The following is a 61,025-nucleotide window of genomic DNA, read 5'->3' as shown; positions in this document are numbered from 1 at the left end:
CCGGCCTCCTCCCCTTGGCTCCTCATTATTAGGTGGAATCCCCCAAGAGTTGTAGTCCAAGTCTTCGAATAAGACCCCAACAACAAAACCTACTGATACGTCTCAAACGTATCTATAATTTCTTATGTTCCATGCTAGTTATATGACAATACTCACATGTTTTACATACACTTTATATCATTTTGATGCATTTTCCGGCACTAACCTATTAACAAGATGCCGAAGCGCCGGTTCTGTTTTCTGCTGTTTTTGGTTTCAGAAATCCTACACAGGAAATATTCTCGGAATTGGACGAAACAAAAGCCCACGGTCTTATTTTCCACGTAGCCATCCAGAAGTCCGAAGAGGAGACGAAGAGGGGCGACGAGGCGGCCACACCCTAGGGGGGCGTGGCCCCACCTATGGGCGCGCCGCCCTATGGGGTGGGCCCCTCGAGCGCCTCCCGACTCTGCCCCTTCGCCTATTTATTCTCTCCGTCGCGAAAACCCTAGTACCGAGAGCCACGATACGAGAAAACATACTGAGACGCCGCCGCCGCCAATCCCATCTCGGGGGATTCAGGAGATCGCCTCCGGCACCTGCTGGGAGGGGAATCATCACCGGAGGACTCTACATCATCATGCCCGCCTCCGGATTGATGCGTGAGTAGTTCATCCTTGGACTATGGGGCCATAGCAGTAGCTAGATGGTTGTCTTCTCCTCTTGTTCTATCATGTTTAGATCTTGTGAGCTGCCTATCATGATCAAGATCGTCTATTTGTAATGCTACATGTTGTGTTTGTTGGGATCCGATGAATATGGAATACTATGTCAAGTTGATTATTGATCTATCATATATGTGTTGTTTATGATCTTGCATACTCTCCGTTGCTAGTAGAGGCTCTGGCCAAGTTGATACTTGTAACTCCAAGAGGGAGTATTTATGCTCGATAGTGGGTTCATGCCTCCATTGAATGCAGGACGGTGACGAGAAAGTTCTAAGGTTATGGATGTGTTGTTGCTACTAGGGATAAAACATCAATGCTTTGTATAAGGATATTTGTGATGATTACATTACGCACAGTACTTAATGCAATTGTCTGTTGTTTGCAACTTAATTAATACTGAAAGGGGTGCGGATGCTAACCCGAAGGTAGATTTTTTAGGCATAGATGCATGCTGGATAGCGGTCTATGTTCTTTGTCGTAATGCCCTAAGTAAATCTCATATTAGTCATCATGATATGTATGTGCATTGTTACGCACTCTCTATTTGTCAATTGCCCAACTGTAATTTGTTCACCCAACATGCTATTTATCTTATTGGAGAGACACCACTAGTGAACTGTGGACCCCGGTCCATTCTTTTACATCTGAAATACAATCTACTGCAATCATTGTTCTCTGCTGTTCTTTGCAAGTAAACATCATTCTCCACACCATACGTTTAATCCTTTGTTTACAGCAAGCCGGTGAGATTGATAACCTCACTGTTAAGTTGGGGCAAAGTATTTTGATTGTGTTGTGCAGGTTCCACGTTGGCGCCGGAATCCCTGGTGTTGCGCCGCACTACACTCCTCCACCAACAACCTTCACGTGGCATTCATCTCCTACTGGTTTGATAACCTTGGTTTCTTTCTGAGGGAAAACTTGTTGTTGTGCGCATCACACCTTCCTCTTGGGGTTCCCAACGGACGTGTGCATCACATGCCATCAAGACTGTTTTCTGGCGCCGTTGCCAGGGAGATCAAGACACGCTACAAGGGGAGTCTCTCACATCCAATCTCTTTACTTTGTTTATTGTCTTGCTTTACTTTATTTTATTTTCTGTTTTGTTTGCTTTCTTTATATCAAAAACACAAAAAAATTAGTTACTTGCATTTACTTTATTTATCAGTTTACCTTTGTTTATTTCATCATGCTTCGTCCTAAGTTCACTTTGAAAGATATACCGGTAGGGCATGGGTTTATCATTGGAAGAGATAATATAGAAGAATTTTTCACTCATGTTAGTACGGTTAAAGATTTTGAAGATAGATCCTTGGTAGAACTTGCTCCTACTTATGAAATTGCTACTGCCTCTTTAGTGCACATGTTGGAAGCTAGATTTGTTAATCTTAATCCTATAATGCAACATATGTTTCTTACACTCTGTGATATGGAAGAGGGAGAGAAGAAAGATTTTGTTTTAGAAACCCTTCTTAAAGAATTTGGTGATGTAGCTAGAGAGGCTAGAAAAGTCTTTATTCAACATAAGATGCTTGGCTTTTATACCAATTTTTCAAATACCCTTGAAAAGCTAAAGTACACTAATGAACCCAATTGTGAGGGGGAGACTAAAGTACCAATACCTTATAAGCTCATAGGAATGCATGAGGCACTAGAAAAGAATTTTGATTGAATTGTTCCTGAAAATCTATTTGAGGAGGATAGTAAGCCTAAAAGTAATGAAAGAGGAGCCTCTGAAACTTACATAGATAAGATACAATGCATCGTTGAGAAAATCCCCAACTCTGATAATGATGATGTTACTTGATTTACACTTTCTGCGCCTAGCTGAAAGGCGTTAAAGAAAAGCGCTTATGGGAGACAACCCATCATTTTATTTCTGCAATTTTTGTTTTATATTTGTGTCTTGGAAGTTGTTATTACTGTAGCAAACTCTCCTTATCTTTACTTTATTGCATTGTTGTTCCAAGTAAGTCTTTGATAGTAAGGTTGGTACTAGATTTGGATTCCTGCGCAGAAACAGATTTTAAGCTGTCACGAATTTGAGTAGATCTCTCTGTAAGAGACTCTAAAAATTCTGCCAAAATTCATGCGTGTTCCTCAGATATGTACGCAACTTTCATTCAATTTGAGCTTCTTCATCTGAGCACGTTAAGTGCCTCTAAAAAATTCGTCTTTACGGACTGTTCTGTTTTGACAGATTCTGCCTTTTATTTCACATTGCCTCCTTTACTGTGTTAAATGGATTTCTCTATTCCATAAACTTTCAGTAGCTTTGGGTAATGTCTAGAAGTGTTGGGAATGATTGTGTCCTCTCTGAACATGTGAATTTTTGATTATGCACTAACCCTCTAATGAGTTTGTTTTGAGTTTGGTGTGGAGGAAGTTTTCAAGGGTCAAGAGAGGAGGATGATATAATATGATCAAGAAGAGTGAAAAGTCTAAGCTTGAGGATGCCCCCATTGGTGCATCCCTGCATATTTCAAGAAGACTCAAGCATCTAAGCTTGGGGATGCCCAAGGCATCCCCTTCTTCATCGACAACTTATCAGGTCACCTCTAGTGAAACTATATTTTTATTCCGTCACATCTTATGTGCTTTACTTGGAGCATCTGTATGCTTTTATTTTTGTTTGTTTTTGAATAAATTCGGATCCTAGCATTCCTTGTGTGGGAGAAAGACACGCTCCGCTTTTTATATTGAACACTGGTGTTCTTAGCTATACTTTTAATGTTCATGGCGAAGGTTGAAAACCGCTTCGTTCATTGCTATTTGGTTGGAAACAGAAAATGCTTCATGTGGTAATTGGTATATGGTCTTGAATAATTTGATACTTGGCAATTGTTTTGAGTTCTCAAGTAGATCATGTTTAAGCTCTTGCATCATGTAGTTTAAACCTATTAATGAAGAACTACCATAGAGCTTGTTGAAATTTGGTTTGCATGAGTGGTCTCTCTAAAAGTCTAGATATTTTCTAGCAAAAGTGTTTGAACAACAAGGAGACGGTGTAGAAACTTATAATGCTTGCAATATGTTCTTATGTAAGTTTTCCTGTACCGGTTCATACTTGTGTTTGCTTCAAACAACCTTGCTAGCCAAAGCCTTGTACTGAGAGGGAATGCTTCTCGTGCATCCAAAACCTTAAGCCAAAACTTATGCCATTTCTGTCCACCATAACTACCTACTATGTGGTATTTCTCTGCCATTCCAAAGTAAATTGCTTGCGTGCTACCTTTAAAAATTTCATTCCTTGTCTTTACAATACATAGCTCATGGGAAAGTAGCTTAAAAACTATTGTGGTATTGAATATGTCGCTTATGTATCTTATTTCTTATAAGTTGCTTGTTGAGCGGTAACCATGTTTCTGGGGACGTCATCAACTGTTACACCTTTGTTGAATATCATGTGAGTTGCTATGCATGTTCGTCTTGTCTGAAGTAAGGGTGATTTATCATGATTAAATGGTTTGAGTATGCATATTGTTAGAGAAGAACATTGGGCCACCAACCAAAGCCATGTATCATGGTGGAAGTTTCAGTTTGGACATTAATCCTCAATCTCTTATGAGAATATTATCTGTTGTTGAATGCTTAAGCATTAAAGAGGAGTCCATTATTTGTTTTCTATGTTGTCCCGGTATGGATGTCCTCAAGTTGAGATTTATCAAAAACGAGAAATCAAATGCGATCTATCTCCTTGGACCTTTGTACAGGTAGCATAGAGGTACCCCTTTGTGACACTTGGTTGAAACATATGTAATGCAATGATAATTCATGGAAATTCGAGCTAATTAGGACAAGGTGCGAGCACTATTGGTATTCGATGCATGAGGCTTGCAACTTATAGGATGTTTTATGCATAACACATATGAATTATTACTACCGTTGACAAAATTGTTTCCATGTTTTCAAAATAAAAAGCTCTAGCACATGCGTAATCCCTGCTTCCCTCTGCGAAGGGCCTTTCTTTTACTTTATGTTGAGTCAGTTTACCTACCTCTTTCCATCTTAGAAGCAAACACTTGTGTCAACTGTGTGCATTGATTCTTACATACTTGCTTATTTGCATTCATCATATTACTTTGTGTTGACAATTATCCATGAGATATACATGTTGAAGTTGAAAGCAAGCTGCTGAAACTTATATCTTCCTTTGTGTTGCTTCAAAACCTTCTATTAAGAGTCTATTGCTTTATGAGTTAACTCTTATGCATGACTTATTGATGCTTGTCTTGAAAGTACTATTCATGAAAAGTCTTTGCTATATGATTCGGTTGTTTAGTCATTATCTTTACCATTGCTTTGAATCACTTCATTCATCTCATATGCTTTACAATAGTATTGATCAAGATTATGATGGTAGCATGTCACTTCGAGAAATTATCCTTGTTATCGTTTACCTACTCGAGGGCGAGTAGGAACTAAGCTTGGGGATGCTTGATACGTCTCAAACGTATCTATAATTTCTTATGTTCCATGCTAGTTATATGACAATACTCACATGTTTTACATACACTTTATATCATTTTGATGCATTTTCCGGCACTAACCTATTAACAAGATGCCGAAGCGCCAGTTCCTGTTTTCTGCTGTTTTTGGTTTCGAAATCCTACACAGGAAATATTCTCGGAATTGGACGAAACAAATGCCCATGGTCTTATTTTGCACGGAGCCTTCCAGAAGTCCGAAGAGGAGACGAAGAGGGGCGACGAGGCGGCCACAGCCTAGGGGGCCTCTGGGTGCGCCGCCCTATGGGGTAGGCCCCTCGAGCGCCTCCCGACTCTGCCCCTTCGCCTATTTATTCTCTCCATCGCGAAAACCCTATTACCGAGAACCACGATACGAGAAAAGTTCCAGAAACGCCGCCGCCGCCAATCCCATCTCGGGGGATTCCGGAGATCGCCTCCGGCACCTCGCCGGAGAGGGGAATCATCACCGGAGGACTCTACATCATCATGCCCGCCTCCGGATTGATGAGTGAGTAGTTCATCCTTGGACTATGGGTCCATAGCAGTAGCTAGATGGTTGTCTTCTCCTCTTGTGCTATCATGTTTAGATCTTGTGAGCTGCCTATCATGATCAAGATCATGTATTTGTAATGCTACATGTTATGTTTGTTGGGATCCGATGAATATGGAATACTATGTCAAGTTGATTATTGATCTATCATATATGTGTTGTTTATGATCTTGCATGCTCTCCGTTGCTAGTAGAGGCTCTGGCTAAGTTGATACTTGTAACTCCAAGAGGGAGTATTTATGCTCGATAGCGGGTTCATGCCTCCATTGAATGCGGGACGAGTGACGGAAAGTTCTAAGGTTATGGATGTGCTTGTTGCCACTAGGGATAAAACATCAATGCTTTGTCTAAGGATATTTGTGTTGATTACATTACGCACAGTACTTAATGCAATTGTATGTTGTTTGCAACTTAATACTGGAAGGGGTGCAGATGCTAACCCGAAGGTGGACTTTTTAGGCATAGATGTATGCTGGATAGCGGTCAACGTTCTTTGTCGTAATGCCCTAAGTAAATCTCATATTAGTCATATGTGCATTGTTATGCCCTCTCTATTTGTCAATTGCCCAACTGTAATTTGTTCACCCAACATGCTATTTATCTTATTGGAGAGACACCACTAGTGAACTATGGACCCCGGTCCATTCTTTTACATCTGAAATACAATCTATCGCAATCATTGTTCTCTGCTGTTCTTTGCAAGTAAACATCATTCTCCACACCATACGTTTAATCCTTTGTTTACAGCAAGCCGGTGAGATTGACAACCTCACTGTTAAGTTGGGGCAAAGTATTTTGGTTGTGTTGTGCAAGTTCCACGTTGGCGCCGGAATCCCTGGTGTTGCGATGCACTACACTCCTCCACCAACAACCTTCACGTGCCCTTCATCTCCTACTGGTTCGATAACCTTGGTTTCTTTCTGAGGGAAAACTTGCTGATGTGCGCATCACACCTTCCTCTTGGGGTTCCCAACGAACGTGTGCATCACGCGCAATCACCTACTCAAGGGGGAAGTCCTACTCAAGGTGGGACTCCCACCTTTCTTTGAGGGGGGTGGCCGGCCACCTTAGGTGGAGTCCACCTGGGACTCCCCCCCTTAGGGTTGGCCGGCCATGCTAGTGGAGTCCCTCCGGGACTCCACCTTCCATAGTGATTTCTTCCGGACTTTTCTAGAACCTTCTAGAACCTTCCATAAATGCACCAGATCATTTTCAAACTTGTAAAATGACTTCCTATATATGAATCTTATTCTCCGGACCATTCCGGAACTCCTCGTGATGTCCTGGATCCCATCCGAGACTCCGAACAAAACTTTGAACTCCATTCCCTATTCCATATCTACTTAAACGACATCAAACCTTAAGTGTGTCACCCTACGGTTCGCGAACTATGCAGACATGGTTGAGACTTATCTCCGACCATTAACCAATAGCGGGATCTGGAGATCCATAATGGCTCCCACATATTCAACGATGACTTAGTGATCGAATGAACCATTTACATACGATACCGATTCCCTTTGTCACGCGATATTTTACTTGTCCGAGGTTTGATCATCGGTATCTCTATACCTTGTTCAACCTCGTCTCCTGACAAGTACTCTTTACTCATATCGTGGTATGTGGTCTCTTATGAACCATTCATATGATTGCAAGCTAATTAGACGACATTCCACCGAGAGGGCCCAAAGTATATCTATCCGTCATCCGGATGGACAAATCCCACTGTTGATCCATATGCTTCAACTCATACTTTCCGAATACCTAATCCCACCTTTATAACCACCCATTTACGCAGTGGCGTTTGATGTAATCAAAGTACCCTTCCGGCATAAGTGATTTATATGATCTCATGGTCGAAAGGACTAGGTAACTATGTATCGAAAGCTTATAGCAAATGAACTTAATGACGTGATCTTATGCTATGCTTAATTGGGTGTGTCCATTACATCATTCACATAATGACATAACCTTGTTATTAATAACATCCAATGTTCATGATCACGAAACTATGATCATCTATTAATCAACAAGCTAGTTATACAAGAGGCTTACTAGGGACTCCTTGTTGTTCACATAACACACATGTATCAATGTTTCGGTTAATACAAATATAGCATGGTATGTAAACATTTATCATAAACATAAATATATATAATAACCAATTTATTATTGCCTCTTGGGCATATCTCCAACAGGGTGATGTGGTGGCGGTGGCGGTCTCCGGTAGCGGCGCGGTGAGGCGGTGTTCAGCGTCTTCCCAATCTCATTTCTTTGCCCAGGCGTGCTCAGGGTGAGCAGATCCCCCTCTTGACAGGTGTGGCGCCCCCCGATCCGGGGCGAGAAAACAGGGTGGTTTCTTCGGAGGTGGAGCGACTGGCATTGTGTTTTTCCTATGGTGTTCGACGTTGGTTCGAGTCTTCCGTGGCGTGCTTCCAGAACCTCGCTTCCTCTTCAGTCAAATCGCAGCGCGGGACAATCAAGCTTCGCTTCAATGTCTTCTTTTCTTTTTTAGTGCTTGTTCTTCGTCACATGTAAGCTGTTTTTCAGCATGTTGTAAACTTTGGCCGATGTGGGCTTTATTAATTTAAAGTCGGGATCGTGGAGCCTTGAATCTAAAAAAAGGGTTTGTTCTTCTAGTCCATTTATTATTGAATTTTTGGTGTCCTTTTTTTTCTTGTTCTCTAGGTGAGGTAGCCAAGCAAAATTATAATTTATATTACTTCATTTCTTAATTGCACACATGAGGTAGAACTGTATCTATGCTACATCCTAGTTTCACATGGCTTGTAACTATGACTCAGTTGTACACCTTATGTAACTCTATCTTGGTTGTATATGGATTGTAATTATATCTAAATTGCACATCATATAATTGTTTCATAATTGCACATGGCTTGTAATTGTGTCCTAGCTGCACATCATGCGCACATGTATTTCACTTGCACATTGGTTAGAATCGTGTTGTAGTTACACACCGTGCGCAAATATCCCTTAGTTGCATATCGGTTGTAACCACATCCCAGTTGCACGCCGTGCGCAACTATACATCGGCTGCACATGGAATGTAACTGTGTCACCGGTTGCACACTCTGTGTAACTATTGCTTAGTTGCACATGTGTACAACTGTAACTAATTGCACATCAGTTGCAACTGAATTTTTTCTAGTTTCAAGTGTGATGGAACTGAAAAAAATGGTACTTCGGTAGAATTTGCGTCGTGATTTGTGCTATCATGAAAGATGCAAGTGAGATGCAGTCGAGATCTTCAAGTTATAAGTGTACTGAGATTTTCTAGTTACAAGTAATTTACAACTTGAGTATTATCTAGTTGCAAATGGATTTTAATTGAGATTATATTTTTAGTTACAAGTAGGATGCAAATTATTTTTGGTTGTAAGTCGGTTACAACTAAGACTTTCCAGGTACAACTGTATAAGTGTGTCATAGCTGGGTTTATTTTTTGTTGCAAATAGGTTGCAACTGAGAAAATGTGTGTGACTATTAAATTTGCATTGTGATTTGTTTTGGCTTGGATCAAGTTCCAAATCCGATGAAAGTAAGGTTTGGTAACGTCGCCTTATTAAAAAATTGAGTTGGGTTGTAGTTAGACGAGAATTAACCGCACCTGTTTTTGAGGGTCATTTCTCCTTTTGTTTTTATTTACCATGTTTTTTAAGAGATTTAAATTTCACGAGGACGTTTATCTTGGCCAACCCATGTTGATAGATCCTATCCAGCATCAGTGCTACACACTAGGCCCATTAGTTGAAGTGCTAGCTCAACAGACCATGACATATCGCTGGCCTAGATACAAATTGGTCGCACATGTACTCCATATTCAACATGAAAATAACAAGGATACAAATTTCAGGTGAGATACATAGAGTCACCCCAGATTTAACAAAATCTTTTTTTAAAGTGAAGGTTCGAAAGCCCAGCTTTGAATTAACAAAGCCATCAACCGGCCAGGGATTACACAAGGCCCTCCGTACCACACAACACCACACCACACACACTACGGCCGAAAGACAAGGCCCTCCGTACCACACAACACCACACCACACACACTACGGCCGATTGATATCTAGTTATGCCCATTTCTTCTCTGTCAGATGGGATAAAATTTACAGGCCGAAACATGTCCACTTTGAAAATGAAAACCAAGAACTCAAAAAGGTTGAATCTGTCTCTTCGACAAATGATTGAACGAAGGACCGTGCAAGAAAGTCCAAAATATGTTCACTTACTAAACGAAAAGGAGAAATTTACTAACTCAATAATTATTTTGATTTTTTGTTGACAAAATACCACCCAAATAAGGGGGGTCTGCGTTTTTTTGTGAAAACGGATAACCAAGTTTTATACAGTTGGGATAGTAGTTCCCCAAAAGGGCCACAAAATAACTAACAACACTCCAGGTCTAACTACTATAACAAATGTGAATATATCTCGTACTGAAGAAACGTCCACACATGGACAACAAACCAACAACTTCCTAACACGAAACAAAACTCAGCCAATTTCTCTACATGGGCGTAAAATAAAGTGTAGCTTCCTTGTAATCATTTTCAGTTGCTTCATCAGCGTTCTTGATGTGGGCATTACCCTTCATGTACTCAATATTTCCCTACCTCTTCTGGCCCAACAGGGACCCATCTGGAGCGCCGGAGCCCAAAGAGGTCCAAGACGTCGGTTGCACGGTGATCAGATGGAAAGTGGCGACTCCTTGGAGCACAAGACGAGGAGACGTTCAAATATAGAAAGAGTAGATAGATTACCATTGTGTTGTAACCGAATCCGGGCATGACCTGTCCTCCTATATAAAGGTTAGGAGTGGGCTGCCGGATCTCTCTCTTATAATATTTACGCATACACAAAATCCTAGCCACATTGCCTTTCAGCGAGAACACTTCTACGCAGTCCATCGGCTACCCCATTGTAATCAGCTTCATCAATAATCAAGATCAGAAAGGCATGACGTACGGGTGTTACCTCTACGAGGGCCCTGAACCTGGGTAAATCTTTGCCTCTTGCTTGTTCGGTATCCGAAGTTTAGCGCTAACATGCCGCTAACCCTAAGCCCCTCGGGGTGGGCATTGCCGAGGAGCCACCTCGTCAGCCCTCCCTTGCCCTCATGCTTTTCCGGCCATATGAATGTCCATTGTGACAAGAAATTAATCATTATGTAAAAGACCTGCAGATGAGAACTTGATTTTTTTCATTAAAGACTACATGGCTCCACGATGTCTAGATTGACCAGGTCATCCCGCCAAGGATTTCCCAACCAATCTGGTTGCTACTAGTGTCTGGATTCTGAAAAGCCACCCCCAACGCCTCTCTAACACACCACAAGTGAAATGTGAAAGAGGACATGCGAACACCATATGGTTAACTATCTCCAGTTCACCCATAAAGACCCCTTCAACCGAAAGAGTGTCGGAAGGATAACCCCAATCCTCCTCCTCGAAACACATCCTTTCCAAAATTGCAAACCATCTGCACTTTCTGATTGAAAAGAACTTTTGGAACCAAGAGGTATTTCTTTCTCAATAGTTTGTAGAAAATGCTCAGATCGCCACCTTCAAGTTTCATTATCCACTTAGCAAGCATTGCCATATTTCTTGCTTTGTTATCTGCAAACAAACCCGATCTCTTCATTACTTTTGAATCGAGGGGCCAACAACCCCCACCCCACCCAAATATTTTGTTGGCAACGAACTAACTTTACAATTAAAGAGAGTAGCCACCCAGATATGTTATTCTCTCTCCACCCTAATCATAAAAACACACTCTTTTCATAATTAACTCAAACCCAACATTACCTCATACCAATACAACATTTATTGTAACAATCGACTGCTCGGACGGATCAAGGAAAACCATTGTATCGTCAGCGTATTGGAGACCAGTCGGCTGTTCATCTACCAAATGAGGGACTAGAACTTTTAGATGGGCATTTACTTTTGCTGCCATGATCATAGCCCTAGAAAAGGAATGGAGATAACGGTTCTCCGTTCCTTCTGTGCCTTAGACCCCTTAAAGTTCGAAAATAGTCCATGTTTTATCCATTAATGTTAATGCACACTCTTCCGGTCTCTACAGCTCATACAATCCGGTCTACTCCCTCCATACCGGTTTAGGGGTATTACGCATTTCGAGATAAAAAAATTTACTACTAATTTGTCAACAAAATATAAGAAATATATATCACAAAAACTATACTATTTGAAACTTCTTTTGAATATCAATCCAATGGTATAATTTTTGTGGCATATTTCTTATATTTTGTTGACTAAATTTGTAGTCAAATTTGTTTTTCGAAATGCATAATACCCTTGTAAACTGGTATAGAGGTAGTACCATTAATCGAGTTTGAGGAGGCTTCTGAAATTTGACTGTCAGCAATTAAAAACGGCTAGCTTGTTAATTTGACACTCCCTAAATTTAACAGGCGGTCTCCAGTCCCGAGCATGTAACGACAAAGAAATAGAGTACACGTTTTGCATGATTATGATCTTGTAGGCGTACACGTTATACTCCATACGAAGTGGACTAGGGACTAGGGAACGACTACCCTACCTGGGGCCAATCTTAGAGCAATAATCCTACGCCTGCGGACGTTTTCTTAGGAAAAATTCTTACGGACGCATCATAGGACACTGTGGTTGGAGGGCGATCTTAGAGTACAAATTAGCCCTAGTCTCCCGGTTGCTGGCTGGTTTGTAGCCGAGTTAGTTATAAATTAGTTACTCGTGCATGATTGTGACCCTATAATATATGGTTCGTCAATCGAGATATATATGCGTGCTGCATCCCAAACAACTCTTCCACAAATCTCATCAGCGCCGGACTGGGTCATGGAGCGACGCATCATCGTCCTCCTCTCCCTTCTCCTCACCCTACTCCTCTCGTGCCATGCATCCGCAGCCGGCGGCACCCAGGCGAGGCGGCGGCATACGTCGCCGCTGGCGCGTCACCAGCGCGTGATCACCGCGGAGGCAGCGGCGACCGCCGCGGCCACGGGCGTGCCGGCGATGGTGAAGTACGAGACGCGGTACTACACGCAGCGGCTGGACCACTTCAACGCGGCGCCGGCGAGCTACCGCACGTTCCAGCAGCGATACCTGGTGAACGCCACGTACTGGGGCGGCAAGACGGCGCCGATCTTCGTGTACGCCGGAAACGAGGGCAACGTCGAGCTCTTCACCAACAACACAGGGTTCATGTGGGAGCTCGCTCCCAGCTTCCGGGCCATGCTAGTCTTCATAGAGGTAAATCCTACAGCCAGCGGTCATCGATCTCGACGTTGTTTTTCTCTTCATCGGATTATGTTGCAAAGTTACATCATCATTAAGTTGCTGCATGCATGATTGCTGATGGGTTTTACTGACGGATCTTATGCGTGCAGCATCGGTACTACGGGCACTCGGTGCCGTTCGGTAGCGAGGAGGCGGCCTTCAGGAACACGAGCACGGCGGGGTACCTGACGACGACGCAGGCCGTCGCCGACTACGCCACGCTCGTTCAGAGCCTCAAGTCCAACCTCAGCGCCCACGCCGCACCGGTCATCGTCTTTGGCGGATCCTACGGCGGCAGTAAGTACTAACACCTTTCAGTCATTCACCATGCAATAAGCAATGTGCAGATCCTAAACCCGGAAGATTCGATGTTTATGTTAGTTAGTTAACCGTAATCTTTCTAAAGATTACTTTTTATAGTTTTCTATCCTAAATTTGGATGAGAAAAGGATCTTTAACTCCTTCAGAAACATTACCGTTCGTCCAATTGATTTATCTCATCGGAATTTAGGATAGAAAACTGAGCCATGCATTATAATCGTTGCGTCATGGATTATTGTGATTATGCAAGCTAATGTTGTGCATGACCTGCATGGGTAGTGCTGGCGGCGTGGATGAGGATGAAGTACCCGCACGTGGTCATTGGCGCCATTGCGTCGTCGGCGCCAATTCTCAGCTTCTACGGCCTCGCCGAGCCCTACGCCTTCTACGACATCATCTCTAACGATTTCAAGGTGCCTAGCTTCTGTGTGTATAACCAACTACTCCATCCGTTCTATATTTTTATTGCCATTTGAGTTTAAATTTAAATTAAAACCATGACAAAAAATATTAAACGGATGGAGTAATATATAACTGCGTCACATGATTAAGTTTAGGATATTGATCGAACTGTGCAATCTGTATTTCCCAAGTAACATTCATATATATCCTCGTTGTATTAGAGTGAGAGCCAAAATTGCCACGACGTGCTGATGAACTCTTGGAAAGAGCTGGACAAGGCGCTCTCCAATGAGGCAGGTCGGGCGAAGCTCAACAGTACATTCAAGATGTGCCGGTACGATCGACTTGTGTACATATAAGTGTGATCAGTAATTTCTTTGATCGGTTGATGAACTCGTATATTTGCATGAATGCAGAGCAAGCAGCGTGGACGCGATACCAAACTTGCTCGACACTGCCATCGTCTACTCCGCCATGACGGACTACCCGACGGAGTCCGGCTTCCTCACTCCCCTTCCTCCTTATCCCGTCAAAGCGGTGCGTGTCTCTTTCTATGTATACTTTCATCGGAGAGGATGTGTACATGAGATGTTTGTCTGACTGATTGATTGATTTTCGAGTTTCGGTCTCAGATTTGCCGGGCGATCGACCACCCATCGGCGGGCAAGGACACCTTCTCGAGGATCAACGACGCCATGATGGTCTACTACAACTACACCGGCCATGCAGACTGCCTTGGCGACGCCGAGGAGAACGACCCCTACGGCATGTACGATGGCTGGGACTGGCAGGCATGCACGGAGATGATTCTCATGAGCTACGGCATCCGTAACGGCAGCGTCCTCCCGCCAGAGCCCTTCAACTTCACCGAGGTCCTTGACGGCTGCCGCGCCTCCACCGGACTGCCGCCACGCCCATACTGGATCACCACCGAGTTCGGCGGATTCGTAAGTACACTCAAGGTTTGGGACTGAAAATTCATGGGCCGGGTTCAGTTACCAACTGATATTTTGTTTCAGGATATTGCACATGTTTTGAAGAGAACTGCTAGCAACATTGTCTTCTTCAACGGGCTGCGGGATCCGTGGAGCAGCGGCGGGTAATTTAACATTTCCAAACATTAGACCGGAACTGAATTTGTCATTGGTTCCGGCGCTTAATTACTTGTATTTTCTTTCACATGTTGTGTAGTGTACTGAAGAGCATCTCCAAAAGCGTCATTGCGCTGGTTGAGCCAAAAGGTTAGTCGTCTCATCACTATCTAAACTTCACTTTCTGGTCGAATTATTAGTCAGCAATGGTGTATTTTACTATGTTTCGTTTCATGTCCTACAATCGTTTTTGTTCGAAATGTTCTTCAGGTTCACATCATGTAGACTTGAGATTCTCCAGCAAGGAAGACCCCGATTGGCTTAAGCAAGTGCGGGTAAAGGAGACGAGAATCATAGCCCATTGGCTCAGACAATACTACAAAGATGAAGCCATGGGCCATAAGTAGCAAGGGAATTTACTCTAGTTATCCCTTCTTATTTCCTTCTATTAGTTGAAGACTATTATTTAGCACAGAAAGTAATAACATATGTAGAACAGGAATTTAGGTTAGTTATCCCTCTTATTTCATTTTGTTAGTCAAAGAATACTATTTAGCACACAAAGTAATAACATATAGATTTAGATGACCATATGTATCCCACTTTTTTCAATAACAAGAAAATACATTATGGAGTGCATATGTCTCATGAGATGAGCTGCATTGTACCTAGAAACACACCAAAGAGATATATTGAAGATCCCCCAAGGTCTCTCATCAACTTGTTTTTTATTGAAAGTACCGTGTCAACTGATTCATGAATACGGGATTTTTACAGTTTACACATGGTGTATTGTAGATATTCCTTATTTGTAATTTAATTTTAATTTTTCTGAAGTCATAAATAATATTATTATTTTGGAAAAAATACTACACACTATGTTTGCATTACAAAGTAGCCAAGCCTTGTACGGTGGCATGTGTGCGATGGAGCATGGACTACACTTGGGGCACTGCAGCACGTCCCCGCACACCGTATGTGGCTAGTGATAGTCCTGGACTAAGCATAGCAGGAATGGCATTAGCCTCCCAAATGAAGATACATAAGAGCAGCTTAGAGTGGCGAGCGTTGTTCAGTCTCATGAGTTTACAACGGGGAGGTTAAACTTAAAGTGCCTAGTTCAAATAGATCCCAAGATATCCAAATAAAAAGGCTACCACAAAATATTGTTCAATGGGAAATAAAAAAAAGTGGAGTTAATGAAAAACGGGGTATTACAAGAACCAAGTTTTCTCCTCTCTTTAGTGCGAGTAGTAAAGATCGCACAATCCTATGGGCCGCTGCAAGCGATGTAGGCAGAGGTAGAGTACAATTCGAAAAACTAGAAGGGGTTGGAGTCTCTTGCGTATGGCTACGAGTTGCTGGAATATTTTCGGCAAGGGAGTCTCTTGAATTTTCACTATGAGGGGCTCAAGATTGCCTCTACCTCCCGTGTTACTGATGATGGTCGCCATAGGCATAGTCTTCCATTTCTTTGTCGGATGGGTCCAATGACCAGCCACCGGATCTTTTCATGGAGTGCACGCTGTCATATGGGCGTCTTTGAGGAAGGATTGTTCTCGGCTCGAACATATGTTCTTGATGGTTCCTCCGTGAAACTTCAAGGTAGACAGTTGGAGTATACTGCTACACGGTATCCCCTTTGGGATGATTAGCAACGACGATACCATCCCTAAGTGAAATGGATTGTTTTTGTTTCGGCACTTACGGTTTTCTTTGCACACATGAAAGATGGCATCCAAAATTGTTGTAGATTTTGATGGTACACGGCTACTTGTGGTATCTGGAAGAACGTGAAAGGTTATTGTGTGAACCAGACGCTATGTCGCTAGTCGATATGGTCTCTTGAGGAATTGTGGCCCCACGTAGTGGTAGTATTGCACTTGCTCAAGGTCCCTAATATCAGACCCTAACCCCCACCGAAAGTGCATATAGCCTCCTTGTGTGGTTTTGGTAATTAATCAATCACCATGGAGTATAGACAAATATTTTCATTGAGTTATACTTGAAAGGGTTTTCCATATTCAGTGCTTGAAGGTTATATGTTGGTTTCAAGGTTGAAAGAAGAATAAAGTGGAGAAGAAGGAAATTTCAAAAAAAAATCAAAAAGTGGAGAAGGAGTTCCCTTGTGGAACTAAAAGGAAGCATTCTCTATCTTATAAGTTAAGCGATGAAGGATCAAGATCTTATGAAGATGATTACAATATAAGAATTCATGATATGGTTCTAACTCCGGTCATAGTGGCCTCGTGAGCCATGGTTGACCAAGGCTTGGATCATGCAATCAAGTGAAGATTTCGTTGTTTTTCTCAAGACATTGTGACAGAGCATGAAGAAGATCAGGGCTGACCAAGGTGATGTTCAAGATGTAGTCCGAAGAATGGTCATGAGAGAACTGAGACTATGATGTACATGTGTCTTGAATAATAATATTGTGTGAGGACTCATGTTTTCCTTGAGGACATCATCATAATGAATAGCGAAGAAAAGATACGACGTTGTCAAGATCAACACACAAAGCGTATATGATACCAAGTTGCATCAAGTGATCTCGTGGTATGATAAGTCAATGTCAAATGTGCTTTGTGAGTAACCACATGATCTATGGGTTTGGTGTTTCTATGTTGGGTTTTATATCTCTCCATGAGCTTGCATCAAAAGGAAGAATTAATATGGCCCATGGGAGGATGATATCAAATGGTGTCATCATCTAGAGTTTATAAGCACAAGTTCAAGATCATAATCCCAAAGATATCATATTCTTGAAGCTCTCCATCCATTTGGTGACAATGCACATGTGAAGATATAACAAAATGAGTCTTTCCCATAATGGAGTATGGGGGAGCAATTTACGAGTCTTTCACCAAGTTAGCGCAATTGACAAAGTTGTTCCAACTTGAGGCGGGAATGATCATCATCATCTTGTTCAAGTGGAATGCAGAAGGCAAAGGTATGAACTTGATACGATTTCTTTTTTACCTGTCTCAAGGTGGGTTATAACTTCGATAGTCGCACTATTCAGTGGAGCTCAAAAAAGAGTAGCATACTTTCTTGTTATATTTCATTTATCTTTATGAGGTTTTCAAGCTTGTTGTTATTCAAAATAAGATCAAGTTCATCAAAAACCGATTACATATGTAAAACTTCTCAAGTTTTTCACGGTGTGGGGGCTTTTCCTGGTTCTTCATTTATAAAGAGCTCAAATCTTTCCACTTCTATGTTTATCATACTTTATTAATATATGGTGTTTCTATATACGAAAAGCAAGAGCTTGTTATTAACTTCAAAGAAGCTCAAGTTCATTGAAAATGGATTTTTATGCAAAATTTGTGGTTGTTTTCGGACTGGTGTATCCGGAAGTACCAAAGCAACTTCCGAAGGCTATCTCCAGGGTGTTTAGGAAAATGTGCATCTCAGTTCCCACATGTGCCTAGGAACTTCCAAGCCTTCCCAAAATATGTAGGGATTGAAGAAAACTGTGTAACAGTTGGATTTTAGGAGTCCTATTTAAGGAGGACACAAGAACTAACGATAATATTTCTTGTGGAAATTCATCTTGACTTCGACAAGATTGTATTCCTTCAAGAAAGTATTGATAGTGGAACATATGAGATGGGGGTGATGCACATTGTTTCACTCTGAATAGTGTTGGCTTCAAGACCGTCGTCTTATTGGCATAGGTAGGACCACCTTTCTTCCTTTCTCATGTTGCGACTGGATTTATTGTTGTCAATGAAGCTTCAGCTATAACTTGCTTATGCTAGGCTGTCTAGATTTCTCGACTTATTTTCCTTCACACGACTGTTGGCCTTACCCATGGATGGCTCCAAATGTTTTTTTCTAAAATACCTGGAGAGTAGGAGGTACGTGGAGAGTAGGAGGTATCTCTCCTCAAGTGCTATAGACACAATATGCTAGTAGGGCGTGTGTGTACGAAGGTCCTATGGTGAAGGTTTTCGTACTCTAATGAGATATTCACCCGTCAATGTTATTGGAATAGGTTCAACCCCTAGTTGACCTCGAGTTAATCTTATTTTAGGAAGACTTCAAGGGAGGATTGGTCAAAGTTTTGATTCATACGCGACTTGTAGAGGCCGACACCAAACTACCCTTCCATGTCGATCCAAGTCGTACATGGCTCCTTGTAATCGACCCTAGGCCCCAAAACTAGTGTTAAAGGTCTAGTACATTACCCTTTCTTTGATTCAAGTAAGAGTGACTGGCTCACATGCTCGTGGACTAGGACATATTAGCATCCATAGGATATGCTACACCAAGCCCTCTCATCATTCCGCCGTAATATGATTATTTTACTCCTTTTGATTTTACCGTTTATTTTCTATCACTATTCGACTTAATGGTCATGGCTTGCTGCTGGGACTTTTATTGGCTTGGCTTCACTTTGATCATTTCTCTTGTATAGGCCACATGTGACTACGTGGGACCCTGGGTAGGATTGTCTACACTTGCAACAATCATGTTTTGTAATAGATAAAATCACGATCCAAAAAAATTAGCTAGACATGATCTTCAAAATTTATATGTTTTAACGACATTTTGGTCGATAATTACTTGTAGGACACACTTTGTTATCAGGTTTTAGGGCCTCTTTGGGGCTCGTTTGGTTTGCATGATTCTAAAAGCGCACAAATAGCATACAAATTTGTATGAATATGATAGTAATGCATATGCAATTCAGATGATGGAAAAACACAAAAAAATTGTAAAGTTTGGCGTTTAGTTCATAGGGATAGAAAAACACATGAATCCTAAAACATTGTCAGATAAAAGTCAAACCAACTGATAATGTATAATTAGGTTGTTATTCTTCCATTGAAGACCTCAGTCACGTTCGTTCTTTGTGAGTAGGAATACAAAACGAGAGTCAAAGTGAATCGTAAAATTATGTGTATTTCATATAAAATAGAGATCGAAGGAGCCTTTCTTGTGTTTTTCCTTTGTCTGGTTGCTTTTAACCAATGATATGAATGCTAAAACCATAGGAGAAGTCCCTATTACTATACTTTGTTTGAGCCAAATAGGCCCTTGGAATTGCATGAATGTGAAATGAGGAAGTAGGAAAAAACATGTTTACCAGTACAAAACAAATGATTGCAGAACACGGGAGAAATTTGCGGGAATAGTTTTTGTGTGGATAAAACAGAGGAAAAACACCAGAAATATGCCCTGGTCCTACACATCCGAGTCTTAAAATAGGTTGTACTGTTAGAGTTATGTTAAGGTTCAAATGAAACTGGGGCATGTAAATTGAACCCATAGGAATTCGAACGGCACTATTCATTTAATTTAAAAGCAATCATAGGAAAAAAATCTCGAGGAAACAAAGGAAAAGAAAACATTGGGTTGGAACAAAATAGAGGGATGTTAAAAATATGGGGACGATAACGTTGAACAAAACTATGCAGTTGGCGTTCGGAATGAAGGAACAGAGATCCCGTGAAATTACACAACCGGGTTGTATGTTTTGAAGTAAAAAAAAATCAACTTGCTTAGACGTGTGTCTATGGACCTTAACATGCAAACATAATGCATCCCTTGGTATGGCTTGGTAGTTTATTTCCTTCTGCTACCTCAGGCCCACGGAAAATAAAGAGTCAAGTGAATGTTTGACTTCCCGTGAAAAAACATGTGAATTAAATGTTTAACTATCAGAGAAATGGTAGGTAGAGATTCTTTCGCCCGAGACATTGTGAAAGGCAACAATGCGTGAGGAAAGGCTTTCGGTGCTATGTTTTTTTTCCCAGGGTCCACGGATTAGAATTCTATAATAAAAAAATCTTACAGGACTCTTACAATTCAAAGATGGCCCTAGATATGCTATATTTGCCACATTATCAAGTTGTTGTAAATCACTCCGATCACATGTTAAGACTTGTATGATGGTGCTTTTATTCCCCAAATGGTCTCATATAGTCTTTTGATTATTGATACCGATATCGAATGGCCATAGATATATTATATATTTGCCTCATTATCAGGTTATAGTGTTGTTGTACATCACTCACAATCACTTCCACATTCAGTATCTTGACTTGCATAACATTTGTATGCCTAAATGAAATATAAATTATTGTATTTAGTAACCACCTTATTATTAATACTTGCGCTTTTTGTAATCCAAGACTCCCTCCACACTCATAAGATGGATTTTTTCCCTCCATCAGCACTCTTTTTTTTTTTTTGAGAAACCATCAACACTCATATAAGATGATCTTAGTATGAAGAACACGGCAAGATGAATTGATGATGATGATGATGAAGGCAAGGACCACGGCCCACTTAGCAGGCGGTCCTGACAAGCCAGAGTAGCAAAAGCCCATCCAAGCACGAACTGGGATTCCGGCGACGTCACCTCCTGGCACACGAGTTTCAGGTGTCGCGTTCCTGATCTGACACCTCCTGCAACAAGTGGAGGAAATAATCTCACTAGCATGCTTTTGGCACACGTCGACTGTTGGTCACATGGCTTGGCAAAAAAAGTTTTCCAGATAGTGAGCTCAGCATACAGTGGGTACAACGTACGGCCCCAGATGCATGGGATTTTGCAGCAGGAATTACTGTACTGTTTCAGGCACGAGCTCTCACTTTTCAGTATCCAAAACCAAGGTACATGAGAGTAAGACCGATACGATCGAAGTTCAAACTTGAGCTGTTCCACAGGATAATCAATGGCCTGAAAATGCAGTGTTCATAGATGTTTATCACCCATGCTTGCATGACCTGGAGCCGGAGGTAGGAGACCCAAATAGTTTGAGCAAAATGCATGGACACCACACCTGTAGCCCGTTCAATCCAAGAATTCAGAGAAAATAGCACATAACACCAGTTGTTGGTGAATCTTTTTGCATAGAACCACAGGTTGCAGTTTGTTTTGCACAGAACACCATATTTCCCTACAATCTTTGCAAGAAACACATAAAACATAATTAGCCTATTTGACACAGTAATTAGAGGAGTGGTCTGGTTCGACCAGTATATTCTTCTGCTAACCAACGTAGGCTAGGATAAGGCGATGACCGAGGCGACCGAGACGGCGTGGGTCACGCCGGCGTCTAGGCTCCGGCGGCGGCTGGTTTTACCGCCGATCGGGCCAGTGCTCACGCCTGTGGTGGGTCCCCCGGGCTCGGGGTCGCGTTTTGATCCCATCGGCGAGGTTTCCGACGACGAAGACGAGATCTCGGTGGCCGAGGAAGTTGTGTGGCGCGGGCTCGACGATGTGCCGCATGTGCTGCCTCTCCGCAACGTCGACGGCCAGGGCGACGGCGAGCATCTTGATGAGTTCTAGTCCAAGATTGGGTACCCTACTGCAGCATCCAGGTCATGGGAGAGGCAGACGGCGGCCGCCACTTCGGGTGGGCAGCGAGCCCGGTCCTCGTCTCCAACTAGGACGGTGAAGCCAGCGGGGGGAGGAAGACCGGCGTCATCTTCACCGCCGGTTTTCCGCCTGCCCAAGCCGCCGATGAAGATGAAGGCCTGGAAAGGCCCCCTCCCTCCCAGGCGGATCACGCCGCCGGCCGTGTTCGCGGACTTTGTTGACGTTGCAGGAGTTGTATCGGTACGAATGATGAACGATGCCGGTCGACTTTCAAGGCCGGCCCCTCGCGGGAAGCGATGCCATTGAAGGCGGCGCAGAAGCCCAACCGCCGTCCACTAGTGCGCGCGTAGAAGAGGCAGCAACAACATTGATGGCGAAGGCTGCGGCGCAGACGTGGAAGCGCTGACCGCGGAAGCGATAGCCGCGGAAGCGGTGACCTCGATACAGGCTCGCTACCAGGCGGGCCCAGTGGAGAAGCGAGCGGTCACTTGGGGCGTCCGCCGCGACGCATTCCAGGAGCAAATATGCGGCAGGTTTGTGTCATTGCGGACGCCCTGGTCACTTTTGCGTTGCACCGCTGGAGGGGTACCAGACGCATTTTCGGCATGCGCGGACGCAAACGGCCGCTCAGCGTCCGTTTACGTCGCCCGTTGGAGATGCCCTTACTACTACTGGGCCCAATCATCTAATTACTGTGTCAACATAGACTAATCAAGTATTATGTGTTTTTTGCAAAGATTACCAAGAAATCTGGTGTTCTCTGCAAAACAAACTGCAACCTGTGGTTTTGTGCAAAAGATTCACCAACATATGGTGTTATGTGCTATTTCCTCAAGAATTCAGGATGAACTCGCTGTTTTCTCCTCTGCAAAGAGTGCACATGCCCTGCTCGTGGCCGGAAGAGCAGTTAGAGCGACAGCATATGAACCATCTACGCGGAAAATTCTACAAAATTCCTGCATAACAAACGGAACATTTTCTGCTCCAAGAAGGCTTCTCTCGAGTAGAAAACTGCCATCTTTGAGTATCAACCTTACCAAAACAGGCAAATATACTAGTACCAAAATCTTCGAAAAGAAATGGAGAAGCTACAGATCCTAGGGTGTTTTATTTCTTTCTTGTACACTGACTGCTAGAAAGCACAAAATAGTACCGATCCACACTGTTAAATTCCAAATAACAGAAACAAAACTTCTGTTAGCACTTCGCTCCAGAAACCATGGATGGTGACTGGAGACACTAGTTTTAGGAGCTGGAACTAAGCATCGGGCGTCTCCAACTGCAAGCACTATGGCAACTGAAGCAATGCAGATACACATCAGAAGCAGAACGGTAAAAACCAAGCTCATGTTGTGGTCTCATTTCTTAAGTGCATTCATTCTGTCCCTAAGGTAATACAGCTTTGCTCTCCTGACTTTCTTCCTATCCAAGATCTTGATTTCTTTGATGTTTGGCGAGTACCTGAATGCACAAGAGAACTAGCATCAGGAAAATAGTCTGCATCAAACAAGTATTATGTGATAATATCTTTCATTTATTATGAATTATTTAAAAACTGAAGAGAACTTTTATGTGAAGGATTCAAGAAATTAACAGATACTGGAGACAAAAGGAGAGCCTATATGAAATATCCTACTCATGTCATTTTTCCAATGTATTCGGTCCGACAGCAGACGCAGGACAGACAAAGGCTATGTACTCATGAAGAGTGTGGATTTTGTACACCCACGCATGGGTGTGGGTGTATTAGGTACCGTTGATGTCTTTCTTGAGATTCGTGCCACTGCTGGTCGCTCGACCATTTCCTTTTCCATCTAACAATTTATTGGTCACATCCTTCCGTGCTTTTCTCCGCGCGACCCGCGACAGCAGCGCAGCCTACGGCTTTATCCACGTCGAGACAGTCCCTAGACAGAGAGATGCTGTGCCAGCCCCGACCAAAACAGAGAGCCACCCCGTCTCTCCATTCGCACCGCCCCCGCGGTGCAAGTAATCCAGTAACATCGGCCCCCTAACATCTTCCCCGGCGCACCTTGGCGGAGCTTCTTTGCGTGGAGGAGCGATGTCGAGCGGGTAGCGCGCGCGGTGGCGCCATGGAAGAATATGCGAGGCGGCGGCGCTGGGCAAAGGAGGATCGGACGATGCGATGGCCATCGGCTGCCTTTCCCGGCTCGTCGCTCCAGAGGCGTGCAGACGGCGGAGACGCGGTTCTGTCATGGGGCCGATCTGGGCCAGAGGTCGCGGCCAGTGCGCGCGTCCGCATCGAGCGGAGCGGCTGACGAAGCGATGGCGCACTCGGACGAGACAGCGTTCGCCGATGGCGAATTGGCGCAACAGCTCACGCGAAGGGAGGGGAGGCAGTTCAAACCCACCTCTTGTGTGTGCTCTGTTCTGCACCTCCTCCCCTTACCGTGCTCTGAGGTTCAGGTACTGCACCTCCCATCCTCCCCGCTGCCCGTAGGTACGTCGATGCTGGACTTTGATTTCTTCTCCCTACCCATCTCCTTGCCTTTCCGTTTTTCTCCCCCTCTTACTTTCGCCTCTGGCTCTGCTGTACCGGCAGGTGACAGCACCTCTCTTCATTGGCAGCATCGTGTAGTTTCTCCCTCCCGTTCCCTCCCGTCCGTGAACCTCACCGTCAAAGTCCAGTCTCTCATGGCCGGCGCCACTGATTTTTTGTCTTTCCCATCTAGTTTCGCCTCGTCATTTGCTGTTGTACTGACTAGGCATACTGGGCTCCTTGCAGGTAACGGCGGTGAGACTAGTCTAGGGGAAACGTTTACCAAGAGCTAGGGAGGAACCATCTCGTCGATGAGGTGTTCCCCATGCCTGCGGAGTGCGGACACCAGAGCGTGTTATGGGAGCAGCGGCGGCATCGACAACAGCATTGGCAAATCAACGGGTTAAAAAAGGATAGAAGGCAAACAAGGTGCTGATACGACCTCTTGTGTGGCGCGCCACTAGTTTAAAATAGCCGGCTATAGCCGGGCTATAGCCCGCTATAGCCTTTCCCGCATGATGCGGCTAACTGCATTAGCCCGCTAAAAGGTGTCAAAGTCCTTAAATAGCCGGCTATAGCTAGGCTATAGCTGGGTTATAGCTGTTTTGGGAGGCCGCGGCTATATCTTGTAGCTGGCTATTTTAAACATCGCCACCACTCTCTCGGCGGCGAAGGCGCCATCAGCATCGGACACCACCGCGTGGGAGCTCCCCGTGCCTACAAAACTGTATGGCAATACTACAGTTTGGTTGTGGCTAGACAGGTAGTTAGGGTCTTAGGGAGCGGTGGTTGCATTTTTTTGGCCTCATGATGGCATGATGTGAGAATACATTTCGCTTAGTACTGGTTTACATGCACGCAAGCCGTCCGCTGAGACGGAAGTTTGATAATGGTCTGTCGTGTAATGTACTAGGGGTTAATTAGCTCCACATTTGTATTCCATGAAAATGGGACCAAAGAAACTAATTGCGGCACGGTCGTACACTTGGCTGGGAGGGCAAAATTGCAAGATACGGATGAACTTGTCTGTTCGCATATACTGAAACCATGGCTCCGTCAGGTCCCCCTCTAGCAGAACGGGGCACTGGAACAGTGGAACCGGAAGGAAAACGAAGATGAACTCGTCTATTGGCAAGGAGCTAATCAAGGGGAGCGCACGATGGCGTGAGGAACTAAACCTATACGGCTAGCACTATAGTCCTCATGCTGCTGAGCGATGTCGAAAATTCCATGGCGGCGCGGAGGAGAAACCTCGGTGAGCTCCGCGACAACAATATGGACTTGGAGGCTGCAGGTGTCCACTCTGGCTTGCGGCGCTTGCCTACCAAGGTCTGACAGCGATGTCGACGGCTAGGTCGAGGTGCTGAGCCGAGCGGCCGACGGCATCTGGTGCGAGGCGCCACCCCACCTGCAGTCCTGCACCGCTCGGGTCTGCCATGTGTGCTGCCGAGTGAAGGTGAGCATTCCTGGTATGTTTGGCCACCGGATGCCAGATCGACCTGCGATGCGAACAAGATGGAGTCATCTCATCTGATTACGAGAAGCTAACGCTGGCCATTGGCGTCGCCATTGAGCTGCCGCCAGATCAGCCGCCCTGCACCGTTGGCGTCGTCACCGAGCCGTCGCCAGAGCAGCCGCCGTGCACCATCGGCGTCGCCACCGACAGCTGTCGGAGCAGCCGCCGTGCGCCGTAGGCGTCGCCACTGAGCCGCCGCCGGAGTGGTGACCAAATGCGTTGCAGTTGCGGAGGGAAGACTGAGACATGGTGCAGCTACAGGGATGGAGAAGGAGTTAGGGAGGGGATGGAGAGAAGAACCAAAGCCGCCTGCCCAACATGATGCGTGACGGGAGAGAGAGAGGAAGGAACAGTGTGCAGAGAGAAGACCGGGTTCGTCGCCCCGCGAATCTGGCTTGTTAAAGGCATGCAGGGGCAGGCTTTTTGACTGTTTTACTGGGACCCACGCGCTGTGTGAAATTGGAGAAAATTGTTCAAAAGTGTTTCTCTCACATGCTAACTTTTCCGAATCTCAAAGAATCGTATGGTTGGGGCAACATCCACACTCATGCTTGAGTGTACAAATGTATTTCCGACTCATGAAAGGTAGTTTAACCATAGCTGGATGCAACATTTATGAAACTACAAGCTGCATTTGCAATGAAAAGCTAACACAGGACAAGCAATTGATTCTGTACAGACAATTAACAAAATACTTTGTGCCTTGTATCGAATACTACCAGTATCTTTCACTGTTCACTTAACAGTTCATTAACCATACTTAGTGCTCCCACCATTCCAAAATATACAAATTTAGTCAAAAGTCAAATGTTTTCTATGTTCGGCCCACTTTTATAGACAAGAATATGAACACTACAATACCAAATTAATATCAGCATATCCACTATAAAATATATATTCATAGTGTATTTATTCAATATAGTAGATGTTGCTAATTCATTTATATATTTGGTCAAACTTACTAAGCTTTGACTTTTGTCTAAATTCATACACCTTATATTTTGGAATGGAGGAAGTATGATTTAGGTGATACACAGTAGTACTTGCTGTCATGGATTTACAACCAACACAACTACACAAGGACCAGAATTAAGCTGCTGCCACCATTCCAATTGGCAGATGAGATACTATCGGGCATATCAAGAAGGCGGTGAATCCCGAATAGCTCAGAGACAAAATAGAACAAAGCAAAAAAAAACGTCTTTTTTAGTTCAGTCAACTACATTTCTAACACAGCGCTGTATATCCAAAATTCCATATGTGTTTAATCAATAGGAATTTAGTGAGAACTGCATATATATCTATGCTCGCTGTCACTATAGCATGGGACTAGGAGAAGTGTGTGTGTGTGGCGGTGTGCATGAGTAGTGATGTGTGTTTTGTAGTCGCGAAAAAGGTTTATGCACAATTAAAAAAAACTTGCCATGTTCTGTCAATGCTAAAGAAAAGGGAGCACTAAAAGTACCAATTGTTGCCTGATGTGAATGCACAAGTGATTATTATTCTCGCAGATACATAGTAGTACAGAACAAAGAAGTAATTATGACGTCCAAATGCAAAGATCAGAAACAAAGCAGTATCAACATGAAAATGGAAGAGAGAAGCACATATTGGGTGTCACTTACAGTGGAAAGACAGACTCAACTCCCACGCCGGCTACTAATCTACGCAATCTGAAAGTTGTAGCGATCCCAGCATTGCGCCTTGCTATGACAATGCCTTTCAATGTAGACTCACGCCGCTTGTTCTCAGGCACTTGCTGTTTATATAGAGAATCAGAGCGACAGATATACAAATGAACAGTACTAAAGAGAGATTGCATTTACTTGGTAGTTGGTACTTACCACTCTCATTTGAACAATACATCCAGGCTGCACATCAGGAATCTCCCTCTCTGTGCGGACTTTGTCGACTGCCTCTTTGTTCAAGATCTGAGAAATTCGAGTCATGAATATGTTAAGCTGTTTAAGTGATCACTGCAACCTTACTGGATGTGATACGCCTCCTGGAAATAACCTTTGGCTTACATTCATAATGTGCCTGGCTGTCTTGTCAGGTCTCTTGAACTTGATGAGCGGCGGGTGGTCAACCATGGGAGAGCTGGAATCTTCATCCTCGGCAGCCGCCACTGTCGAGAACCCCCTCACAGCCAGAGCCTTGGTGCAGAAACCATAAGCCTGAACACCTTCGTGTGGAATGACTGGACTCTGCACATCAAAATTCAATCCGATAGACACGACCAGGATCAATTGGTAACATAGGACGACAAGCCGGCAACATTATACCCAATACGATTACTTGCACAAACACACACACCACGATTTGACGAATCCAGCTGCAAGGCCTCAGAGGTTCTATGAAGGACTGGGCAACCCCGGGAGGAGTGCAGTCCAGGAATTTGAGAGACGTGCCGCGGGTTCCGGATCGACAGACATTCCGCAGCAAAGCCTGCATCCTGTGACCAGTCCTCTGCACACAAAAGTGCACACACTGGAATCAAATTATGTGCGTAGGCTCCATTCCTGGCAGGAAAGAAAGGAACGCACATAGTTGCGGATCTAGATGGTGTGCCTGCTTGCCCGAAGACTCCGCCGTGGTTCCACGCCCCGCCGCCGTCGCCCGCTGCAGGCCCCCGCCGCCGCCGCCGCCGCCGCCGGAGAGTTGGATTTTGGTTCTATCGTGGGTGGGGATTTGGCGTTTCAGGTTTCAGACGATCCGCCTATGCGATGCGCAGCAGTTCCAGAGAAGAGAGCGAAAACGTTCTATTGGCCTTGTTGGGCTTCCCATGTAGCGAGACTAGATGGGCTTCTGAAATTTTGACAAGAAATCTATATTGGGCTTCCCATTTATCCCTACTAGGAGTGTCCTAAAATCTCGAAGCATTGTTGAATGATCGAATCTCCGAGGTTTAACGGTGGGTAGTTTTGTCCCGGCAGCTACCACTACTGCTTGTTGATGATAGCATGTTGTTTTTAATGTGCCAGTGCGGAGGGTGCTAATGAAGTGGTTGAGATTTTGGACACTTTATTTTGCAAAAGGAGGTTTTAGACATTTGTTGTCAACTTGTCAAGCCTCCTGGGAAAGGATAAATTTTGAAAAACCATCTATCTTTTCCTAAAAGGATTGCTCAGAGACTGCCCACAATGATATGAAAAGGATCACCAATGTCCAAAATGAACATATCAGCGAGAAGTACCTTGGTATGCCTTCAGATGTAGGACGATATGTAAATGGTGCATTTAAATACTTGAGGGACCGAGTCTGGAAAAGGGTACAAGGTTGGATGGAGAGTATCCTCTCGGCGGGGGGAAGGAGATCTTGATCAAAGTTGTAGCTCGGGCTATTCGAACATATCCGATGTCATGCCTTCAAACTACCACAAGGTATCTCAAAGCTTAAACTCATTGATTCACAATTTTTGGTGGGGCAGCTGAGAAGGACAAAGGAGAACGTGTTGGGTCTCATGGGAAGAGATGACCATGCCAAAATACGCAGGGTTCTAGGTTACAACCTTGTTCTCCTTGCAAGGCAAGCATGGCGCCTCCTCGAAAACCCAAAAACCTAGAGTGTTCAAATACTTAAGGTCATCTACTATCCATCGATGACCTCTTCTTGCTACGGTAGGGTGCCACCAATCTCAAGTCTGGCACTCAATCTTGAAAGGAAGAGACATCATGTAACACATGGTGATACGACGTATTGGTACATGTGAGCATACTCAGGCATGGAATGAGAGATGGCTGCCTCGTGACGAGGTCGTGCGTCCTATCACTTGCTTATTGAAAGCTGATATGGAGCTCTTTTTAGCGGATTTCATTGACCGAACATCAGCTATCTGGGACATGCAAAAATCTCTGGGTTTACTTCTTACCAATGGACGTCGAGGTGATTACTTCGATCCTTTTGAGCACTAAGAGAATTGATAACTTCTAGTCGTCGCATTTTGGGAGATCTAGAATGTTTTTAGTAAGATCGGCATACCAGATGATTGTTAATACTAAACACCGATGAGAGGCCTGGTTAGAAGGAAGGGCAACATCTTCAGACTAGAAGAGATAGGAGAAAGACTAAATCTCACTCTAGAAGGCCAAGGTACCGTTGAATATGTGAATGTTTATGTGGAGATTGATGAAGAACTCAATCGCGACGGGGGCGTGAGGCACTGACATAATATAGCCACGAATACATCGTGCGGGTTATGCGGCGAGGATGGCTCTTGGTGCCATTTGCTGCTAGGGTGCACGATCGCCAGCAGTAGGCACCGATACCCCAAAACAATTGCAGAGCACATGTTCAGCACTGCATAACCTAGTGCCAAGTGATATTTGCTATGATTTCGTCACTTGACCAAGAGGATCTGCCTTGTTTCCTGGTCACAAAATATTTAGATCCCTCGCAGAATATTTTTAGATGATTTTAGAGAGGGAGCCTCCCAACGTCAAGAGACGGTAAAGACGTCCAAAATCGAAAACACAATAGAAGATGCATGCGGATTCTGTTTTTGATGAACTTGGGCTTGTTGTAAAGCTAGCAACAAGATCAAGAACCTCAAACAGAGAAACACCAAGAAGAAATAGGGATATGCAAAGGATTGAGCTCCCTAAGACGATGTGATCACGTTACCTAACCGAAAGCCCCTCTTGATAGTGCAGCTATCTATCATATGACCCGATCTCCCAACAACCACCTTGAGACCGGTAAAAGAAAAATCTAGCAAGGCCATATCATTGCCATGCGCATCCCGCTTGATCTTGATGACAACGCTTCAAAGTTCCATCAAGCCGGAGTGCATCACTTGACCATTCTTGTGTCAACACCCGGATTTTTAAGTCCAGATGCCTATTACGCCATTCATCGCAATCCCAGGAATATTGTTTTTGCGAGACATAATAGATTGATATCACAGAACATCATTCATTACAACACCATAATAGTCTTACATAAAAAGGATCACATGATCCAGTCTCATTACAACAATTGATCTAAAGATCAAATACATAACACAATAGCGGAAATACGTAGTAGAGGTCCATCTGTTCCACAGGCAACTGTTGACGTCAGGAGTAGTCCTAGTTGTCGTAGACGTCCTGCTGTCCTTCATCCTGGTACTGGGGCTCATCTTCATAGTCTGGCCATTTGAATAGCCAGGGACACAGCCATGAGTACTTTAAAGTACTCGCAAACTAATACTAACGTAAGCACTCTCAACTATATCAATGGGGTTCTAAGCTCTAAGTTCATTTGTATAAAGCCAATTTTATTTCACAAGTATTTAGTAAACAAAGACTCCTCATTTTCCTAACTTAACTCCAGTGGGAACATTAGTGTCATTCCAACAACTCTGCTGTGATTCAAAGTCAAAGTCACCTTTCAAACTCAAGTCACAAGTCACCATTCATATTTTGGAAAAGTTCTGATGACGGAACAGTATTGCCTTACCAACTGTCCATGACCGCGGACGCGGCTATTCGAATAGGTTTACACTCTGAAGAGGTTGCACACTTGTGCCACAACATTTGATTACATCCGTCAGGGATAACCATGAATAATCATAGCTCAGTATGCAGATCATCAACCATTAACCTTTCACTTACACACCCTAGTATAGGCACCTCTCCCCATGAGCTTGGCCTCCCGGTGATAGCCAACTGTTATCTCGGGAACTGCACAGGGCTTGGGTCGTACATTCACCTCATTTCACGTCATTTCACTTTCAACGGAGGCAGCCTCTGATGACGCGTGAAGCACACGTCCGTTGGGAACCCCAAGAGGAAGGTGTGATGTGTACAGCAGCAAGTTTTCCCTCAGTAAGAAACCAAGATTATTGAACCAGTAGGAGATGAAGGCCACGTGAAGGTTGTTGGTGAAGGAGTGTAGTGCGGCGCAACACCAGAGATTCCGGCGCCAACGTGGAACCTGCACAACACAATCAAAATACTTTGCCCCAACTTAACAGAGTGAGGTTGTCAATCTCACCGACTTGTCTGTAAACAAAGGATTAAACGTATGGTGTGGAGAATGATGTTTGCTTGCAAAGAACAACAAAGAACAATGATTGCAGTAGTTGTATTTCAGATGTAAAAGAATGGACCGGGGTCCACAGTTCACTAGTGGTGTCTCTCCAATAAGACAAATAACACGTCGGGTGAACAAATTACAGTTGGGAAATTGACAAATAGAGAGGGCATAACAATGCACATACATATCATGATGACTACTATGAGATTTACTTAGGGCATTACGACAAAGAACATAGACCGCTATCCAAGCATGCATCTATGCCTAAAAAGTCCACCTTCGGGTTAGCATCCGCACCCCTTCCGAGTATTAAGTTGCAAACAACGGACAATTGCATTAAGTACGTGCGTAATGTAAACAATACAAATATCCTTAGACAAAGCATTGATGTTTTATCCCTAGTGGCCACGACACATCCACAACCTTAGGGGTTCCTGTCACTCCCAGCATTCAATGGAGACATGAACCCACTATCGAGCATAAATACTCCCTCTTGGAGTTACAAGTATCAACTTGGCCAGAGCCTCCACTAGTAACGGAGAGCATGCAAGATCATAAACAACACATATATGATAGATCGATAATTGATACGTCTCAAACGTATCTATAATTTTTGATGTTCCATGCTAGTTTTATGACAATACCAACATGTTTTGCTCACACTTTATAATGATTTTATGCATTTTCCGGGACTAACCTATTAACAAGATGTCGAGGTGTCAGTTCCTGTTTTCTGCTATTTTTTGTTTTAGAAATCCTACACAGGAAATATTCTCGGAATTGGACGAAACAAAAGCCAAACCTCCTATTTTACCGAGACGGACCCAGAACACCGAAGGAGAGATGGAGAGGGGCCAAGGGGGGCCCACACCACCTGGTGGCGCGGCCAAGAGGGGGGGCGCGCCCAGCTATGGGGTGGGCCCCTCGGGACCCCTCCGACGCCGCCCTTTCGCCTATATAATCCTCTAGATGCGAAAACCCTAAATAACCCGACGATATTCCACGAAGAGTTCCGTAGCCGCCGCCATCGCGAAGACAAGTTTCGGGGGACAGAAGGCTCTGTTCCGGCACGCCGCCGGGATGGGTAATTGCCCCCGGAGTCATCTCCATCGACACCACCGTCATCTCCACTGCCATCTTCATCGCCGTTGCTGTCTCCTATGATGAGGAGGGAGTAGTTCTCCCCTGAGGCTGAGGGCTCTACCGGTAGCTATGTGGTTCATCTCTCTCTCCCATGGTGTGATCTTTATGTGATCATGAGCTTTGTATCACTATTAATCTATGTGCTACTCTAGTGATGTTATTAAAGTAGTCTATTCCTCCTCCATGATGTAAAGTTGACAGTGTGTGCATCATGTAGTACTTGGCGTAGGTTATGATTGTAATCTCTTGTGGATTATGAAGTTAACTATTACTATGATAGTATTGATGTGATCTATTCCCTCTTTCATAGCTATTGTTGACAGTGTGTATGCTATGTTAGTACTCACTCTAAATTGCAACGGTCTATTATGCACTCTAGAGGTTACTTTAATATGAACTCCGGACGTTGTGGAGCTTGTTTACTCCGGCTTGAGGTGTGCTTTTATAGCCCTACACAATGAATGATGTTTGTTATCCAACAAGAGAGTGTTTGAAAGTAGCACAAGTGAAGGGAAGTTATCTAATTGTCCAATTATGTGATCATTGTTGAGAGTGTACACTAGTGAAAGTATGATCCCTAGGCCTTGTTTCTAAGCATTGAAACACCGTTTCCAACAAGTTCTGCCACATGTTCGCTTGCTGCCATTTTTATTTCAGATTGCAATTACTACTTATAATCATTCATATTACTTGTATTTCACTATCTCTTCGCCGAACTAGTGCACCTATACATCTGACAAGTGTATTAGGTGTGTTGGGGACACAAGAGACTTCTTGTATCTTAATTGCAGGGTTGCTTGAGAGGGATATCTTTGACCTCTACCTCCCCGAGTTCGATAAACCTTGGGTGATTCACTTAAGGGAAACTTGCTGCTGTTCTACAAACCTCTGCTCTTGGAGGCCCAACACTGTCTACAGGAATAGAAGTGTGCGTAGACATCAATAATCAACTTGACATAGTATTCCATATTCGTCGGATCCCAACAAACACAACATGTAGCATTACAAATAGATGATCTTGATCATGATAGGCAGCTCACAAGATCTAAACATGATAGCACAAGAGGAGAAGACAACCATCTAGCTACTGCTATGGACCCATAGTCTAAGGATGAACTACTCACGCATCAGTCCGGAGGCGGGCATGGTGATGTAGAGCCCTCCGGTGATGATTCCCCTCTCCGGCGAGTGCTGGAGGTGATCTTCAGAACCCCCCGAGATGGGGTTGACGGCGGCGGCGTCTCAGTAACTTTTCTCGTATCGTGGCTCTCGGTACTAGGGTTTTCGCGACGGAAGGATTATATAGGAGAAGGGGCAGAGTTGGGGGACGCTCGAGGGGCCCACCCCATATGGCGGCGCGGCCAGGGGTGGGGCCGCGCCCCCTATGGTGTGGCCGCCTCGTGTCCCCTCTTCGTCTCCTCTTCGGTGTTCTGGAAGACTCCATGGAAAATAAGACCGTGGGCTTTTGTTTCGTCCAATTCCGAGAATATTTCCTGTGTAGGATTTCTGAAACCAAAAACAGCAGAAAACAAGAACTGGCGCTTCGGCATCTTGTTAATAGGTTAGTGCCGGAAAATGCATAAAAATGATACAAAGTGTATAGAAAACATGTGAGTATTGTCATAAAACTAGCATGGAACATAAGAAATTATAGATACGTTTGAGACGTATCAAGCATCCCCAAGCTTAGTTCCTACTCGCCCTCGAGTAGGTAAACGATAAACAAGATAATTTCTGAAGTGACATGCTACCATCATAATCTTGATCAATACTATTGTAAATCATATGAGATGAATGAAGTGATTCAAAGCAATGGTCTATAGTTTGTTAACAAATAGATAATGACTAAACAACTGAATCATATAGCAAATACTTTTCATGAATAGTACTTTCAAGACAAGCATCAACAAGTCTTGCATAAGAGTTAACTCATAAAGCAATAGATTCTTAATAGAAGGTTTTGAAGCAACACAAAGGAAGATTTAAGTTTCAGCAATTGCTTTCAACTTTCAACATGTATATCTCATGGATAATTGTCAACACAAAGTGATATGATGAGTGCAAATAAGCAAGTATGTAAGAATCAATGCACACAGTTGACACAAGTGTTTGCTTCTAAGATAGAAAGAAGTAGGTAAACTGACTCAACATAAAGTAAAAGAAAGGCCCTTCGCAGAGGGAAGCAGGGATTACTCATGTGCTAGAGCTTTTTATTTTGAAAACATGGAAACAATTTTGTCAACGGTAGTAATAATTCATATGTGTTATGCATAAAACCTCCTATAAGTTGCAAGCATCATGCATCGAATACTAATAGTGCCCGCTCCTTGTCCTAATTAGATCGGATTTCCATGGATTATCATTGCATTACATATGTTTCAACCAAGTGTCACAAAGGGGTACCTCTATGCCACCTGTACAAAGGTCCAAGGAGATAGATCGCATTTGATCTCTCAATTTTGATAGATCTCAACTTGAGGACATCCATACCGGGACAACATAGAAAACAGGCAATGGACTCCTCTTTTATGCTTTAAGCATTCAACAACAGATAATATTCTCATAAGAGATTTGAGGATTAATGTCCAAGCTGAAACTTCCACCATGATACATGGCTTTGGTTGGCGGCCCAATGTTTTCTCTAACAATATGCATACTCAAATCATTTAACTCATGGCAAATCTCCCTTACTTCAGACAAGACGAACATGCATAGCAACTCACATGATATTTAACAAAGGTGTGACAGGTTGATGGCGTCCCCAGAAACATGGTTACCGCTCAACAAGCAACTTATAAGAACTAAGATACATAAGCGACATATTCTTTACTACAATAGTTTTTAGGCTACTTTCCCATGAGCTATGTATTGCAAAGACAAGGAATGAATTTTTTAAAGGTAGCACGCAAGCAATTTACTTTGGAATGGCAGAAAAATACCACATAGTAGGTAGTTATGGTAGACACAAATGACATAATTTTGGCTCAAGGTTCTGGATGCACGAGAAGCATTCCCTCTCAGTACAAGGCTTTGGCTAGCAAGGTTGTTTGAAGCAAACACAAGTATGAACCGGTACAGCAAAACTCACATAAGAACATATTGCAAGCATTATAAGACTCTACACTGTCTTCCTTGTTGCTCAAACACTTTTACCAGAAAATATCTAGACTTTAGAGAGCCCAATCATGCAAACCAAATTTCAACCAGCTCTACGGTAGTTCTCCACTAATAGGTTTAAACTACATGATACAAGAGCTTAAACATGATCTACTTGAGAGCTCAAAACAATTGCCAAGTATCAAATTATTCAAGAAAATATACCAATTACCACATGAAGCATTTTCTGTTTCCAACCAAATAGCAATAAATGCAGCAGCTTTTAACTTTTGCCGTGAATATTAAAAGTAAAACTAAGAACACCAGTGTTCAATATGAAAAAGCGGAGCGTGTCTTTCTCCCACACAAGGAATGCTAGGATCCGAATTTATTCAAACACAAACAAAACGTATCTAATTTCCCGAACACTTTTGCTATTGTTTTGCCTCTAATTTGTGTATTTTGGATACAACTAACACGGACTAACGCTGTTTCCAGCAGAATTGCCCTGGTGTCTCGTTTTTGTGCAGAAACTCAACTTTCAGGAAAATCCCCGGAAATAATCGCGAAGGGCCTATTTTCCCAGAAGACTCACGGAGCCAGAAGGGCAGGCCAGGGGGAGGCCCACGGCCTCCATACCATAGGCCGGCGCGGCCTAGGAGGGGGGCACGCCGCCTTATGGTGAGGCCGCCTCGGCCAGCCTCCGACGCCCCCCTCTGGACTACTTAACGTCTTCGACCTAAAAACGCACGGGGGTTAGACGAAATCGCCAGAAGACATCCAGAACACCGCCGCCATCGCGAAACTCCGTCTCGGGACCAGAAACTCCGTTCTGGCACTCCGCCGGGACGGGGAATTGGAGGAGATCATCGCCATCATCACCACCGACGCCTCTCCATCGACCAGCCATGTTTCCCCATCCATGTGTGAGTAATTCCCCCGCTGTAGGCTGAAGGGGATGGTAGGCATTGGATGAGATTGGTCATGTAATAGCATAAGATTGTTAGGGCATAGTGCCTAGTATCCGTAATTGGTACTTTTATGATATTGTTGCAACTTGTTATGCTTAATGCTTGTCACTAGGGCCCGAGTGCCATGATCTCAGATCTGAACATGTTATTGTTTCATGATGATATGCATTGTTTTATGATCTTACCTGCAAGTTGTATACACATATTGCTGTCCGGAACCCGAGGCCCCAAAGTGACAGAAATTGGGACAACCGGAGGGGAAGGCGGTGATATGAGGATCACATGTGTTCACTGAATGTTAATGCTTTGCTCCGGTGCTTTATTAAAAGGAGTGCCTTAATTTCCAGTAGATTCCCTAGAGGCCCGTGCCGCCACCGACTGGTAGGACAAAAGATGTTGTGCAAGTTTCTCATTGTGAGCACGTACGACTAAATATGGAACACATGCCTATGGATTGTTTAGTACTTGGATACCGCTTTATTACTATCTGCAAATGCCCTACCTTGATTGTTACATGAGTTTCTCTCATCCATGCAGCGCCCGTTCATCCATCCCTGTGCCTACAGTATTTTAATCCTGCTGTTTACTATAATCACTACTGCTGTCTTTGTTACACTGCTGCTGATATTTCACTACTGCTATCGCTATAAAACTGTTACTACTGATAAACTCTTGCGAGCAAGTCTGTTTCCAGGTGCAGCTGAATTGACAACTCCGTTGTTAAGGCTTACAAATATTCTTTGGCTCCCCTTGTGTCGAATCAATAAATTGGGTTTTACTTCCCTCGAAGACTGTTGCGATCCCCTATACTTGTGGGTCATGAAGACTATTTTCTGGCGCCGTTGGTGGGGAGCATAGCTTTATTTGCAAGTTCACTTGGATTGATATTGTTCGCTGCAAATTCTCCATCATGGGTAAACCTCGCGATACTAAAGTCGCCATATTACCATCCACTACAAGAAAAGGTACAACTCTGAGTACCTCTGTTGCTCTTGATTCACCATCTGTGATAAGTAAACTTGTTTCACCACCACAAGCTTCAAATGCTGGTACTTCTGCTGAATCTGAAAATTCCTCTTATAATTTTGATGATGCTTCTGTTGTGCTTGATAATGATGGCTCATTAGGATCTTTTCTAGATGCTACAATTTCTAGGTCTAGACAAATTGAAAGTACTGAAATTCCTAATGAAAATACTGCTACACCTGTTAATTCACCTGAGTCTAAATACTCTAGAGATGATCTTGATGAAGATTATGTAGAACTTGATGATGATTTTATTGATAAATGCAATGCTACTACTGGTACAAGTAATATTAAAAAGCTTCTTGCACAACATACTGTTAGATATAAACTCGTCTCCGATCCTAAATTTGCCACATCTCCTATAAACATTAAGGATAAGGATTATGATTTTTCTCTTGATTTATCTCATATATATATTGTTGAGAAAACACCCTTTTGTGGTACTGAAAAAGAAAGTGTTGTAGAACACATGATTGAGCTGTCTACTCTGAGTAGCTTGTTTTCTGATGATATCAAGAAGCGTACTTATTTTGTTGCTAAAATTTTTCCTTTCTCATTAAAGGATGACGCTAAAACTTGGTATAATAGTTTGCCTCCTGATTCTATTGATAGTCCAAGTGATTTTCTTGATGTTTTCTTTCGGAAATACTTTCCCGTTAGTGCTCAACATATTGCTTTGCAGAAAATTTATAGTTTTGACCAGGAAGATGGAGAGAAATTGCCTGAAGCTTGGGCAAGATTTTGCTCTCTTATCAGAGCTCGGCCTGGACATGATCTGGAAAAGCATGATTTACTTGATATATTTTATAGTGGACTAACCATTGAGTCTAGGGCATACCTAGATAGTTGTGCTGGTTGTGTTTTCAGGAAAAGAACTCCGGACGACGCTGAAGAATTATTGGCTAGAATAGGCCGAAATCATGATGATTGGACTACACCTGAACCAACCCCGACACCAATATTGAAGAAGAGGGGTATGATTAAATTAAATGATGAAGATATGAGGGAAGCCAAGAAATCTCTAAAAGAGAAGGGTATTAAATCCGAAGATGTGAAGAATTTACCCCTCATAGAAGATTTATGTAAGATAACTCCCCCTTCATCCATGATCGAGGTACACTCTCTTCAACGCTTTAGTAGGGAAGATATTCCGTACTCAAAACCTCCTGATCAATGCTTAGATGAGTTTGATAATTATATTGTTAAGCAAAATAATTTTAATACGAGAGTAGAGAATCATTTAATGGAAAATTCTCGAGCTATTAGTGAATTGCATGGTATTGTGGAGAGAACCTCCAATGATGTTAAGATGCTTGTTAAACATTTTCATATGGTTCAAACTCAAATTGATCAACTCACTAAAGTGCAAAATGACTTGTTAAAAAATAGTTCTAAAGAAAAACATGCTTATGAAGTAACAACTAGAGGTGGTGTTTCTACTCAGAATCCTCTATATCCCGAGGGGCATCCCAAAAGAGTTGAACAAGACTCTCAACGAACTGAAACTAGTGCTCCTTCTAAGAAAAAGAAGAAGAAACATAAAACTGTTGTAGAATCCTCTGAACCTGTTAATGATCCTAATAGTATTTCTATTTGTGATGCTGAAACTGAAAGTGGTAATGAACATGATAAAGATAATGATAAGAATGATGCTTCTGATAAAGAAGAGGTTGAAGATGAACCTGAAAAGCATGCTAAAAATAAAAAATATACTAAAGAAGATTTTATTGCTAAGAAACATGGTAATGAACGGGAACCTTGGGTTCAAAAGCAAATTCCTTTTCCTGCTAAGAAACTAAAATTAAAGGAAGAAGAACACTATAATAAATTTTGTGATTGGATGAAACCTTTGTTCCTGCAAATCCCTTTGACTGATGCTATTAAATTGCCTCCTTATTCAAAGTATGTGAAAGATATTGTCTCTAACAAAAGGAAAATTCCTAATGAGGAGATTTCCACTATGCTTGCTAATTACTCTTTCAATGGCAAAGTTCCAAAGAAGCTGGGCGACCCAGATATACCGACTATTCCTTGTTCCATCAAGAGTAATTATGTTAGAACTGCTCTATGTGATTTGGGAGCAGGTGTTAGTGTTATGCCTTTTTCTCTTTATAAGAGACTTTATTTAGATAAGTTGATACCAACTGATATATCTTTGGAAATGGCTGATAAATCTACTGCTATTCTTGTTGGTATATGTGAGGATGTTCCTGTTCAAGTTACTAATAATTGCTTAATATTAACTGATTTTGTTGTGTTGGAAATGCCTGAAGATGATAATATGTCTATTATTTTTGGGAGACCTTTTCTTAACACCGCAGGGGCTGTTATTGATTGCAATAAAGGAAAAATTACTTTCAATGTTGATGACAAAGAGCATACTGTTTATTTTCCCAAGAAGATTGATAAAGTATGTGGAGTTAATACAATTTCTAATGTGAGAACTATCAAAGTGGGAGTTATTGATTGTCCTATATATGAGCCTAAACAAGGATATCAAAATATTATGATTGGATCCATATCAATTCAATACAAGGTAACATGATTGATTTGAGGTTTATTTCTTCTTATGTCATGTAAAATTTATTTGGTGGCAAGACTTGATCAACCTTGTTAACAAGTACATTTTATATGCATAGAAGAGCTAAACAACATTTCTTTCTTCCTCCACTTGCTTTACTTGCTGTAGCACTATTTGTTTTGCAAGATGCTTAGTTGTTTAGAGGTTTGAAAATCTTTTTCTGCCCTGTAATAATAATTTTGACACCCAGAAATGTGCATTTTTCAAAGTTTTCAAAAAATTTACAAAAATTATACTGTTGGTCTTATTTTTCGAAGAGCTACCTGGGAGTGCCAGAGGCTGACCAGTGGGGCACCCTGGGGCTGGACCCCATGGGCCGGCGCGGCCAGCAAGGGGGGCACGCCACCCTGTGGTGTGGGCCCCTCCTTGCCCCACTAACTCATCTCTTCCTCCCATTCTACTCTCTCTCCCGAAAAAACTCGTACTCACTTTCTCTCACTCGCGTTTCTGCTCAAGAGCTTAAGATTTCTCGATCTCTTTGCTCAGCTCATATTTGTGTCTGAAATTTGGCACATTTGCTCTCCGGTATGTGACTCCTCCGATTATCCAAATAGAATTTTGTTTGGTTGAGTATATCTTGAATATTTTGCTGCTGTAGGTAACATGATAAGTGAGCTTGCATGCTTGTTCTAAGTTGTAAAAATTAGTTTTGATGCATGCTTAGTACTCTGCCAAGTTCCTATAGTAGTTTCCCTCAATGATATGTCTCCAAATCAACTTTTATAATGTTTGTTGAAAAATTTCAGAAAATGGAGTGGAATAGGCACCAACTTAACCAACAAGAATTGGAGGTGCAAGAAGTTATGAGAGTTCACCGCGAAGAGGGAGTATACCCCTCCTACTACCCATGCACTGATTTTATGAAGAGTGCAGGAATCTTGCAAGATGTTCAAAATATGATTTCCAATGCAGGGTTGGAAAGTTTTGTTGTTGGTGAACCTTACCAATATGCAAAACTAACCATGTCAGTGGTGCAGGACTTTGAGTTCAATTGGTCCCAACCTAACCCCATGGTTCGATACAAAATTTATAATAAAACTGTCGACTTGCCTTTTGCTGATTTTTGTGCAGCTATTAGAGTGCCACAATCACTACAACAAAAAAGTCATGTAGAGGCACTTTACATTCGACGCTTTCTATTTCGTCCCTACATCTGTCAACAAGCTGTTTTTTAAGACGTTTATTGAGACGAAGCACATATCGTCCTAAACTGCAGGATTAATTGTCACTAAAAGAATAATAATAGTACTTTCCACTCCCCTCTAACCCACGAATACCTTTCTCATAGCCAATTTGTTAATTCCCCATCCCCTGTTAAACCTAGCCGCCACCGCGGCGCCACCCGATCCAATCGCGGTGCACCTCTCCAGGAGGAACTCCCTCTTCTGCTAGCCTTAATTACGTGCTAATTGTAGGCTTCAGCGGAGCCCCATGCCTTGACGATTCCGAGGATACACCTAGCCGGATCTGGTGAGTTCCTTGAGCAGTCATCCTTTAAGAGCAATTCCAATAATATAGCCAACTGTTGGCTATAACAAGATGTTATATCATTTGTAGTCATCATATAGCTAACATGTACAATAGTTGGCTATAAGAATGTAGTACTTTACTAATATATGGCCCACATTTCACTCTCACAAGGTGCCTAGGAGCACGTGCAAGAGCTGGCTATTGCATAGTAGCCCACCTCCATTCTCTCTCCTCTTCTCTCTCCTCTAACTCATCTAAAATATATTATTTAATGTCTTATAGTCAGCTGAGTGGACTCTATTGTACTTGCTCTAATCTGGTGAGTTCCTTCACGAATAGATTAGTTCTCTCTTGGCGTAGAATTCTTGGACGCGATTAAATGTTCCTTCCTGCCGGACTCGATCAACTGCTAACTGTTGATTGCCCCTTGCCTCTTTATTGCCCGACTTGATCAAGTGCTAACTGTTGATTGATTGCCCCTTGCCACTATATTCCTGTCTGCAAGTATATGCATCTTCCGCCTCTCCACTCTAAGATCTTTGACACATTTTTTTGCACGATGCAGATTAGTGTTCATCCTTCTATTTGCCCGCTGAGGCGCTGACCATGGATATTGATGTAGATCTTGCACGGAGATAATAAACGAACCAACGCTGTAAGGTGGCATGCAAAGCGGATGACCCAGTTGCATCGATCAGAAGAAAGTTACTTTACTGTTTAATTATTTTATATTCACCCAGATTCGAATTTTGTACTAGAATTGATGCTTTGCATTTTGGATTTATCTGCAAACTGGATCTTGTGTTGCTGGAGTCATGAACTCGAGAATTTGTTTTTGCTGCACACGGTATTTACTCGGGATATTCACTCTGAGTTCATAAAAATATTATGTTGCTATCAAAATCACACGGAAAGTTTTTTTCTGTTGATTTTAGCCTAATGATTTTTTTCTCTTGTACTTGTTGCTCTGCAGGATACTGTTCGTGAAAGATTATTCAAACCGCATTGTCGAGAGCAAAGAAAGTCTGAAGAAGTGAACAAGACAGGAGTTGATTTCGAGATCCAATAGATTAATCCCATCATCTAGGAAATCACACAACGGAAATTATTGTATTATTTAGTCATGTATAAAAATCTTTGTAAGGACGTACATTTCACTTGTAAAAGTACATTTGTCATCAAATGATGTACTGTAATAGATATTTTTCCACCATGTAATGTACATTCGTAATGTCTTTTGTTCTTTGATGAATAGAATTTGATTTTAATCTTATTATGTGCATTATGCAAGTTTTCCAAAAGATTTTAAAAATAAATTAATTCATATATAACGCAAAAATATTCTCCACTCAAGGATTCAATAAAGCGACTCAATGTTGGTAGAGACGATTTGTTGGACATCTCCAAAGTGCCTCTATTAGCATAAACACGCTTTTGAAAACGTCCCATTTTATTTTTGAGACGCTCACAATGCGTCTTTATGATATTTGAGACGGTGCACTAGAAGACGCTCCTATGACGCTTTATAGTAGCGTCTTTACAATCATGTAGAGATGAAATTTAGCGTCTTTAGTCACTTATTTAGCCATCTCTACATGACCTTTTTCTTGTAGTGAATGGGGATCTTGTGAGAAGATTAGGGGGTCGCCGCAGGAACTGTTGAGTCTATACAAGATGATCTGTCAAGGGAGAAACTTCTCAGAAGAGAGTGGTAAAATTCGTAGCATTCAACTCCCAGCTATTCGTTACTTTGCTTATTTCATCACCAAGTGCGTTCTTGCTAGACAGAATGCAAATAAGTTATCTATCCAGGATTTAGTTTTCCTAGCTGCTGCATTGCAAGGTGATAGGACTTATAACTTGGGTGCTTTGATAGCCTTTAGACTTGCTACTAACCGTGAGAAGGGAGGAATTTGTGGAGGTCTCATCGCCTCTCGTTTATTAGCTATGCATGGTGTAGAACCTCACCCTCTTGATGTTCAACTTTCTGTAGAGAAACTCGATGTTGTTTCAATGATAAAACATGACTTTGTTTCTAACCAATCTAAGCTGAGTAACCTGTCTTATGAGATAACATTTTACAAGAAAAATTGGAGAACAACTAAAAGAACTGAAAAACTAGTAGGATTGCCTGCACCTGCTTTGTTTAATCTTGCTTCCAGGGAAAATTGGTTGGTCACGGAAGAGGAACTAAATGCATACATAGAGGGGGATGGCTATCATGCAAGGGACGACGCGGAGGAGGCCGAGGAACACCTCGACTTGTCATCCGATGCAGCGAGCTCTTCACATCAACATTTTGGGAATGTTGAGCCTTCACCTTTTTCTTCTGCATATGGACCTTATTATGACTACACCATGTACGATCCACCGGTGTGGAATCCTGACCCTCGCTGGGGTTGATCTCCACTTAGGCCAAAAGCCTAAGCTTGGGGGAGGTATACCGGCATCATTCATTCATTGCATATTACAATTGCTGGATACTTGTACATACTTGTTTAGCTTCTTAAGGTGGTTTTCTAATAAGAGGGAGATGATATTTGGGGAAGTGCTGTTTGAAAACAGATTCTGGACTGATACCAAAAAAATTCTCAAAAACATCCAAAACGTTATTTTACGAAGCCAATTTTTGCGCATGTTCCCCAGGTTATTATCTAACTTTCATTAGTTGAGCACTTTTCGAGCTGAGCAGCGGAAGATTTTCGTAAAAATAGATTACTGTACTGCTGTCAAGTTTGACGAATTTCTGCTGCTTTGTGTTTATGTGACTCTCTTAGTTTTCATTTTCTTGTTTTTGTTTTGTTTCTTTCCTAAAACACAAAAAGACCAAAAATATTTCTGTTGTTTCTCTTTACCATTTGCTTATTTTGGTTTCTTGCTCCTATTTTGCTTTATTTGCTATCGTTGGTTTGCTATAAGAAAATCCAAAAAGATTTTGCTTTGTTTGCTTGTTTCCTTTTGTTCTTGTTTCCAATTCGAAAACACCAAAAATATTTGTTGTTCTTCTCTGGTTTTGCAAAGTTCATTATGGAGTTCAGTGGTCTCCGGTGGCTGGAGCTTGGTTTTCATTCCATATTATTCAAGCTACACAAGTGAAAAGGCAATAATGACGATCTACGACAACTCGACTGTGGTGAGAGGCTGGTATGAACTCTATTTGTTTTCATTTTTGTACATATACTCATTCATGTGAGCATGCTTAGTTGGTTCATGTGAGGTATATGTCATTTAAGAAAGTCTAGTAGTTCATGATCTCTCATGTTTAGCTCCAATTTATTAATATGAGTAGCATATCATAAATATTTGCTTGCATTGTTTTATTCATAAATAGGTATGACATTGTGGTATCCTCCTCTAAATAACTCACTTGAATCAACTTGGCACATGCTCACGCATGCATATGACTGAACAAAAGTCAATTAAGCCTCTGTCGGGGGGCAGACCCCGGGTAGGGCAATGGACGCGAAGTAGCCGGCTTGAGGTTGGCCGGCTCGCGGCAAAGGCCGGCTGAGGAGCAGCCGGCTGGAGCCATGGCCGACTGCCTCGGAAGCCGGCTGGCTCTAAGTCCTAGTCGGACTGGCTACGGCCGTCTGCGCTGTGGCTGGGCCGGCTTCTACAAGCCATATCCGACTGGGGTTTACACTCTAGACCGACTCGAGGCTGGCGAGTCTTGCATGAGAAGGAACTGGGTAGGTGGTCCGGGTTCGCAGGTCCACGCCGACCTCACCTCCCGTAAAGCACGGGGCACTGTGGAGCAATAGTGCCACGCGGCGGACAGGCCATCATGGCGTACGTTGGTCCGTACCGGCTACAGGGCATGATGGCGACAGAGACACCTCTTCTCCATACCGCTGACTCGGGCAGTCGGATGGGATAGGCCATGAGGCCTCAACGGCTACTGACGTCAACGCCTCGGGAAGGAGCGGAAGCCGGAGCCGGCCAAGCCGGCCAATAGACCGTAGGGACTTCTATGTAAAGTGCCAGCGTCTATATAAGCTGCACTACCACCTCTCGTGCGGGGGATCGATCATTCTCACCTCATTCTAGTCTTAGCGCTGCCCTGTGAGAGAGACCTTCGTCTACCTTAGCCTCCCAGGACAAGCCGGATACAACTCAAGGAGCACCATTGTACTGTGTGATCACCATATACACTCACAACAGGAGTAGAGGTGTTACCTCCACAGGAGGGCCTCGAACCTGGGTACGTCGACCGTGTCATTCGTCCCCATACCCGCATCCGGATACCGCCGTGAGACCATCTAGGAACCACCTTCTTTAGCCATCCTATGGCATATGCCGTGACGATACCACGACATTTGGCGCCCACCGTGGGGCCTTCAGCGTCCGCAGCCGGTGTCTTCATCCGGACGGGCCTCACCATCACCACCGGCGAGCGAGTCGCTTCAGGCTTGATCTGGAGATTCGGCTCCCTCGACTGCGTCAGCCACAACGCTGGCTGCTTCGCCGACAGACCCTTCCCTGCCGGCGGCAGCGTCATCTCCTTCGGCGGCCACGACATCTACGTCGCCACCGTCGCACCGCCGCGCTACCCGCGGCAGGTGCTGCGCTGCGCAATCCCTCCTCCAGGAGCCGGCACCAACAGCGCCCTCGCCGACCCCTGCATCGTGCAAGTCATGGCAACCGGCGACGAGCAGCCCACCAAGTCCGCGCGCGTCCGCAGCCCCAACTTGGAGCGCAACGTTGACGGGCACGCGTCCGCCTCGGGCGCAAAGGCACCGCCACCACCATCCCGGCTGGAAGAAGTCCGCGCGAAGCTGAGCACCCCGCTCACGACTGGCAGCGACCCCACCACCGTCGAGGCGGATTTGGAGGCGCACCGCCAGCTCCTCCTCAAGCAGACTGAAGAACTGGCCACTGCCAAGCGCCAGTGGGAAATCACCCAGCGCGAGTACAACCGCGCCCACGGCCTCACTCCAGGCGGCGACAACCCCAGCCGAGCCGGCCAGATCCGCCGCAGAGGCCGCGACCTAGGCGCCGAGATCGACCGCGACGACGCGGAAGCGCCGGCTCCGTCAACGGAGCTGCCCCTCTACAACACCCCCGACAAGAACATGCTCGCGGCCGAAGCCGCCGCAGAAGAGCTGCACCGCCTCGAAGGCGATGAGTTACGCCGCCAGACTGAGCGGGTGACTGAGCTGCTGAAAGCTGCCAACCGGCAGTCGAAAGACCCCAGGTACGCCCACGCTCCCAGAGCTTCTCACGCTCGTGGTGCCGCAGGCAACGCCAGAGACGGCGCCAGGGACACGGCCGAGTCCACCTCCCCGGCACCAAGCCGGCAGCGTGACTCCCGGGCTACGCATGCAAGCTCAAGCCGGACGAGCCGCCAGCCGAGCGGCAACAGCAGCCGCAGTCGGCCTCCACCAAGCCGGAACCAGGAGCAAGACTCCGAGCCCCGACGCCAACACCGGCCGGCTCCAGAGCCCGCCGGCACTCGCCAGCCGGCACGTTCCCGGCTGGGCCCCCGCATCGAGCCCACCGACGCCAGAGACCGCCTTGACCGGCTGGTCGAATCCCGCATCGCGGAGGAAGAGGGGCCAGCCGGCCCAAAGTGCTTCGGGCCCCGCATCGCCAACGAGCCCATGATTGACGGCTTCCAGCTCCCCCGCGACACCCCCAAGTACGACGGCACCGCCAAGCCGGAAGATTGGCTGCTGGATTACTCCACCGCAGTCGGCATCTCCAGGGGCAACAAGCGCTGGGCGGTGCGGTATTCCCCCCTGATGCTAATCGGCTCCGCCCGCACCTGGCTCAACAACCTGCCAGCCGGCAGCATCAACGGCTGGCTTGATTTTGAGGAAGCCTTCATCAGCAACTTCACCGGCACCTACCGCCGGCCGGGTCGCCCCCAGCAGCTAGAGATGTGCAAGCAGGGCCCGGACGAGACGGATCGCGCGTACCTAACGCGCTGGTGCGAGATGCGCAACTCCTGCGAGGGCGTGCACGAGATCCAGGCCATCAGCTTCTTCATGGGCGGCTGCCGGCCCAATACCATGCTGTGGCACAAGCTGCGCCGCAGCGAGCCCAAGACCATGGCCTCCCTCATGGCCATCGCCGACAAGTACGCGCTGGCTGAAGAAGCCGGCAAGGCGCCGGCTGAGGCATCGCCGGCTCCGTCCAGGCGGGACCACCACAAGTCGGCTGAGAACAAGCCGGCAGAGGGCGCCTCTCATGGCAGCCGGCGGGACAACTACCGCGGAAAGCGGCACAGCGATCAGCCGGACCGCCGGTACGGTTCTGCCCTTGTGGTAGCCGTGTCGGACCACGCGGCTGGCGGCAGCCGGCGCCAGAAGCAAGACCGGCCCTGGAAGCCGAAGTTCACCTTCGAGCAGATGCTCGACTCGCCGTGCAAGTACCACAGCGGCAAGAACCCCTCCAACCACACCATCCGCGACTGCCACTTCATGAAGCGGCTGACAAGCGGCGAACCTCTCCCGTCTCCACCCCCGCCCCCTCCAGCCGGCGGGCCGGGTGGCCAAGCCGGCGCAGAGAATGCCAACCTCGAGCACCACGAGGCTAACCAAGTGCACCATGGCCGATACCTGGCCGAAGATGCTACCTACATCATCTTCACCTCCGAGCCCGAGGACAAGACGAGCCAGCAGAGCCGTTCCCTCGAGGTCAACGCGGTCATACCGCCGGTCCCCCAGTACCTAAACTGGTCAGAGCAGGCCATCACTTTTGATCGCCGCGACACACCGGCTGTCCTTCCGAAGCCGGGCAGCTACGCCATGGTCCTTGACCCCACCATTGGCACAACCCGGCGCAGCGTGCGCTTCTCGCGCGTCCTCATCGATGGGGGCAGCAGCATCAACATCCTCTACCGCGACACCGCCCGCAAGCTAGGCATCCAAGAAGCCGAGTTGCGTCCCACCCCCACCGTCTTCCGTGGCATCGTGCCGGGCCACTCGCTGCCAGCCGATTGGCCGAATCACGCTGGAGGTGATGTTCGGGAAGCCGGATCACTTCCGCACGAAAGGATCGAGTTCGAGGTGGTGGACCTCGTCAGTCCCTACCACGCGCTCCTGGGCAGGCCGGCCCTGACCAAGTTCATGGCGGTGCCCCATTATGGGTACCTGAAGATGAAACTGCCTGGCCCTAAAGGGGTCATCACCATAGCCGGCGACTATCGCCGCTCCATGGACTGCGCCACGCAGAGCTCCAAGATGGCCCAGACGCTGGTCATCTCCACCGAGAAGCAGCTCATCCACGACGCTGTCGCCTTGGCCAAGGCCGCGCAGACGGACATGCCGGCTGCAGGCAACCCGGCTGGGACGACTCACTTCCAGCCGGCCAACAACACCAAGAAGATCCTGCTGGACCCGGCGCAGCCGGACAAGTACGTCACCATCGGTGCCGGCTTGAACAGAAAATAGGAAAGCGAGCTCACCAGACTTCCTCCGTGAGAATCGGGACATCTTCGCATGGACTCCAAGAGACATGCCGGTGTGCCGAGGGAGTTGGCCGAGCACCACCTCCACGTCCGACTCGAAGCCAAGCCGGTGAAGCAGCCTCTCAGGCGCTTTGCCGAAGAAAGAAGGAAGGCCATCGGTGAAGAAATCGCCCGGCTGCTGGCAGCCGGCTTCATGATGGAAGTGCTGCACCCGGACTGGTTGGCGAACCCGGTCCTGGTCTTGAAGAAGAACGGCTCCTGGCGCATGTGTATCGACTACACCATCCTGAACAAGGCGTGCCCGAAGGACCCCTTCCCCCTGCCGCGCATAGATCAAGTCATAGACTCGACTGCCGGCTGTGAATTGTTGTCTTTTCTAGACGCCTATTCAGGCTACCACCAGATTCCTTTGAATCCGGATGATCAAATAAAGACTTCGTTCATTACCCCGTATGGGGCTTATTGCTACACGACTATGTCGTTCGGCTTGAAAAATGCAGGCGCCACCTATCAAAGGTGCATGCAAAAATGCTTGCAGGATCAAATCGGCAGAAACGTTCACGCATATGTGGATGATGTCGTTGTAAAGACCAAGGAGACGGCTACCCTCCTTGATGACCTGAGAGAAACCTTCACCAATCTGCGAAGATTCCGGATGAAGCTCAACCCGGCCAAGTGCACGTTCGGTGTGCCATCCGGCCAACTCCTTGGCTACCTCGTCTCTCAGCGAGGGATCGAAGCCAACCCGGAGAAGATCAGTGCCCTGGAGAAGATGGAACTGCCGCAGTGCCTCAAGGACGTCCAGAAGTTCACTGGTTGCCTGGCCTCCTTGAGCCGCTTCGTCAGCCGGCTGGGGGAGAAGGCACTGCCCTTGTACCAGTTGCTGAAGAAGTCGGACAAATTCGTCTGGTCACCGCAGGCGGATGAAGCCTTCCGTGACTTGAAGCGCGTGCACTCAACCGCGCCCATCCTCGCATCGCCGGCTTCAATGGAGCCGATGCTGCTTTACATCGCTGCTACCAACCGAGTGGTTAGCGTTGTCCTGGTGGTGGAGCGCAAAGAAGCCGGCAGGGAGCAGCCGGTTCAGCGCCCAGTCTACTACCTCAGCGAGGTGCTTTCCCAGTCGAAGCAGAACTACCCCCACTACCAGAAGGTCACCTATGGCGTATACGTGGCGGCCAAAAAGCTCAAACACTACTTCCAAGAGCACCCCATCAAGGTGGTTGCCACGGCACCCCTGGCGGAAATCATCGGCAGCAAAGACGCCAACGGCCGGGTTGCCAAGTGGGCTCTGGAGCTAGCCGCCCACACCATCCTCTACGAGGCACGCACGGCCATCAAGTCGCAGATCCTCGCGGACTTCTTTGTCGACTGGGCTGAAAAGCAGTACCTGCCGCCTGTGCCTGACTCCACACATTGGAAGCTGCACTTCGACGGCTCGAAGATGCGCAATGGCTTGGGAGCCGGCATCGTCATCACCTCTCCTAAGGGAGACCGGCTGGACTACGTCCTGCAGATCCACTTCGCCGCATCCAATAATGTGGCGGAGTACGAAGCGCTCATTCATGGGCTGAAGCTGGCCAAGGAGATAGGCGTGCGTCGCATACTCTGCTTCGGTGACTCCGACTTGGTTATACAGCAAGCATCTGGCGACTGGGACGCGAAGGACGCCAACATGGCCTCATACCGCTTCCACGTCCAGTAGCTATCCGGCTTCTTCGACGGCTGTGAATTCCACCACGTGCCACGAGCAAAAAACGAGGCGGCTGACGCCCTATCCAAGATTGGCTCAACCCGGCAAGCTATTCCTCCAGGCGTTGCCCTGGCACACCTCAAGAAGCCTTCCATCACACCGTCACTGGACTCGGATTCAATATTCGTGCCGGCTGACCCGGGGGCTGCTCAGCCGAACCCGGGGGCTTCATCGCCCAAGTCGGGGGCTTCAAAGCCAAACCCGCCGGCTTCCATGCCGAACCCGGGGGCTTCTCAGTCCAACCCGGGGGCTTCAAAGCCAAACTCGGGGGCTTCCAAGCCGAACCCGCCGGCTTCCAAGCCGAACCCGGCGACCACGCAGTCGAATCCGGAAGCTCCCACGCAGGAGGCCTTGTTGGTTAGCGTATTCGAGATAAGATGCGTACCTTCATGGGCACAAGATTTCCTCTCCTACCTCACCGACGGTGTGCTGCCTGATGACAGAGTCCAGACCAGGCAGATTGAGAGAAGGGCCAAGGCCTATACCATCATCAACCACCAGCTGTACAAACGCAGCGTAAGTGGGGTGTTCCAGCGGTGCGTCGAGCCGGCTGAAGGGATTGAACTCCTACGGGAAATCCATCAAGGAGAGTGCGGCCATCACGCCTCCTCCGAGCCATAGTGGCCAAAGCTTTCCGGCACGGTTTCTACCGGCCGACCGCGCTCAGAGACGCAGAAGAACTGGTGAAGAAGTGCAACGGCTGCCAGCGCTTCGCAAAGAAAAGGCACTCGCCGGCTTCCGCCTTGAAAACCATCCCCATCACTTGGCCGTTTGCCGTCTGGGGCTTGGATATGGTGGGCCCGTTTAGAACGGCGCGAGGCGGCATGACACATCTCTTGGTGATGATTGACAAATTCACCAAGTGGATTGAAGCCAAGCCGATCAAGAAGCTGGACGGATCCACAGCCGTCACATTCCTCAAGGAAATCATCGTGAGGTACGACTACCCCCACAGCATCATCACCGACAACGGCAGCAACTTCGCCCAAGGCATCTTCTCTCGCTATTGCGAGGAAATGGGGATCCGGATGGACCTAGCCTCTGTGGCGCATCCGGAGTCTAACGGGCAGGTGGAGAAGGCCAACGGCTTGATCCTAGCCGGCATCCGGCCCCGGCTGGTGGAGCCGCTCGAGCGAGCAGCCGGCTGCTGGATTGAAGAGCTGCCCAATGTACTGTGGAGCCTGCGCACAACGCCAAACCTCTCAGTCGGCTACACACCATTCTTCCTCGTATATGAGGCCGAAGCCGTCCTGCCGACTGATATCGAGCACGACGCGCCAAGGATCAAGCTCTACACAGAAGCTGAAGCTAAAGAAGCTCGTGAAGATGGAGTCGACCTGGTCGAAGAGGCCCGACTGGTGGCCGTGTCCAGATCTACCATTTACCAACAAAGCCTCCGACACTATCACAGCCGGAAGGTCCAGCCCTTAGCATTCCGAGAAGGAGACCTAGTGCTCCGGCTGATCCAACGGACAGCCGGACAGCATAAACTGTCATCCCCATGGGAGGGTCCCTTCATCGTGAGCAAGGCGGTAGGCAATGATTCCTACTATCTCATTGATGCCCAAGAGGCTAGAAAGAACAAGCCGGACAAGGCTAACGAGGAGACTAAACGTCCCTGGAATGTCAACTTGCTCCGCCCATTTTATACTTGAGAGCAGGAATGTATGTATCCCTTGTACTCCTTTTGTAAGCTATGAAAAAGCAAGTGCTAAGAGCGCCGTTTCTGACAAGTTTTTCGCGTACTCTACTTTGTTTTGCCGATTGGCTAACACCCTCTCACGCGGCCGGCTTAGTAACGTGATCCGGTTTCCGACAGCCGGCTTCTGACCAGCTACAGACCGCAACCCGGCTGTCCGGCTGGCGGGAGTAAGTGCCTAGGGAGCCGGCACGCGAAAGACGGCTAAGGGAAAGAGTGAAAGCGAATTGACTTGCACAACTCTTCGTAAAAGTGCCGGATTGCCGAACTCGGCTCGTTCGACTGAAATACAATCGGCCTCACCTAGCGGCCTGCTCTTGACCCGGCGACGGATCGCAAGTCGGACGTACGATCGGCAAGAGCAAAGCCAAAGAGTGGGGCGGATGGGAAAAATCGAACAAGTCGGAAGAAAGCAAGCCGGCACACAAAAGATTAACAAACACATTAAAGTGTGACTTAATAAAAGGATAACAATATTCATACATATGCACCCGGCATTCCGGGGATTTAACAGATTGTCTTGCAAAAGCGACATCTTAGACAGGTACATTTAAGCACCGGCTGGATCAGGACCAGCCGGGGGAGCATCAGCGGAGCCGGCTGCCGGGTCCTCCTCAGGCATGTCCTCCGCCTCTTCATCTTCTGTCTCCTCGCCCTCGTCATCAGACGGCGGGTTCGGATCCTCGACGAAGACGCCCTTGTCGACGAAGTCGGCAATGGCGCAGGCTCGGGCCAGCCGGGCAGTCTTGTTTTCCGCCGGGAGTGCGTCCTCCACACCGGCCCGCCGGCACTCAAGCTGGTCGAGGCTGACCTCGCTGTACCAAGAAAGCACAAAGGAGAGCGCCATGTCGGCTCCAGCGCGCGCAGCGGACTCCTTCCAGTCGAGGAAGCGGTCAGGCGCCTTCTCCAGCCAGGTGATGAGGTTAGCGAGGTCCTGCGGCAGCGTCTCAGTCGGCCACAGCAGCCGGATCAGCTCCTCCGCCGCCTTCCGGAGCTCCCAGCCAAGCTTCGTGATGGGCACGACGCGGGCGGCCATGGACGCCAGGTAGTCCTCCATGGTGAAGTACTCCGCGCTGCCCTCGCCGGTTTTCCGCCTCCGGGCGTCGCGCACAACACCAACTTCCGCTAGCGCCACCTCCTGCGCCTCAGGGAAGGCCGCTGCAAAGAAGAAGCATGTTAGAAGTCTATCGAAGCCGGAAAAAGGCAGAAAAATGTAAATTTTCGAAGTAAGACTGGCGGCATCCGGCATGAACCGACTGCCCCCAGCCCGAAGATGGAGATTCCGAAGCTCCAAAGTAAGCCCGGCGGCAGCCGGCAAGAACCGACTACCCCCAGCCTGAAGATGGAGATTTCGAAGTCCTAAAGTAAGACTGGCGGCAGCCGGCATGAACCGACTGCCCCCAGCCCGAAGATGGAGATTCCGAAGCTCCAAAGTAAGCCTGGCGGCAGCCGGCAAGAACCGACTGCCCCCAGCCTGAAGATGGAGATTTCGAAGTCCTAAAGTAAGACTGGAGGCAGCCGGCATGAACCGACTGCCCCCAGCCCGAAGATGGAGATTCCGAAGCTCTAAAGTAAGCCTGGCGGCAGCCGGCAAGAACCGACTGCCCCCAGCTTGAAGATGGAGATTTCGAAGTTAAAAGAAAAAAGACTGGCGGCAGCCGGCATAGACCGACTGCCCCCAGCCCGAAGATGGAGATATCGAAAAAATCAGTTTCTGCCGCCGGCTGCCAACCTAAGCCGGCAGCCGACAGCCGAAAGCCGGCAAAGGGGAAGGAAAGAGAAAAATACAAGGACTCACCCGCCAAGCCGCGGTCAAGCCCGCCAATCTCATCCACCCACCGCTTGGCGGTGGCCGACAGCTCTTCGGACTTAGCGGTCACCTCTTGGCGAAGTGCAAGCCGGCCGCCGGTCCACCTCCTCCAGCTGCTTGCTCGGGCCCTCCACCTTCTCCTCCTCGGCTCTGTTTGAGGGCGACGAGCTCCTTGAGGTGGTTATCCTCAAGCCGGCGCAGCCGCGTCAGCTCCCCCTCAGCCACCTTTAGCTTGGCGGCAGCAGCCCGGCCCGCTTCCTCGCTCTCGGCGCATTGGGCGCGGGCAGCCCGAAGATCCGCCTCCAGTTGCGGGGACCCGTGCGGCTTCAGCTGCAAGTCGGCAAGAAAAGTCGTTAGCCGAGTGAAATCAAAGAAAAAGAAGTCAAGTCAAAAGGAAGAAAACCCTACCCTTGGCGACCTCCAGCTCACAAGCCAAGCCGGCCCGCTCAATCTTGGCCTTGTGGTAGCGGGTCACGACCTGGTTGTACAAGACGGTGCGTCGCTCCGCAACCGTCTGAGAGAAACAAAGTTAGATGTCTAGGCGAAACCCGGACCGGCTCCGAGCAGCCGGCCCATGCCTCGGAGGGCTACCAGGATAACAACAAAATTGCAAAAAACGAGATAAAACACCTACCTTGTCAGCCTCCTCCAGCTTTGCCAGGTTGGCGGCGGTCTCAGCGGCCCTGGCCTTAAGGTTGGCGCGGAAGCCGGAGAAGAACATCTTCATGGGCGCCACGCCTGGGTGCCCCTCCCGGCTGGTCACCTCGCAGGCATCCGCCTGGTGCCATGCCTTCTCCATGGTGCCGGCCGAACCAAGGCTGGAGTCGGAGGCAGACGCCACGTTCAGCAGCCGGGCACCCTTGGCCACGTGGAGGCCTTCAGACGGCTCCGACAGGCCCTCCATCCTCACCAACGCCCGGGAGCCGGCGTCCCTCGAGCGCGCCGGCTCATCCCTTGCCGGCTCCTTCCTGGCCGGCTCCTCCCTCGACGGCTCCGAAGATGGAGGCGGCGCAGTCGAAGCAGTCGGCCCGGTGGGAGCTGCCGTCTCCGGCGCCTGATGCGCTCCCTCCGGGCTATCCTCCAACACCACGACGCTGGGTGCGGCACCGCCGACTCTAGTCGCAGGCGGCGCACCCCTGCCGGCCCCGGCCGCAGGCTCCAAAAATCGAGCGCGGCGCGGAAACAGATCGTCTAGAGTAGGCCGGCGTGCCGACTCACCCTGGGCGCCGCGGCCAGGCGCTGCAGAAGAAGGTGCAGCTGAAGAAGACGCCCCCGCGGAAGGCGGCGTAGCCGCAGGCGGCACGACGACGACGGGCGGCGTGCGCGCACGCGTCGAAGGCTGCGGTGTCGGCTCCCTCCTCTACCGCTGGAGCTGCGACACGACGCGGGGAGCCGGCCGAGAGCCGCCGCCCTGGGTGAATTTGATGGCAGCCCTAGTCGGAGAAACAAGAGAAGATAAATATAAAAAGAAAGGAAAGAAAAGGAATCAAACAACGAAAAAGAGAAACTTACCCGGCCTGCTCCGGAACCTTCTTGGGCCCCAGCCGGCGCTGCTTCTTCACCTTCGCCTCCAAGGCGGCCGTGGAGCGGTCGTTGACCCGCTTCTTCCCCTTGGGCGCAGAAGTCGCCGAGGCGGCAGGCGGTCTCATGCGCAGGGGCACCGCAGGGATCGGCCCCGTAGTGGACGTCGCCGGCTCCTCCTCCTCCTCCTGTTGCTCTGGCGAAGGCGGCGGGTTGTGCTCCCCCTGGCCGCCCTGGTCGGGCACCTCCGGCAGCTCGTCGTCGCCGGCTTGGTCGGCCGGATCAGCATGATCCGGCGTCCAGATCTTCTGCGTCAGGTTGCCGTCCTCGATGCCCTGGCGGTCGAAAAGCTGAAAACAAAATAAGGGCAATAAATAACAAGTCGGCCATGCAGCCGCAAGCCGGAAGTCGGCCAAAACACATAAACTTACCAGCCCAGGCAGCGACGCCCGGCTGTGGGGCGCCAGCCCCCAGTCCCAGTTCTCCGGCATGTTGGCCTTGGTGACGTTGTTCACCCGGCGGGCGACTTGGGCCTTGGTGAGCTCCACCTTGGACGTCCGGGTCGGATCAAACCGGCCAGACATGTGCCCGATCTTGTGGACACGCATCTGGAGCGGCAGCACCCGGCGCTCGGCGTAGGTGCAGAGGAGGTCCTCGGCGCTCAGCCGGCCCCGTGAGACACAAGCCCCTAGGAAATCCCACAGAAGGTTTACCTCTGCGTCCGGGTCCGTTGTCCTGGTGTTGTGGCCCCAGTTGATCCGGCCGACTGGCGGCGCCGGGTTGTACTCCGGCAAGTTGAGCCGGTCGGCCGGGCTCTCGTTCCGCACATTAAAAAGGACATTTGCCAATTCTTCACCGAATCCACCGTCGGGATCCTCGGGAAGGGCGTGCCCGGGCAGGAGTATATCGAGGCGGCGCCGCAAGCCCGCAGGTGGCCGTCAGTCGTCTGCGCCTTGATGAAGAAGAGCCGACTCCAAAAGTCGATGTCCGGCCACAAGCCGGCGTAGCCCTCCATGAAGGCCACATAGCAGCTGAGGAGGACGCAGGCGTTGGCCGGCAGGTGATGAGGCTGCAGGCCAAAGAAGTCCAAGAACCGGCAGAAGAAGTGCGAAGCCGGCAGGCCCAACCCTCGATCGAAATGCGCTCCGAAGACCACGCGCTCGCCGGGGTTCGGCCTGGGCTCCATCTCGTCGCCAGGCACCCTCGTGATCACCTCCGACGGAATCCGGCGGAGGCGCACAAGACGCTCGATGTCGTCCTCCCGCATGTAGGAACCCCTCCAAGAACCGCTTGGATGGGCCACCGATGAGGAGGAAGATGAAGAAGACGAAGAGAGAGGAAACGGCGAGGAAGAACCACGGGATGGCGGCGATAGCGGCGGCGGAGAGCGTACCGTGGACACGCGTGGCCCCGTGGCGCCGGATTGACGGAGTAGCGGCGGCGGCTCGGCGAAGGAACGTCGGAGCGGCTGCCCGCCGGAGTTCGCCAGGGAAGCGGTGGAGAAAATGCGCCGGAGCAACGAAGAGCTCGAGCGAAGAGGAGAAGTGAAGCGGGAGCGCGAGGAGGAAGAAAGGGGCGAGTGGCCGCCTCGATGCCTCCCCCACGGCATTTATGGCCTCCTGCCGCGGGCGGTTGGCCTCCAAGTGGCGAACGTGGGCCACGTCCCCGGATTTACTGCGCCTTAACTCCTCCCACGACCGCAGCGGTTACTGGAAACGGCCACACCACGTCCCCCACGACCGCACCGGATCCGGAGGCGACATTGATGTGACCAGACGAAGCGGCAGCAGGAACCGACCGTCAGACCAGTCAAGTCGGGCGCAGGGCCCGAGGCGGTGGAGACTCCGGCGCCCCAAGCCGGAGCCGGACATTAAATTCAATCCGGCCCCAAACTCTCCTAGCAAGGCGGAGACGTCGCCAACACTTGTGAAAAAGCAAAAGCTGCAGAAGCGAAAATAGCGCCCGGCTAGAAGCAGCCGGACGAAGCAAGCCGGATGAGGACGCAGCCGGCTGAATAAAAATTCTCAGTCGGCCCCTCCGAGTGCCACCAAACACATTCAAGAGATATCTAAAAGCCAGGAAAACCTGCCTAGGTCCCTCTTAGCGCAGGACCTTGCCAGCTTCGGGGGCTAATGTCGGGGGGGAAGACCCAGGGTAGGGCAATGGATGCGGAGCAGCCGGCTTGAGGTTGGCCGGCTCGCGGCAAAGGCCGGCTGAGGAGCAGCCGGCTGGAGCCGTGTCCGGCTGCCTCGGAAGCCGGCTGGCTCTAAGTCCTAGTCGGCCTGGCTACGGCCGTCTGCGCTGTGGCTGGGCCGGCTTCTACAAGCCATATCCGACTGGGGTTTACACTCTAGACCGACTCGAGGCTGGCGAGTCTTGCATGAGAAGGAACTGGGTAGGTGGTCCGGGTTCGCAGGTCCACGCTAACCTCACCTCCCGTAAAGCACGGGGCACTGTGGAGCAATAGTGCTACGCGGCGGACAGGCCATCATGGCGTACGTCGGTCCGTACCGGCTACAGGGCATGATGGCGACAGAGACACCTCTTCTCCATACCGCTGACTCGGGCGGTCGGATGGGACAGAGCCATGAGGCCTCAACGGCTACTGACGTCAACGCCTCGGGAAGGAGCGGAAGCCGGAGCCGGCCAAGCCGGCCAATAGACCGTAGGGACTTCTATGTAAAGTGCCAGCGTCTATATATGCTGCACTACCCCCTCTCGTGCGGGGGATCAATCATTCTCACTTCATTCTAGTCTTAGCGCTGCCCTGTGAGAGAGACCTTCGTCTACCTTAGCCTCCCAGGGCAAGCCGGATACAGCTCAAGGAGCACCATTGTACTGTGTGATCACCATATACACTCACAGCAGGAGTAGAGGTGTTACCTCCACAGGAGGGCCTCGAACCTGGGTACGTCGACCGTGTCATTTGTCCCCATACCCGCATTCGGATACCGCCGTGAGACCATCTAGGAACCACCTTCTTTAGCCATCCTATGGCATATGTCGTGACGATACCACGACAGCCTCGATGATTTACTTTGCCTCAGAGTTCTTGTATCACTTTTATGCCTCCGTTAATTTATTTTGTCGCAAGCATGATTATGACAGTTATTGCTCTCTTGATTGTCGCTTCCCAGTCTATTGCTAGCCTTCACTTGTACCGAGCGGGAACGCTGCTCGTGCTTCCAAACCCCTGAAAACCAAGTTATTCCAAAGTGTCCACCATAAATACCTATGCATGGCATTTCAAACCATTCCAAGTAAATTCTCATGTGCTACCTTTAAACCTTCAAAATATTTCTCAATTTGTGTCAATGTTTTATAGCTCATGAGGAAGTATGTGGTGTTTATCTTTCAACCTTGTCATTTACTCCTGACAGACTTTCACCAATGGACTGGTGGCACATCCGCTTATCCAATAATTTTGCAAAAAGAGCTGACAACGGGGTTCCCAGCCCCAATTAATTAACTTTCATCAATAATTCTATTCACATGTTTTGCCTTGATTTATCAGTAAGCAACTTAATTTGCAAATAGACACTCCTCCATGGTATGTGAATGTTGGAAGGCACCCGAGGATTCGGTCAGCCATGGATTGTGTAAGCAAAGGTTGGGGAGAGTGTCATCCATAATGAAACTAAAATATATGTGTAAACAAAAGAGAAGAGGGATGATTTACCTTGCTGGTAGAGACAACGTCCTTCATGGGAGCGCTCTTGAAAGTCTGGTTGACGGGTAGTTAGAGTACCCACTATCATTCGTTGACAACAACAAACACCTGTCAAAATAATTTTACTCCTGTTTTACAAATGAAAAGCTCTAGCACATGTTAATCCCTGCTTCCCTCTGCGAAGGGTCAATCTTTTACTTTTACATTCAGTCACCATCCTTTCTTTGAGCACTTTCTTGAGAGCTGATTGCGCGCAATTAACACGTCCGTTGGGAACCCCAAGAGGAAGGTATGATGCGCACAGCAGCAAGTTTTCCCTCAGTAAGAAACCAAGGTTTATCGAACCAGTAGGAGCCAAGAAGCACGTTGAAGGTTGATGGCGGAGGAGTGTAGTGCGGCGCAACACCAGGGATTCCGGCGCCAACGTGGAACCTGCACAACACAATCACAGAACTTTGCCCCAACGTAACAACGAGGTTGTCAATCTCACCGGCTTGCTGTAAACAAAGGATTAGATGTATAGTGTGGATGATGATGGTTGTTTGCAAAGAACAGTAAAGAACAATTGCAGCAGTTTGTATTTCAGATGTAAAGAATAGGACCGGGGTCCACAGATCACTAGCGGTGTCCCTCCCATAAGATAGCAGATGTTGGGTGAAAAAT

The 61,025-nt window shown here is 47.0% G+C and overlaps 2 protein-coding genes across 2 annotated transcripts; one reads left to right on the top strand and one right to left on the bottom strand.

The window, feature by feature from the left end:
- The first annotated feature begins 12,586 nt into the window (after nt 1-12,586).
- Nucleotides 12,587-15,248, top strand: LOC124696402 (lysosomal Pro-X carboxypeptidase-like). Its single transcript, XM_047229136.1, has 9 exons — nt 12,587-13,000; nt 13,138-13,324; nt 13,628-13,761; nt 13,972-14,084; nt 14,167-14,287; nt 14,383-14,697; nt 14,770-14,849; nt 14,942-14,991; nt 15,112-15,248. The coding sequence occupies exons 1-9, from the start codon at nt 12,587-12,589 to the stop codon at nt 15,246-15,248; spliced, it is 1,551 nt and encodes a 516-aa protein (XP_047085092.1).
- An 8,015-nt stretch (nt 15,249-23,263) lies between these two features.
- LOC124699366 (50S ribosomal protein L19, chloroplastic-like) lies at nt 23,264-28,649 on the bottom strand. Its single transcript, XM_047231679.1, has 5 exons — nt 28,510-28,649; nt 28,221-28,400; nt 28,038-28,124; nt 27,819-27,952; nt 23,264-23,638 (listed from the first exon to the last, which is right to left on the bottom strand). The coding sequence occupies exons 1-5, from the start codon at nt 28,645-28,647 to the stop codon at nt 23,536-23,538; spliced, it is 642 nt and encodes a 213-aa protein (XP_047087635.1). The 5' UTR covers nt 28,648-28,649; the 3' UTR covers nt 23,264-23,535.
- Nucleotides 28,650-61,025: the final 32,376 nt, after the last annotated feature.

This window comes from Lolium rigidum, chromosome 3 (assembly GCF_022539505.1).
Source record: "Lolium rigidum isolate FL_2022 chromosome 3, APGP_CSIRO_Lrig_0.1, whole genome shotgun sequence".
Classification (NCBI taxonomy): domain Eukaryota; kingdom Viridiplantae; phylum Streptophyta; class Magnoliopsida; order Poales; family Poaceae; genus Lolium; species Lolium rigidum.
The sequence above is the reverse complement of the archived record's forward strand: the minus strand, read 5'-3'. Positions and strand labels throughout refer to the sequence as shown.

Bases quoted from the DNA above. Each gene is read 5' to 3' on its own strand.
- LOC124696402 (XM_047229136.1), top strand. From the start codon at position 12,587: ATGGAGCGACGCATCATCGTCCTCCTCTCCCTTCTCCTCACCCTACTC. The intron at 14,288-14,382 runs GTGCGTGTCTCT...TTTCGGTCTCAG, and splicing joins CTCCTTATCCCGTCAAAGCG to ATTTGCCGGGCGATCGACCA. The intron at 14,698-14,769 runs GTAAGTACACTC...ATTTTGTTTCAG, and splicing joins CCACCGAGTTCGGCGGATTC to GATATTGCACATGTTTTGAA.
- LOC124699366 (XM_047231679.1), bottom strand. From the start codon at position 28,647: ATGCAGGCTTTGCTGCGGAATGTCTGTCGATCCGGAACCCGCGGCACG. The intron at 28,401-28,509 runs GTGTGTGTGTTT...TTTGATGTGCAG, and splicing joins GCTGGATTCGTCAAATCGTG to AGTCCAGTCATTCCACACGA. The intron at 27,953-28,037 runs GTAAGTACCAAC...CTATATAAACAG, and splicing joins GTATTGTTCAAATGAGAGTG to CAAGTGCCTGAGAACAAGCG.